The following is a 72,089-nucleotide window of genomic DNA, read 5'->3' on the forward strand; positions in this document are numbered from 1 at the left end:
ACTCATACGCTTGTTTATAAATAACATTTCTGGTGTAAAGAATATTATTCATAAAAATATAAATAATACCCAAAAAATAAGATTTGATGAAATTAAAATCTATTTAAATATTTTTTCCAAGGGTGAATTTGGGAAAATGTAATATATACTCATTGTCAAAAGTGAAGGACAGATAGGAACATACCAGAAATATTGATTTAAAAAAATGTACGCACTTGCCGACGATTCGTTTATACGACTGGATAGAAAGTTACGGAACTATAGCGCAATTTAAAATATATACATGTATACATTGAACATAAGAAAAAAACATATATTTTGAATAAATAGGGGTAAAAGTGTTGTTAATAGACTAGTCCACGTATGCCAACAGTATGTAATCATCGAATGTCGATAGACTATTGTATACCAGAAGAAGAAAAGAACCAATTTGATATAAATACAGGTTGATGTATAACTTTTGCTTTGGTTCATTGAAGTTGTGGACATAGTAAAATCACAGATTTATATTTCAATAAGATTGTTCTCGAACAAAGGAAGGAATTCGTCATCACAATTGTTATATATGCCACTGGACGAACACTAATTATCCCGAAGGGATGTGAATATTTTGCTGGGAAACTTTTGAGCATCAAAGTTTCAAATTAATTTCGGGATTTTTTTTTTCTTGGTATTCAATAACAGAAAAAAGAATAAATTACTTGTCCGCTAAATAGGGGTATTCTTGTCAGATGAAAGACTTTTAGTTATATTTAAAAAAATAGGGAAATATGACATTAAATTGGTTCTGTCTTTTTTATAATATGGTTGTATTGGAAATCTTTTCATACAGATTGACAACTCATTGTCCGATATGCATGTAATATTTGCCACATGACGCCCATAGTTCTTTCTACCATCATCATCTTATTCTTTGATATTGCTGTCAACATCGATGGTTCACACCCAAACAAAATGGGAGTAATGGACCTTCAGAGCTTCTCCGTGTATACACTTGTGAAATATATAGACGAAATTTCTGTATTGAAATGAATATACATCTCACAAACAGGATTTTCAAATAACGATTTTGAGTAATCACCTTACAAACCAATATAAACGTATGGCAAGATATAACCATGAAGGAATTTAGTTTTTGTCAGACACAAGAACTCATCACTATCATAAACGTATACGTATATATGCATACAATTTCAAATATCAAGAACAAGCGGTCGATGTCGATAGTCCGTTTTCTAACTGTTCGAGTTAGACATGTCACTTGTTCATTCTTGAAAGCCTTCATATTCCCCGTCTAACGATGGGAACTGTTTCTGATTGTGTTGACTATAAATGCTTGTTAGTAATTCTGTTGTTTATCTGTACAAGCGGTTGCATTTCCTCTCCTTTCCCAACAAACAAACGAACGAAACGCTACTAGTCTGCTTTCTCTGGAGCTCATCCTCAATGGCTCGTATACGTCAGGAAACTTACATGTATACTAATAATGATTGTTTCAAGAACAACGATGTATGGACGAACTATTCTAAATTTGTCAATATCAGTTATGCATGACTAAAATATAACTTTTATTACAACTACTGTATTACTTATTTGGATTAATGACGGCTATCATGTTCAACATTGCACAACTATTATCATAGAATTAAAAAAAAAATCCTCAAAAATCCTTAAAAAAAAATAATGCCTTAGCTTAGATAATTGGTATTTTTTCACAAAAAGTTCGTGTAAATGATTGTCAAATGAATTTAATTATGTAAGAATAAAATGTTAAAAAGAAACTAAAAAAAAATCATGTATGTTGTATTTTTTTGTCAATTAAAAACTTTAAAATTGCAATAGTTTTATTAGCATTTAAACACAGCCAGATTTGAATACAAGTTAAGAAATTCCGGTAAAGTCAATGATATCAAACAGATGTACAATGGTATATCAAATTAGGTAATATTGCATTTAGATTTTATTAAAGATTAAAACTACTATTTTTTACTTCATATTTGAATCTTTACGCCAATTGCCGCTAAGAAAGTAATCAAAAATTGTTTCCTTTTATTTTTATACATTTTCGAATTTACGAATCTGAATTTTATTTTCAATGAATTTACACAATTTAATTATTGAATCTTTATTCTCATTGTGTATTAAATCTTAGAGTATTTTAATTAAATACAGCATTATCGCATACTCTTGTGTATTAACATCGTGACATCATACTCTTTCTAATCCTTTCTGGATATCCTTTCCAAATAACAACATTTATACCTGTGTACGCTTGAACTCACACCTGCGGCTAAATAGCTACAAGGTAAACGAATTGACCTCAAGCCGAGAAATATACAGTGACCTTTACACAATAATATACACACTCTGCTCACCCATTAGTTGCATTGAAATGATTATCAAAACAATAACGGTAAATAGACAAGTAAATAGTAAAAATGTTCAATAAATATTATATGAATAAAATCTCAACAATAATTAATTAAATTTATTCAAAAACATTTACTAGAGACAGAGACATATAATTTTATAGGAGTTTAATTCAATGAATACAAAACGGTATATGCATATTCATTTTCGTTCATTATTATATTGTGGTTAATAACTACGACCATTCGTCAGCTGTGCGCTTTTAATTACGTATATTGTCGATAAGCTATAAGAGTTAAACAGATTTTATTTTTTCCCAGAATTCAATAAATCGGGCTAATACGTCACGACCCACTCGAGAATTCAACCAAAAAAGTTACAAATACTTGATTTTCTCCGTTATTAGAAGGAATATAAATTTAAAACTTTGCAAATGTGTTTTTTATGTTAAGATGAACATAATTAGATGATAAGTAAAAAATCGCGGAATTTCCCTTTAATTCTTTTTATGATTATACCAAATAAGAAGACTAAGTTAAGACACATGTATGCATTGGTTCAAGAATTAGATGAACCTTATTTTTCACAAGTCACTCGTTTCATATGACTTTATTTTCCAGAGATTGTTATCAATAAAAATAACAAAACTGTAATATTATTTAAAAGATTTATTGCATTGTATTTTGGTTGATGTCAGCAAAAGCATAAATGACTAAACTGAGTTTAACTCCTAGAATGCAACATAAATAGGTTCAAAAGTATCTACAAAACAAACACTTCATGTGGATAAATGAAATGCTAAGTACAATAAAAATCTACAATTTTGTCATAAAATCAAGGCACAATGTAAGTACTGGTGGTCAATGATTTAGGTAAAATCTTATTGGTTAACATGTTCAAACTACATTATCCAAAAAAAAAATCTTTAAAAAAAAATGGTATTTGGTATTATGGTTCAAATAAACAAAAAATTTAAACAAAACTTTTAACTTATCACTTCTTGTACCTTTATGTTTATACTACACAAGTACACACCCGTGATATCACGATTATAAGATACACAGTTTTTTTTGCTTTCAAATATTTCTGTTTGAACCCTTCGACCTGGAAGTTATCAATTATTGGTAATATTAATTATTTGGAAATTAAAAGGTCCTGGCTATCCAGGAATGGAGTATTTTTTAATCAACAGCATTGTCCTATATTAGTTATCTTAGAAAGTCTTGCTGATTGCTTAATAAAACTACAATAGGGAACAATTTGACAATGATAGAATTTAGTAGTGTCAGCCCTTTGATTATGACCCGTGTATATAGCAAAATCCTAAATACACCGTTTGGTGGTGCGCCTGTCAATTGCGGAACGTACAGATAAGGTAATAGCTAACAGGTGAATATACTATTGGTATCGGTATCGGATTCGACCCGGAACTTGTTAATTATTGGCAATATTAATTATGTGGAAAACAGAAGGGTCTGGAGTGGTGTAATTTTTAATCTACACCATTGTCCTATATTAGTTTTATATAGAGTTGAATTCTTTGATTTGTCGTTTTTACCCGATGAAGGCTGACAAATTGGACCTCGTAATTTTAGTATTATAGATAACCAATTGACTTAAATAACATAAATACAGATAAGTGATATAATGTTCTTTAAAATTCTGAATCCATCTGATGTTTTAAAATGATTGTGAAGCATTGCAACAATAGACATAAAATTTCTTGTCAAGGAAACCTAGTAACAATGTTTATAGCTTTACAATGGCGGAAAATATTTGATATTTAAATATAATATTGTATAGAATAAAGTAAAATTAAAGAAAACATTACATAGATGTAGAAACAGTCTTTTGATTAACATTTCAATAAATAATAAAAGTTAAAATTGGACATTGTAAAAATCATAAATAAATACATGTATAATGAGATCAACCACAAAACATGTAATCAATTTAAAAAAGATATGGACAAGAAACCAACTAAATTAACAGGAGGATTTCACATAATTTGAAAGGATATGCAAAAGAATAATCAATATATCTATTAAACATGTTGTGATCAATTCAGATAAAAAAAAAACCAAGAATGTGTCCATAGAACATGGATGCCCCATGCGCACTATCATTTTCTATGTTCAGTGGACCGTAAAATTGGGGTTAAAAATCTAATTTGGCATTATAATTAGAAAAATCATACTAAGTTTCAAGTTGATTGGATTTCAACTTGATCAAAAACTACCTTGACTAACAACTTTAACCTGAAGGGGGACAGACTGACGGACAAACGAATGTACAAAAGAACAGACAGACGAATGGACGCACATTCCGGAAAACATAATGCCCCTCTAGTGTTGTAGGTGGGCCATAAAAACTTACCATATTTCATAAACAATTTTTCATTACAAAATTTATTATTAACTGGGTCACTGTAGCTCAAAGATAACACCACTGATTTAATTTTACAGCAGTAGTCCAAAGAAAATGATGGATCTTACAATTGAAGCAAGTTCAGGGCTTGTGGTCATAAAACTTGACTCATTACACAGTGTCTGGTAAATTTTTATAGGCTGGGTATTGATCCTTTTTTTTATGATGTTGTTATGTATTTTAATGTAGATCAATAGGTGACACTTTAATAAACTATTATTTATCTTATCTTATCTATTACTTGGAGTGTAAAATTTGTGCTTGAAACACTTAATCTATAATCTTGTGTTTTGATAAGCTAATTTCAGAGTCTGAGTACCATAATTGTAACAAAGTTTTATGACTGGCCTTATCTTTGAGATTACATTAAACTTCAATCTGAACACTTGGTGTCTAAACTTTAATTTAAAGTTGGCATGTCACAAAACAATAATATAAGCTATTTGAGATTTTATAATCCACAAAAAAATGTGTGCATATCCCTCTCCTGTTGAACATTGAGCTAGGTTTTGATTTTTTTAAATTTTTTTCACAATATGTGTTCAAAAGTTTAATAAATTGTATTATAATTGACAGGGCTGTCAGATTTTATAAAAAACAAGAGGCTCTCAAGAGCCTGAATCGCTCACCTTAATTCTTTTGGTTAAATCTCTCATCAATGATTATTTTGGCTTTTCAATTTATTTAAATATTTTTTGGATCGTCCTATTTTCTTCAAAAGCCAAAAAAAATAATCATTTTCTCCTATGTTCTATTTTAGCCATAGGAGCTATGTTTCTTGACATACATGTTTACAGTTTATTTCTATCTATAATTATATTCAAGATAATAAACAAAAACAGCAAAATTTCCTTAAAATTATCAATTCAGGGGCAGCAACCCAACAACAGGTTGTCTGATTCATCTGAAAATTTCAGGGCAGATAGATCTTGACCTGATAAACAATATTACCCACATCAGATTTGCTCTAAATGCTTTGGTTTTTGAGTTATAAGCCAAAAACTGCATTTGACCCCTATGTTCTATTTTTAGCAATGGCGACCATGTTTGTTGATAGATCATAACTTCGGATACAATTTACAAACAAGATACCCTAAGGAACATTCAGTTAAAGTTTGGAAGTATTTGGCCCAGTAGTTTCAGAGGAGAAGATTTTTGTAAAAGATTACTAAGATGTACGAAAAATGGTTAAAAGTTGACTATAAAGGGCAATAACTCCTAAAGGGGTCAACTGACCATTTCCGTCATGTTGACTTATTTGTAAATCTTTTTTTGCTGAACATTATTGCTGTTTACAGTTTATCTCTATCTATAATAATATTCAAGATAATAACCAAAAACAGCAAAATTTCTTTAAAATTATCAATTCAGGGGCAGCAACCCAACAACAGGTTGTCTGATTCATCTGAAAATTTCAGGGCAGATAGATCTTGACCTGATAAACAATATTATCCCATGTCAGATTTGCTCTAAATGCTTTGGTTTTTGAGTTATAAGCCAAAAACTGCATTTGACCCCTATGTTCTATTTTTAGCAATGGCGACCATGTTTGTTGATAGATCATAACTTCGGATACAATTTACAAACTAGATACCCTAAGGAACATTCAATTAAAGTTTGGAAGTATTTGGCCCAGTAGTTTTAGAGAAGATTTTTGTAAAAGATTACTAAGATGTATGAAAAATGGTTAAAAATTGACTATAAAGGGCAATAACTCCTAAAGGGGTCAACTGACCATTTCCGTCATGTTGACTTATTTGTAAATCTTACTTTGCTGAACATTATTCCTGTTTACAGTTTATCTCTATCTATAATAATATTCAAGATAATAACCAAAAACAGCAAAATTTCCTTAAAATTACCAATTCAGGGGCAGCAACCCAACAACGGGTTGTCTGATTCATCTGAAAATTTCAGGGCAGATAGATCTTGACCTGATAAACAATATTACCCCATGTCAGATTTGCTCTAAATGCTTTGGTTTTTGAGTTATAAGCCAAAAACTGCATTTGACCCCTATGTTCTATTTTTAGCAATGGCGACCATGTTTGTTGATAGATCAAAACTTCGGATACAATTTATAAATTAGATACCCTAAGGAACATTCAGTTAAAGTTTGAAAGTATTTGGCCCAGTAGTTTCAGAGAAGAAGATTCTTGAAATAGTTTACGACGACGACAGACGACGACAGACGACGGACGCCAAGTGATGGCATAAGCTCACTTGTCCCTTCGGGACAGGTGAGCTAAAAACTATTTTCCTTATTAACGTAGCTAACAAAATAACTGTAATTTGAAAAAATGCCTTTTTAAACATATTTATAACATATTACATAAATTCACAAATAAACCTGGGTCATAAGCATAATCATTATATGTGTCTTTCAATTCATGCTATATTAAATATGTAAATGATCTGAAAAATACATCCAAAATACTGATATTGCAATTACCTCCCTTTTAAAAATTATGTAAACATGATCATGATGATATACAATTTAAAATCATTTACCAAACTGTAAAGCCTAGCATATTATGGTACATGCATGTCTATAAGTTGTATAAGTTATTGGAATATACACTTAAAAATAAAATTCTTGGATCTGTGAATGGAAAGTTCATATTTCACACATCTTACTGAATATAATGCAAAGTATAAAATATGTTGTAAAAATAAATTGAGATTGTGTGCATGGACACATATGATGCCCAACTTGCATATTATAGCTGTATAAAGGGACATAACTGGAGAATTTCAAAAGTGATGCTACCCAAATACTAAGTTTATCTATGTTTTGTGGTAATAAGCATTGTGTATAAGTTTCATAACATTTGGTTGAGGCAAACTGAAGTTAGAGAACAATAACTAATTTCGGCAATTTTTCCATTTAAAACGAGGTATAACAATAAAAGTGACACCACTCAAATTAGATCTAGGTCTGTGTCTTATTGTCATAAGCATTATGTATTAGTTTCATAACATTTGGTTGTGGCAAACTTAAGTTAGAGAACCAAACTTATTATGGGGCATACTTAATGCCCCCTCCACCATAGTGAGGCATATAGTACAAAAGTTTTTTTTATTTTATAACCAACAAGTCCTTGATAAAAATGAGTAATGAACAAAAAATATCACATGACTACAGAGTTTGGATTAATGTTGGTTTAATCTATGTAAGGAAACATATAACTTTTATATAAATACAAATTACCAAACTAATTGGTAAACAATTGTTTAGGTGTTTTATTGATTTCTAATTTAGTAAAAAGAATTTAGAAATGATTCATTCCATTTGAAGCTGTTTTGAATACTTTTACCTTGAATGTTAAAGCGAATGATTTCCTTTCCCTGGGATGTCTTTTTTATCTATTAACTAAGTCATCTGTTTTCACAGCCATTACAGTGGTAAATCACAAAAAAGAACAAAAGTTTCAAAAAAAATTAGAGATGATCCATTCAATACTGTAAACAAAAATTAAGCAAAATACTGGTACTTACAAACAAATTGTCAAAGACAGCAAGAAATGATATCATTACCAACCGAATGAGTTAGTATTTCCTTAAAATATATTCTTTAATAGTAACAAAATCTAACTTCAGCAATACACACGTTTCATAAATATTTACAATACAGAATAAATAACAAATCAATAAATACAAACACCATTCTTCACACATAAGGCACTTTAACTCATTTAAACAGAAAGTTGGCACTTTAAAAAATTATTTTGTTTACCCCTCTTTTTTAGGCAACACTCCTTTTGCGCCAATTACTGTTTTTCAGGGGTTTCATTTGCGCCAAATTTTGTTTTCCAAATGTATCAATTGCGCCAATATTCGGAACTCATTTGCGCCACTTTACCTGTACACATGTATATCATAAATATTAATGATTAATACTTATTCTTATGTTTGGCTTAAAAAGTATCATATGTTCGGAGATATATTTCACCATGAAGATGAGCATCTGGAGAGAAATGGCTTGAAGTGCATAAGACAGTCCATGTACAGAGAGAGAAGAAACAGTATTGCTTTGCTGAATATTTAATACAAGATATGCCAAAAAGAGAAGAAAATAGAAGCTTTTGCTGATAATTTTTTAGCCACATATGTTGATGACACAGTGCTGCAGTGTTCCCACCATCCGTTTGGGCTGAAACTATATCTATCAGTAATAGAAAAGAAGTATTCTGAACTGTTTTATGCATTTCATCTTTAAATGTTTGTCTTTTTGGACAATAAAGTGAAGTTACAAGCTACTACATACATTTAATCGGGAAGTAGTAAGGCGGTAAGAAGAAAGTATGTTTCAGAAAAGGAAATATTTGCCGTGTAAACTGCCAGTTCGATGTCCGAATAAAGGAGGAGGAAAGTGGTTTTTCTTCTAATTGGCGCAATCGTATATTTTATTTTTGGCGCAAATGATACCATGTAATTTTAAAACAGGTGGCGCAAACGTAGCATTGGACAAAAAAAGTTGTGGCGCAAAAGGACGCATTTTTGGCGCAAACGGATCTCTCCCCTTTTTTAAAGGTTGATTGTTCAATGAATATTTAACTTTCACCATTTTCTCTTAAATATATTAAAATCAGTACAGAATAATTGTTAATAACCTGTAGTTATAAACATACAGATGGAAATATGCTTTAATAATAATGTATTAAAAGGCAAAATAGAAATCATCATTTTGGCAATAGTGTACACAATGAACTACGATACTATGAATTTAAATACAAATTGGAAGACATTTTGAAAATGGCCCTTGTGTGAAAAAAATTCAGAGAATTGAGACCTACCTTTTATAAATATATATATATACATGGTATCAAATATTGTATGACAAAGTTAAGAAAAATCATTAGATCTGTTAAACAGATGGAATAGTCAGCCTCTGTGTCAGAAACAAGATAAAAATGCTTATATGAGATTCAATGTTAATAAAAATAATAAGCATATGGAAGAATACCACTATTAAAATAACTACAGGTTCCGAAAGCTCTAACTTTACTAATCTACCTCATTCATTGCTGGAGAGAGTACTAATTGGCCTTTTCAGAATCTAACAGACCATGGGTAATCTCATTTTTCGTACACCAAAATGAAAATAACATTACATCATTGGTTGAATTTCTATTGTTTGGAACATTTTTAGCCAATCACAATGTTTTGGTGTATGCTTTGAAATATTACCCAGAATGCATTAGATTCTGAAACAGTGAATAGCAGATGATAGATTAGATACTATAATAGACACCACAAATGATTCTCATTCCTAATGCTAAATTATGGCAAACACCAAATGTAGATTTGATTACTAGATGACACATAAACATGTAATATCTGAGATTGTTTAAGATATGTAAAACTTAAAGCAATGTGTACAATTACAATTAATGCATGGTTAAATTTTGCTTTTTACAATTAATACTGTAAAGTGTGGAATTTTGGCAAGTGGTTCATTTATAAAGCTAATTTCATGATTAAAATAAAATCGTGAAAATAACTACTTGCATAAATATGATCTTAAAAAAGATCAAGCCCAGGTTTGTGAGTTTTTTTAGTTTTTTTGTTGTTGTTATTCCTTAATTCTGATCTTCCTTGTAATCTGATTATGCAACCGGATATTTTCACAAAATTATCTTTAACTTTATACAAATAAATTCACCTTGCAATATTGTAAAAAAGAGATTCTCTTTGGATTTCAATAAGTGAAATGAATGCCTATATATATAATAAAGCTTGTGCTAGCTATCCAACAAAGCAACATCATCATCAGAATTTGTTTCTATTCTAAGCACCAATTTATTACTTTCTTTAATATTGTCATTAGTTTTAGAACTAAAATTATCTCCCTTGAAACACTTCTTCAAGGAGGAGGAAGACTTATTAAGGCTTGTTTCTGAGCCTGATTCTGTATCCAATAGAAGTTCAGCAGTCTCACTTTCAGGTAAACTGTCCATTCTAAGATAACCATTAGTTCGGGAGCACTCTCGACTAATAGGTGGAGGCCAATCTGGAGATGTTTTCATTTCATGTTCAATTGTACTGTATTCACTGGACCATCCAGGTAAAATCTTTTCTGCCATTTCATGTAGTTTTCGCCTGGTGTAAATATTGTCTATGAAATATGTCTGAAAAAAGCAAATACTTATTATTGTGAAAAATTCATCATATTGATATTGAAATTCATGGGTCAATCTGGATTATACTATATATAACTCCAGAAAATGATACACAAGACACAAGAATTAACAAACTCAAAATAGATTTCAACAACTCTGTCATAATGTCATAAACAATTAGTTATTTTTCAAACACCTGAACAATGTGTCTGTCTTTCAATTTATGGCTGGCCCGTGTTAGAGAGAGCCATATCTCTTGCACATTAAAGACACCCTTGTAGATTTTAAAAAAGAGTAGGCTAATGTTGCTACAAGGCAGTACTTGCACCCGCAAAGTGGAAAAGGATTAATATAAGTTGCAATAACTTGTTTCCCAATCCACTATGAATAAATATGTTTAAACTAATTCATCATAACATTTAAAGCAGAAATTCACAATACCTTTAACTACCGGAGTAAAAAAATAAATCCTCAGTAATACACATAACAGTATTTAGACTGTTGGATTAAGGAAAATTATCCCCAAGAAAAATATCAAAATTGAGCTTGACAAATGGTTACAAGTTATCATTATTTACTTACCTCTAATAAAACACAGAGTAAAAAGTTGACACCAGCGACACCTACATACAGCAATCTGTAAGTTATTACTGGTGGTGGTTTTAACTGTAAAAATAAGACAATCTTTAAAAACACGTGAATTTCAACTGTATCATTTATAGACATTTATTTTCAAAAGATGACATTACAACACTTCATAGCTTTGTCGCTGAATATTCAAAATTTGAGACTAGTAATTGTTTGATGTATGTTTGTCGATCTTTGGCCCTCTATCTGAAACACTTCAAAACTATGGCATGTTGTAACTTCTGAATTTTCTACAATAATTTTGTAGTTGATTTTATTTGAACTGAATGATTTTTTTTATGTAACCAGTAAATAAATTCTTTAGTGTAGTGGATGCATAAAAATCATACAATTATTTCGAACAGAAACATATTTATGCAAGCTGTCCAAATTAATTTTGTTAAATAAGAGGCTGCAAAATTTGTTGCTTTGAGGTATTTCAATTTGTGGATAAGTTGTCTAAACATATTTATCTCCTTTTTGGAGCAGTGTAAGTTCATTTAATAATCTTGAATAAAGTTAATATCATAATCCTGTTTGATTTAACAAAGGTTTATCAAAATACCTTCATGTAAGTACATAAACTCAACTTGAAGCAGAAAACTGCTGAACAGAAAAGACAGACTTCTGAAACCACTCAAACTCATTCTCTATTTGTCTAAAAATCAAATCTACATAGTAATTATATTATCAAACTTCTAAAAACAGTATTTTATATATGTACCTCAATAAACTCTAGAATTGCTGGCGGTGGATAAATGGTAATCCACAGTGTAACACCTAAACAGATAACCAGGTTAGCCAGGAACCAGTCTGAAAGAATTGAAGAAAATAATTTTAAAAGTTAAATTTTTCACTTTTCATTTTTATCTTTATTAACAAGAACTTATTTTCGCGAGCGATTTATTTTCGCAACATTCCTGAGTGGAAAAATAACGCGAATATAAATCGTCGCGAATATGTAAAACTTAGATCTTTCCCCAGAAATAAGAAAATCGCAAAATTTAATAGCTGCGAAATAGACCAGAAAAGGTAAAACGCAAAATAAAGTATCAGCAAAAAAATAAGTTGGGTTACAAAACCCTAATGATGATTGTGTCAAAGTTTGGTTTAATTTGGCCCAGTCGTTTCAGAGAAGAAGATTTTTGTAAAAGTAAACAGACAACCACAACTGTTGACAGACGACAAATGATGAGAAAAGCTCACTTGACGCATTGGGCCAGGTGAGCTAACACAATAACAAATATGTATCATAATAAATTCAGGCAATAGCATCAGTCACATCAGATTTTGGAAAATTCCACATTGTTGCATATTCATAGGCTTGTTTAGTACGATTACTACTTACAATTGTTAAACATAGACCTCCTGTATGGAGCACCTTTGGCAAAAGTGACAGCTAAGGTCATAAACTGATAGGTTGATACATAAAAAACTGCTGAATTCTCATAGGAAGCATATTCATCATCTTCATTTGGCACATGTGGGGTGAACCTAGAAAAAAGATACACATTTGGATAAATGAATTGATATACAGTTTTTAATCTGCATAAAACATTTGACAGAACAGTAAATCTTCTTTAATCATGTTAATCTTAAAGGGCTACTCATCATCGTATATAAATTGGGGCCTTTCCCATGAAAGGTTTTATAGGAGGATTGGAATAGGCTTCATATTAATAATACATTGTTAATCAACTATCAAATGAAATTAATATACGCTAAATTGGAAAAAGGGATACATGATGATATAAATCAAAACAAAAATTATTCAATACAAAAATATAGCCAATACATATTTCAAAGAAATGCCACTTTAATGTTGTTCTTCATCTGTATACTGTAAGATTTTAAATCATGTAAAGTTAGATCAAGATCTACTCTGGCATCAACAAAAGTGGCCACTTCAAAATTAGTAGAACTCTGTGTAATATTTACAAAAGTGCTTTGTGATTGTCACTAAAAAACATCTTAAACAATGAAAGTTCAACCAATGAAGTGATGCTATTTTCTTTTTTTGGTAATTACAATGAAACTTCCATAGATGTTCAGAATCAATAATGCCAAGTAGCAGGTAGTATTTAAAATTCAACATTGTACATACACTAAGGTCATTCAAGATTAAAAATTCATTTGTGGGAGTTGTCAATTATCTGCATATCGACATGTCAAATCTTCCTATGAACCCTTATCATTTTAAGATGAAAGAATTCCAAGAATTATTGGAAAATTTCACAAGATCAATGAATACCTACCATGGTTGTTGTCTAACATGTACAAAACTGAATATTTGTACAGTCACTTGTATAATCATGTGTAACACAATAGAGGTAATGGGGAGGAGACTGGTCAGGCTAAAAGCTGGAGGATCCTTCGCCAACTCTGGGTATGCATCTGTTCTACCAACTGTAATATAAAAAACATGAAATTTTGTTCTTCATTCAACATTTGTAAAACTGCAAAAATTTCTGAATGTACGGTATTATGTTAAGAAGATATTTAGTTACATAACTTGTATCCCCCAACATTAACCAATATAAAAATTGTCATAGCTTTACATATTCAGTTTATACAAAGGGGTGTTTTACAACCTTGACTACCAAAAAAAGTCTCTCACAGTCACATATATATATTTATATAGTCAGTTGTTTCTGATTGAGTTAATCAGAAACTTTAAATAAACCTTATTCCAATAATTTAGAAAAAGATCTTCTGTCCCTCATCTTAAAACGCTACTGGTACTCCCACCAATTTCCAGATGCTCAAATACCAAAGCTCCCTACAATTTCATATACAGGAGACATGAAATACAATTTCCTTAGGGGTTTCAAAATCAATACATAAAGTATAATTTCAGTCCTTATTGTTATTGTTTCGACAAAACAAATTTATGTGCATCAAAGACTCCATTAGATATAGATATGTAGTACATGTAGGCTAAATTTACAAACTATATCCTCAGTCAAAAATGAAGCTCCTATGTGTCCCTTTATTGGGATTTGGTTCTATAATTTATTAATAATTGTATTAGTTACACTTACATGTTATACTGAGAGAAGCCAATAAAAATAAATCCACATATAAGAACTCAAAGTCTGTCAGGTTTATTCCAATCTGAAGAAAAAATAATTGATTGATTGATTGATTAGTGATTATGTAAAGAGTTGAATAAAGTGAAGTCGTTTGCATATTTCAAATTGTGATGCAGAAGAAGCAGATGTATTACCAATGTTATTTCAACTGATCAGGCGGAGCTTACGTTTTAATTTGCATAAGGACAGTCCATTTTAAGATGTGTGTGATAAGGATGATTGCCGTTATAATTATAACTGATTTCTAATCACCTATCAGTGTCATCAAAGGAATTTACAAAAGAATAACTGGACACTTCATTGATGAGTTTATTCTAAAACACCTATCTATAGATGGACTGGTTTATTATGAGCAAACCGGCTAAACTCCGCCCAGTCAAGAGAAATAAATTGAGTAATACATGTCAGAAAACGAACTATATGTGTTGGCAAAGCTGGATGTTCAGAGGACTAAAATATTAAATCAGTTTGTGTTTAATTAGATTCTTATTAACATGTTTTCCTTCATTGATTCTTATTGTATCTTCTTTAATGTCTCTTTTGTTAGTGCATTGATGAAGATTAAAATGGAGAAGGTCAGGATCTCATAGAACTTATTGTTAAATATGTTTTGGCAGTGTATCATTTGAACTAGGCAAAACAGTTTTTTACAGTCAATGAACCCTGACATAGGGGGGAGGGGCAAATAATTTTCATGGAAATGAGATGTGTCAGTGCATGCATGGCAATACATTTGTAAAATAACACTTTTTTTATAACTTACAATATTTAAAATAAATGTGAAACAAATGCTTTTCAATGTTTATTTGAAGTATAATACCTACCCAATATAAGATACAGACAGATGTAAACTGTGTCAAACTGTAACAGGCCATATATTTGAATATTCCAAAGGATGTAACTAAGGCAGCTCTTCCTTGTCTAAAAATACATAAAATTGAGAATGGAAATGGGGAATGTGCCAAAGAGACAACAACCCGACCATAGAAAAAAACAACAGCAGATGGTCACCAACAGGTCTTCAATGTAGATAGGACATAACAAAATCATATCTTGGTGTGTTGTTTATAATGGTGAACAGAAAAAAATATAATGTCAAGACTTGTTTTTAACTTTTCTTCAGAGAATTTATTCTCAAATTTCTTTTTGCTACAAAAGGATCATTTTGGTTGTGATTGACAAATAAATATCTTCTTGCAAGTTATAATTTCCAATCATAAAATAGGAGACTACAATTTGTATTCTTTTGAAGCAAACACTGATCGGAACAAGGATCTTATGCAAATTTTGTAAATGTGAAAGGGATGAATTGTTCATTATACTATATGGCTTGAAAATAACAAACATGGCAATTTGAAAAATATTCTGCTTAAATCTGTTGATATAAAAGATATAAAGTTAAATGCCTTATTAATTTGGAAGATCACTTGGATTCTAACATAAATTAGTTAGGAACAACTGTTATGTTTGATACTTACTTGATTAAGTTAGGAACACATGTGATATTTGGTGTCTTTGAGGTGAATGGTGAAGCAACAGATGCCTCAGCTTCTGACAATGATATTCCAGAATGTGCCATCTTCAAAGCTCCACAATCATTGGCACCATCTCCACACATAGCAACGTAATATCTGTTAATAATATTATAACAATTTAATGGCATGATTTAATACCAATTCATACATATCGGTGTAGCATACATTCATAATAGAAATTAGAATACCAATTTTCAAGAATTTTGTGGGTTTAGGGTGAACCGTGAATTTGAATGATTAATGCAGTATAAATGTTATGGGTTTACCTTCATCAGGATTGCTTTGAATAACAAAATTTCTTTGAAGGTCAACTTGGCTGAAAGAGTTGGAACCTGAGGTTATCAAAGGAAAATTTATATAAATAATGTCATTATCTGAGTTTCTTTTCAAAAGAAAACAACTGATTTCATTTATTTTATCATATGCTTTAAGGATGACAATAAACTTACCCTATTTGCTGAAGGATCTCAACAAGCTGAGCTTTCTGGTCTGGTGACATTCTTGCAAAGACAGTACCTCTCACAACAATCTGTTAAAATGTGTATATAATACTATTAAGAATATTTGAGGAAATAATATATGAGATGGTTTGACGCCACAAAATATTTTTTTCTTTGGATAACAGGATTAGAAGCAAATATAACACTGTAATGATCGAAAATATTAACTATTGGAAGTGGCGTAAAAATAGTGTTGTCAACCCCTTCATTTTTTTCTTCTTCTGGAATAGCCATCATGCTGTAAAATGTGATCAAAATAGAAGTAATCCTTTCATTTCTTTTAATCTTTCTACATTTGTTTGTCTGATTGAGTTTTACAAGAGGTTTGTAGAATCATTGATCACCTATAAGTTTTGACACTTTGTTGAATTATAATTTAATGTAAGTTGTGGTATCAGGCATAAATTATACATTTTAATGGATTATTTAATATTTTCTGCAATCATTTTTTATAATTGATATAAGTGCCTAAGAACAAACCTTGGACAAAGTATCTGGGAAATGTTGTCTGAGAATTGAAAATGATTTTCCTGTGACAGCAAAATGGAACATTTCTCCTCCAACTTCCTCTATCTGGATCTTCATGTCCTGGAAAATATACAAATGTGTATCATTCACTTCTGTGGTAAGAAAATTATTTCTGAAACAGGTTTTTTTTAAAATTCAAAAAAATTGATCTAATGTTGATATATGTTCTGTATTATGTATCAACTGTGGTTTTTAAAACCAAACAGACCTCATCTTCATGTATCCCATTTAAGCTAAATATTTCATTAAACTTTCTAAATTCAGCGTTTTTTGTATTTCATGGATAATATGCATATCATGATGAGATGAGAAGATCAAAACATCACTTGTCTTGTTTGAGTTTTATGATTGTATGCATTTTCAAACATGTTCAAATTTGAAATTGGACTCAAAAACTCTGTTTTCATTAGGCAAAAACGAGCTTCAAATCACAGATCAAATCTATTATTTCATTGTGTGTTAATTTGCGTTTTTTGATTGAGTCAAGCCTTTCTATTGATATTTTATAGTGTCTACTATGTTGTGATGTTATACTATTGTATCAGAAAAAGAGAAGGTTTGGTACCATTAAAACATCCTGCTGTAAATGTTTGCACCTGTCCTAAGTCAGAAATCTGATGTACAGTTGTCTGTTTATGTAGTTCATACAGGTTTCTTGTTTCTCGTTTTGATATAGATTAGACCGTTGGTTTCCCGTTTGAATGGTTTTACACTATTTATTTTTGGGGCCCTTTATAGCGTGCTGTTCAGTGTGAGCCAAAGCTCTGTGTTGAAGGCCGTACCTTGATCTATCATGGTTTACTTTTAAAATTGTTACATGGATGGAGAGTTGTCTCATTGGAACTTATAACACATCTTCCTTTATCTACTTAACTACTTTTCTATAGCTTGGTTTATTCAAGCCAAAGTATGCTTACTAAATCAGTTGATATTTCCTCAACAGGTTTATTCCTATCTTCAGCATAAACAAATTCCATTGCAGGCTGACTTTCTTCAGCCAGACCCGAGTTCATGAAACATTCAACCATAATAATATGATCTGGTTTATTGACCATTCCACACTCCCTAGCTACACTCAGAGCAGTTAACATATTGTCACCTGTGAAAGAAGATTAGTTCTGTAAGACATTTTTGCACACTTTGATATAAAATAAATTGGACTGCAACCATAAACAAATCAAAATGAAAATTACTTAACTATTGTGTTTTGCTGAATATCCAATTGCACAGAATAGAAGTCAACACATGATTTTAAACAACAGATTAAAATCAATAAACTATTTTTGCTTGTGAGAGAGCTGTCTTCATATTCCATTATATTAATGTTTTATTTCTCTTTTCTGTGTCATTAAGTCTCTTGTGGAGAGTTGTCTCATTGGCAATCATACCACATCTTCTTTTTTATATATACATTGTTTGTTGTTTTTTTTTTTGTCTGAATGGTCATTTATGAAAACAAATCCAACTAAATTCTTATTACATCCTTTTTTAGAAATGGTAGGTTAAGGTAGATTCAAAAGAAGAGAAATTAACAGATTGTTTCAAGTAAAAAAAATATTTTGTAAAATGTATATTTTGCTCAACCAATACAGTGAAACATGTCTAAAAGGAACCCTGACTGAATTGGAAATTGTGTCTTAACCAAACAGTTTCTTGTTGTAAAGAGTTTTAATGAAGACTAGTATTATTGTGCCAATTATTTAATCAAGAGAGTTAACCAGTCTGGTTTGTCCTCTTTTGACATTACCTGTTACCATTATAGTCCTAATGTCTGCCTCTTTAAGTTCCTGAATGACAGCTGTTGTCTCTGGTTTAAGTTTATTTTCCATCACCAGAAATCCCAGGAATGTTAGGTCTCTTTCTACTTGTTCCCTAAAAACAAATTTGTGAGAAATTTGATTTAAAGGCTTGAAATAAAATGGACTTAGTAAGTAGAAAATAGAGAAGGAAGACATTATTCAAAGCCAAAGATTGAAAAGAAGATTCTCATTAAATAAGATACAAATCTGTAGATAGAAGGAATGCAAAGGAAAACAAAAATGTGTCCCCATTTTCTATGTTCAGTGGACTGTGAAAATCTCTAATTTGGCATTAAAATTAGAAAGATCATATCATAGGGAACATGTATACTAAGTTTCAAGTTGATTGGACTTCAATTTCCTCGACCTCGAATGGATGGACAAACAGACAGACGAACGGTACAACAGACGAACAAACAGACGGACAGACGAACAGACCAGAAAACATAATTCCCATAAATAGGGCATAAAAATCAGCATTTTATCCGGCTGAATTTTTTTAAAAATTATTTACAAATGTTTATGCATCAAATGATACAAAGGAAAAATGTTTCTGTATTCATTTGAAAACTACAAATGTTGGTGATTTATTTACCTCTGTACTCGTTGAACCTTGACAAAGTTCATTTTACTAGATAATGGTTTCCATCCCATAGCTATGACTCTATAACCATGCTGGGTGTAGGATGATAGCTTAGACTGAAAGTCTTCTGGAACTGAAAGTTAATGGTAGAATAGTTTATATATATTTTAACTGTTTTTGTCGTTTCTGTATATATTTTCTTTAGATTACTTTCATTCTGTTTTACATATATAAGGAAGATAACTCTATTAATCTGTAAAATGTTTGTATATTATTTTGTATTTTTAAGCTAGCTTATGATGCAGAAATCAAATATTTATTTTACGAGGATGGTTGACACAAATGTATAGATTTCTACAAGTCAGTATTTGTTTACTGTGGTCCTTAGATCAATAACCAGAACAATCCTTTTCAGACCAAAAAATTAAGAAGGAACTGATTTTTGTTTTATAGTCAATAACCTCAAATGTGTATTTCAATTCTCAAGAAGGAAACATAATTCTATAAAACAATCTTTTTTCATTATAAAACTTAAATTCAAATTTCCAGATAAGTTGATTACAATAAATTGGTTTTAATTCAATATTCCAAAATTGTTCAATATTTACCTGATTTTGGATTACATAAAGATGCAATCATTTCAGGAGCACCTTTACAATACAATTCAAAATGGTCGTCTATAAGATTTCTGACAATAACAGACATTCTCTGTAGGGAAGACGTAAAGGTGAATTGTCTAACTACACCTATCTGTACATTATTACTACCCTGTAAAAGTATACATTATGTTTAAAACAGACTATTTCTGTAGAGAAGACTTAAATTGTAGCACATCTCTTATTATTATTTTGGTTTTGTTTTTTCGTGGGTACCAATTTTCATGGATTGAGGTATACTCACATTTTCATGGATATTAGCTTTTGTGGTTTTGCTAAAGTCTGCATTCAAGCCTATAGAAAATTCATAGATAGTTGAACATTTGAATATGAGGTTCATCTGAAACCTAAAAATCCACAAAAATTGGTATTTCACAAATAATAATGATTCCACAGTACCTTGGAAAATAATAGACAAAGTTAAAAGCATTACATAGTTTCTTACAAAAAGACTTTATTTTTCACTATTCCACAATCTTAGAGTGGGGTGCGCATCTTCGCCGGGGACACAATTTTGCCGTTTTACCATTTTGAGGTGTAAATACTTCAAAAGATGGCTGAAATGGAAGAAATATGCCAGTGACTTAGATTTTTATAACAAATATGGTTATTTTTTTAAACTAGGACAAAATTGCGGCACTTACCGCAGAGGCACGAAAAACGGACATTGATTTTTGGCCAATTTCCTGAATGAAAAACATGATTTCAAAGAAGTATTTCTTAGTAAATTTTTTATTGATTGTCCTAAATTTCAGTTCTGTACACCTTTAAAATATCTGCTATTGCCATCTATATTGAAGTTGATTTGAAAAATATTGTTTAAAGCTGCAGTTATTTGGGTTTAAATAAATATATAAAGACGGCGAATATGTGTCCCCCATTGACAAAACATCAGGCAATTGCAAACACCCTTAAATCTAACTTTTCAGATGATTATTTTCAAACAAACACGTTTTCAAGCTTAAGAATATTTTGCATTTGAAGTTATCTTCATATAGAAATATGAGTATACTTCAAAAACATATAGACCTGAACATAAACTGTAGAAAACATGGAAAGATATGACGAAAATGAGCACCCCACTCTACAAGATTTAAATCACTCAAAAGCTTAACAACCGCATTGTTTTTGTTTGTTTACTTGGGTTCATTAATACTTTGCAAAACTTAAATTTTATGATTTCTTGTTATTTAACCCAGCAACTTCATTAGTATGATTAATAGACCAATCCTAAGTTTACTATAAAATTGAAAATGAAAATGGGGAATGTGTCAAAGAGACAACAACCCGACCATAGAGCAGACAGCATATGAATGAGTTATACCTAATGATTGAGAACTATCAGCGAAAACAATGTCAAAGAACAATCTGTTCTTACTTTGACATAGCAGGAAAATGGAAGATTTACTTACAGGATGGTATTTAGGTGATGGGAAAACTACAGTAGGAACCATCATGTCAAATCTACACTCTTCTTGTCCTGGTTCTTCTAAATCCTATAAATCATAAAACATAGAAATTTTATTTACAGACGATTTCATTGAGTGTGTAGTCAAAGGTAATATCATTGGTTAGCCTTCTTGTTAGCTGAACCATGAAGTCATTATTAGGTCAGGTAAACAACCCTCCTTTCCAAGTAGCCTAGTCCAATAGATTGGTTATCTGCCGGACTAGTCTACTCTTAAAGGAGGGTAGTTTACCAGTTTAAATGTACATGGAAGCTGCAAAAATTGAATTCTGAGGAAGACCCAAAGTGAAGGGAGAGGTTGTACAGATATATAGTATTAGTTTAAAACTCTAAAGAATTCATATCTAATAAATGTTGAATTTATGCGCACAACCTTATGTTTTGACCTTTGAATAAAATAGTTATGCACATTAACATTCCATTTTGAGATATATTTTTTCAAAACCTTTATAGTAAAAGTGGTACAGATTTAACTGTAAAATGCATTCTTATGAGAAATCACATTTACTATATTCAAATAAGATTTAGTGGACAAATATGCAGTTTCTTCACTGAAAAATTTGGTATAAAAAGTGAAATGAACAAAAAATAACCTACCCATCCAATGGCCTCAAACATGATAAGATCCAAAGGATCACCACTGAGGTTCTTATCAATTATGGTCAGAGAATGACAAGTGGCCATATTATATACTAATGGTCCATTTCTCAATAACATAGCATCTTCGTCTTCCTGAAATCTACAATAGTTATATAACATAATTAATAAAACAAAGCATTTAGTTCAAGAGATGAAAAGTTATTTCTATAAATAACTAAAACCCCTGGATCTTCAGTTTTTGGTGGAAGAAGACGTCAAGTCTTCTGAAGACCTATGGGACCGACTTTAAACTCATTGAGCCTCCGTATGCCGCATTCGTTTCTGTGTATTACAATTTCATAACAACTTAAGATTCCTGACACCGATTTTTACACATGATTAAGCATCTGAATCATTTAATTTGTAAATTAGGATTGAAAAACAATCACTATCGTAAATATGACCTTTTTATTTATGTAAATTAATAGATTTCATCTCATCCACATGAAATCCATGAACGGTATTTGTTTACTTGTAACCGGATGTTTTTACTGTAGATATTTGTAGTACGCATGCGTGAATTTGGTATCGGGACAACTCGCCCTGTTTACAAGTTCGCCCTTGAAGTTACGAATTTGCAATCTTGCAGACAAGAAGATTTTGCTTTTAATAAATAAAAAGGATCTATTTCTTATTAAATTGGTGTCTTTATTCATTGTTTTCCTTGTCATGTGAATTAGACGCCTTTCTACTTCAAATGGTTTGAATCTATTTATAAAATTATTCAAGACTCAGTTGACAAGAGCAGTACGTTACTGTTGGGAGAATTTAATTAAACTCTAAATGCTCATAGAATAAGAAATATAATTGAAACTGAATGTACCTCCCTTCTGAATAATTTATTGCAAAATAAATATAAATCCCTTTTGACAAGAGAAATCTGACTTTTGTCAGAAATATTTTTTTCACATGTGCAAAGGTAATCACGTGTGGCGGCCATATTGGCTGGTTTACAAATATGTGCAGAAGCCTGTAGAACCATGACCTAAACATAAATAGTCTCTGAAAGTGTAAACTTTAAGCAATACTATTTATCAATCATGATTATTTTCATAAATTTAAATTTGATTATTTAAAGAAATAAAATTATAACAATTACGATTTTAGATAAGAGATTCTACTCAGACATGCTGTGATCTATTATAGCCAAATTAGTTTACCTGTGTGAAAATGTAAATAATTTGTTTACTAAACAAGTATTAAAGACAAACTATGGATGGAAGATAATAATTTGCATAAATATTTCAGGACATTTGATTGATTTTAATAAATATAGGATTTAAAAACTGCAAGTGGAAACAAATTTAATCATTATAGCTACATAATCAGCTGATAATTTTTCTCTCAAACATCGTGGTGATGTAACTGATAAAAATCACTCCATCAATCCTCCAGCCCTTTCACATATTAAGCAATAGATCTACTTATTATTGTAGAATATTCATTGAATATACATTCATCGTCTAATTTAATATATCGGGTAATCGGATATTTTTAGCTGAAATTTTGGGTATCCGATTGTCCGGAGTCTACTGTACTACCATAAACATGATAAAGATAGTAAATAGTATTTTTTTTCACTAATTTATTGACATAATACTGGTTGTAACATATTTTATTTTTGTATTCAGGTTGGGACCCCCCCCCCCCCCCCCCACCCAATTATGAGTGGTGTCCCTTAAATGAGGGACTGTTCCTAAAACAAGGGGTCATTTTACTGTTGAAAAAAAAGAAAGAACATTTTTAAGATTTTTATTAAACTCAAAAGTGGGAAAGTTCTTATATTTGGAACAACTTTTCTAAATGAGGGGTCAAGTTATTAAAGAAGATATAAGTTAAGAAACAACAGAAAATTCTTTTGACATATTTGACCATTTAGTACTTAATAGATACATAGTTCTTGGGGGAAAGTTTCATCAAATAATATGAATAAAAATGTGCTCATTTTTTTACAGTGGATTGTAATGTTCTTCCAATAAGGTTACCGCTCATTTGGAGTGTTGTTCCCAACCTGTTAAAGGTCCATCTTTGTGTGCATAATTCAAAATTGGAAATTTCAACAAGCATCTAATATTCTTGCGCAAGAAAATAAACACTGATCTGCTAGCTTCATCTCTTCTACCGATTTAATAACTAGAATCATGCAAACAGACTTAAGAAAAAGGCATGTAAGCTCATCATACAAATATGACACTTTTTCTAGACAATCCAGATCGTGCAAAATACTTCGCTTAAAATTGTAACCTTAAAATTGTTGTTGTGCACTAAAACCCCTATGGGAACTTTCAAAAGTTGGCGGGTATGTAACAAGCCTTACTATTTTTATGATCCATTTATGGGCATTATGTTTTCTGGTCTGTCCGTTCGTCCTACTTCTGGTTATAAAGTTTATGGTCGAAGTAGTTTTTGATGAAGTTGAAATCCAATCAACTTGAAACTTAGTGCACATGTGTTCCTTATGATATGATCTTCTTAATTTTACTGCAAATTTAAAGATTTTACCTAATTTTCACAGTCCACTGAACATAGAAAATGATTGTACGGATGGGAAATCCATGTACTTATGACCTTTTCTTGTTTGAAGAAAAAAAAATACATCATAACGATAATGGATCAAAGCAGCCTTGGTAAGTGGGGCTGCTTTTGTGGTAATTCAGGTTACCTTTTATTCACCTTCTTCCACCTCAGAGCTATCAGCTCTTTGATTAAAAAAAAGTTGGTATAACATAGAAGAAAATTGATTGGAGTTAAACCTGCCTAACCTTGTGTATCATTCCTTACACATGATCATATGTCAATGCTTATTCAACTGCAAACCAAATACCATTGAGTTGCTTGCCCCTGTTGGAAACAGCATGTTTGAGTCTTTCTTTTATTTTCATCATCAAGGCGTGACAATACTGAATTTCGTGGATTAAACATGAAATCTTTAATGTTTTGTATCAGAGTAATTAAGACTAAAATGGGGCATTCTTTGAAATAAAAATTATTTTATATTATTTTGGTCTAAAGATTAAAATCTGGTAATGATTATTTAAAACTCTAACTTACTGATTGTTGTCTACTTGAACAACACATTTCATCATTAATCCATCTTCTGTTAATGTTCCTGTCTGGAAAGAAACAGCATATAAAATTTCAACATGGCAAAATAAAAGTTATGATAACCTTTAAAACATGTCTTACTAGTTGAGTTTTCACAATTTTTTGTTCATGTTTCCTTATTACATTTATTCTATTTTGTTTCAAAAATTTTCTTATGAAATTCCAAACATCTTAATACAAAATGTTTTTTAAAACCCTTTTATTATTGAATGGTATGTTATCTCCTTTATACCAATTAGGATTCATCTCTATTCTCATTCATATATTAAAAAAAAATCCATAATTTATCATGTTTGGTTCCTATAATGTCTGTTGACTTTTTTGATGCATTTTTGGCAATCAGTTGAACATAATTTAAATTAATTTAAGTTTCTTTATACCTAACTTAATTCATAGCGATTATCACGAATGTCACTTTTTTTTCTGTCTGAAAGGTTAAAGTTCCTATATATAACGAGACACCTTTGTATCATTTCCTGTTTGAGAATCATACCTTGTCAAAACAAACAGCATTAATACTGCCGCACACATTTATAGCCTTGGGACTGATACAGTATATTTTTAACTGTTTCAATCTGTGTTGGGCAAAAACAATGCCCACAGCCAAGGCAGCTGGTAAGGCAGGTGGCACTGTTATAGTAATTAAATCTAGGCAACGTAATATCATCTGGCCTGCCGTCTTCCCATTCCTGATCTGAAGAGAATTATAAAATCATCAGTTAAATGAAACGTTTAAAAATTTATCAGGGTAAACATGAATTATGGACTAAAACAATTTCTAAAAGTTTCTGCCTGTTACTCCAGTACAACATTTTTTATTCCTTTTTCATTTTTGCAATATTTATAAACAAGTTGTGTACAATGTTTTTGTGTGTTTCTGGTAAAGTCATTTTACAAATGGATAGATTTCAAATAATATGTAAATTCACATCTCCTCTGAAACCAATACAAAGTCAAAATATTTGTTATATGACTTTTATAGTGTTTTGTACTTCCTAAATTTATCTTTGAAATAATCTTATTTCCATAGATATAGATATATGATTTTTTTTTTATAAAATACCCAATTTGGAAATCGTTATTGATCCGTGTCTTATTCTCTTTCATGCATGCAGAGTCGATGTACTGCACCCAAAATTAAACAAACTCTTTGTTTCAACATCTGTCCAAATGTACTGTGATTTAGCTGGCATCTTCTAGTGATTATAGTATTTATAGAATAACTAATCGAAGAATTCAAATAGAGAAAAATATTCAACGAGTGACCGAACAACACATTAATTCACGAATGCGCATAGCGCATGAGTTAATTATCAGTGTTGTTCGGTCCTGAGTTGAATATTTTTCGATATTTGAATTCTTTGATTAGTTATTCTTTTTATTACATTGGCAAATGGCTCTTTTTTTATGAAATTAATGTAGAAAATGTAAGGAACTATGTTTTTCCTACGCATGTTTTGATCCAACGTTATCGACATCTAGACAACGCCTATTGTTGTATGACGTCAGAGAGTGAAATAACCACGTTTATTTCACATGTGAAATTATCGGTTTTTATTTGACTGGGAAATCAATGTAATTCATTGCAACCAATATAATATAAATAGATAAAGCTACATTAAATAGATCTCATTATTTTCTATCAATATTTGTTTCAGCACTTACCTCCATTATAACTGTATATATAAATCCTAAGCATGCTATCATTGCAAGTACACCCACAAATTTATATGTATCTCTCTCAAACTTAAAGTCCACTGGTTTTGGGAATAGTATTGATTTGACTAATTCTCCTTTAGCTGTGTAAAATCCTGTTAAAAAAGAAATAGTAAGTGTTAGGTATTATATTGATTTCTAACATATTAAAAAAAATTGAAAAATTATGAGGAAACTAAAATTTCATATCCCTAAGGCAACATTGAACTTTGATAAATTTTGCTATTCTTTTTAATAGGAAATGATATAGCCTCAAAGACTTTGTGCATCTAAACTTGGTCTTTTGTGGATCATAATATGTTTTGTTATAAATTAAGCCATTAGTTTTTTTATTTGAATTGTTTCATATTTTTTATGTCGGAGTTTTTAATAGCTGACCACACAGAATGGGTTTTTCTCATCATTTTAGGCCATGCGTTTGTCTATAATTGCATACATTCACTTCATTAGAACTTTGATGGATAGTTGTAACATTGGCAATCATACCACATCTCTTTATTTTTATACAAGGGCTGTATTGATACTCTTCTCTGATATCAATAGAACAAACCTGTTCTTACAACGACTGCTTTCACTTTCTGTGTTCCATAGTATCGTGTCTGTATAACATGTGTACCACAGAACAAGGTGTGTCTGGCATGCTCTTTAATATCAAACTTAATATCTTTACTGCCATCATTGGTTTGAAGTTTAGGATTAGGTAATGGAGTCTTTGTTACCGGAACACTTTCACCTACAAATCAATAATTAGAATAATTATATTTATAGGCAAAGATGTAAGTTAAAATATAACTGACCATTAGGTTTTTAAACCAACAGTATGAAGTTCACAATATTTTTTTAAATATCTGAACAAGGAGTCTGTTGTTCAGTAGTTGTCGTTTGTTGGTCTAGTTTATAAGTGTTTCTCTTCTTTTATTTAGATAAGACAGTTGGTTTCCCTGTTTGAATTGTTTTAAACTAATCTTTTCGGGGGCCTTTATGGCAAGTTGTTTAATGTGAGCCAAGGCTCTGTGATAAAGGCAGTACTTTGACCTATAATTGTTAACTGTTTATACATTGTGACTTGGATAGATAGTTGTCTCATTGGCTCTCAAAACTCATCTTCAAATCTGAATTCTATAACATCTATAATATACAAGCATACAAAATAAACAGATATGTATCATATTTTTGACCAAAATAAATAAATAGACTGTTAGTAAACGTAAATTACCAGTAAGCATGCTTTCATTAACAATACAATTTCCAGTAACAAGCACAGCATCACACTGCATAAAACATCCACGTCTTGGTATTTCTATAACATCACCTGGGACTAAATCTTCTGATGGAATGTCTTCATATTCTACAAACATAATTAATGTATGCTTTAAATTGATGAATTTATAATCTGTTATGATATTAAAGAATTAAAGGTATTATCAAATTTGGCTAAATGTTTCATCTACTGTGCTTCCCAAGATCCCTGGAAACTTGTTTATCATTGTAATGTACCTTTAAATTTTTCCAATTCTTAAAAGTTATCTGCTAAGTATTTCATCACGGTTTCCAGTAATTTTAAACAGAATGTGAATTTAGTAATTTCCATGGAAACAATTGACATCTAATAGCCAAAATCATGAGCATTCAATTCATAAATTTCCATTACTACTGTTCAAACAATACCTACTTTCTTCCCCTTTACATACAGTAACTATTGTAGACGACTGAATTGTATTCCTTAAAGCCCTTTGTGCCTGAAAATGTAAAGAGAAACTCCAAATCTTCAATCCTTTAACAATTCTAAATGTTATGATGAAAAAAGGTTTTAAGCTTTATTTGAATGACAACAGAAATTTGCAGTTGTATTTTATAACGACAGCTGCTCATTGACATTGTGAAAATAAAATTTTGCTTGGAGTAAGATTTTTTTTATTAAATTTGAAATATTTTTGTACAGGGATGGATTGTAGTATCTCACATTTGATTTGTTAAAGTCGATTTTGGTCAAATAAAACGACAGATAACTAACTCATGGCACCAAATGTTCTCAATTCCATAAGTCTGAAAATTCTAACTTTTAGTCGGAATGTACTTTTTATCTTTTTATACATGCAAAGTATGCACTACACTAATAATTAGCTTGATCTTATAATTGGTTTACAAAAAAGATAGTACTTTGTACATAATGTCCTAAGTATTTATTCATTGTATTCCATTTAAAAATCCTCTCTGGAGTTATAACTCATATTAACATTCTTGACAAAGTTTATCATACATACCTTTCTAATTTGATATATTGTCATGGCAAGGGAGCCTACTGAGATTACAATGATACAAGCAGCATATATCTCATACTCATCAGAGAACCAGACAGATACACTGAAGGCTTGGAACACATAGAAGGGAGATAATGCCTGAAATTATACAAACAGTTCATAAACTTGTTCCTTGGGGTTGAAATCATAAAACTTTGCTTAGTGCTTGGAACACATAAAATTAAGACTTACATCATATATCTTATTTCATAGAGCATTTAGAACACAAAAATGGAAACAATGACTGAATTTTCTCATTACATTTGAAAACTTAAACACTTTAAAAATGGTGGCAAAGCTTGAAATGATACAACCAGCACATAGCTCAAATTCATAAGGGACCTATATACTTAACGCTGGAAGGTTTAAAGGAATGAAAATTAAGATTAAAATTTATATCAATTTTTTACTCCATATCTGAAAGTAAAGTTTTCTGTTTGTCTTCTTTTTTTTTTTATTTTGTCATTTTTTTTATATTATTTTTGTTACCCTGATTTTTGACTGATTAAAGCATAGCTGTGTTCATAGCATTACTTCCCATAAATGTAAAGAAATCATTTAGATGGAATGTCTCCAACATGTACTAAGGTTCTTTTCAGGGTATATTTTAGAAGCTGGAAGTTGTCAATCAATAACTAAATAGTCTGCTTTCTTCAAACATTTGTTTTTCTTTCTGGTACAAATAGTTTCAATTATTACATCATACAATATATAACTACTGTTTGCTTACCTAGTTATGGCACTCACCTCTTTAAATAGTAAAACCATAATTGGAGTAACATGTATAGCAATGGAATTTGTTCCATAAACTACCCTCCTGAAAATATACATTTTTGTATGAAGTTAAAATCTAATATCCCTCAGTAGTCTTCAAATACAAAATCTGTTGCTCTCACTTCAGTCCTTTTGTTTTTTTGTTTTTTTTGGGGGGGGGGGGGGGGTTTGGAGGGGGGTCGTTGATAATTTTGTTGGGTTTGAGTTTTTTTCTTTTACTATGGTAAAATTACCATTTGCTCTCTGCTGGATAGTTATCTCTTTGGCAGTCATACCACATCTTCCTATTCAATATATAACAATTTTTTATATTATTTTTGTTACCCTGATTTTTGACTGATTTAAGCATAGCTGTGTTCATAGCATTACTTCCCATAAATGTAAAGAAATCCTAATCCTTTTCCTTTAGTCTCTTGAGGTTAGTTGTTTATGTAGAAAATCATACCAAATCAGTATTTTAAAGTACATAATGAATTTATCAGAACTGACAATAGCAGTAAGCAGAATATTAATACATGTATAATCATTCAATTTAATATTTTACGTACCACAATTACACCTACTTCAATTGAACTTAGGTGGATAGTTGTCTCATTGGCAATCATACCACATCTCCTTATTTGTATACAGAAATAAAAGAAAATCATGTTATACTCAGACCTGCAGGTTTTTGTAACTCGACCTGTGAACAGACTTCAGTTAGCACTTAAAACTTACCTTTTGATTTGGTCAGTATAACTAAGTCCCTGAGATTCATGGAAGAATGAACACATATTTTCATCTAGTCCTCTACAATTAATATAAAATATCTTAAATAAATATGAAAATAATCTTTCAACTTTTTCTTCTATCAAATTTTCAAAACAGATATTAGTACAGCAACTGTTCTATTTGTGCTGGCCAAATGCATTGACTTTATAAACTGTATCTTTATACTTTCACTATCAGATTATAGCCTTGTTCATTTTGTTTATATAATGTGTTGCTGTACAGTTTTATCTATGACCTCATTAAAAAATGCATGCATCATGATTTTAATTCAAATCTATTAATTTCCATCGAAGATATATCATTTGAAACAATTTAAAAGTTAGTTTAAAGATCATTCAAACATGGTCTCAGAACATAAATTTTATTTGTACTCAACTGGAAACATTTCTATAATTTGATTTGAAACAATGTAGTTATACTATGCATAAAAGTTATCAAGGAATGCAATTTGACATATGTGTTTAAGGTGTCTATTTTTTTTTCATTGAGAATTTTATTTATTACACTATTAGTTGTTATTTTATGAAATGGTACAAAAATCAACCGAAAACAGCATTTTGTTTTGGCCCCAGATGACTTTTAAAATGTTTATATCATTGAAAAAACTCCAAATTATCTCCCTTTAGAGCAAAAATGTCATTTTTGGCATTAAAATTGAAATATCTTTTTTTCTCATCGGTGACATATATTTTTATCATTTTTTTTTCAAATAAGCTGTACTTAAACAAAACTGTTGTAAAATTTAAGCGATTTCTGTAATTTAGTTCTTTTCTTATTTCGATATTATCTCTATTTCTCCTATTAGTTCAACAGAAAATAAGTACCTTTAAAAAAAAAATGCATTTTTTGAAGCAAGATTGTAAGCTTAAATGCACGCTCACCCATTTTTTTATTTCATTTTTCTAATAAGTATATGATAAAGTTCATTTATAGAAAAATATAGCGAAATTCTATATTAAAAAAAAAATATTTATGTCCGCAAGCCCCCTTAAGACAGATGTTTTGATATCATTGAACCATATTGTCTAAAATCTGACAGAAAAAAAATATTTACCTCCCTTCATTAGGAAACCTTGAAAATTTGTTAATCCAAGGAATACCAAAGGAAATAAAAGCTTTTGAACGACCTTTATATCTCCTTTATCAATGTAAATAAATATTTTTCCACAATTATTTACATCAATTTTTCTGAAATACCAATAGTATTTTTTCTAAGATCCAGGTCTGGTTCAATTATTACAAAATAGCTCAGAAATTTAAGATAAACTTTATACCAAGTAGAATCTATTATTGATTATTTGAACTTTATACAAATTTAGTTTTAAATCTCCAGCCGGAAAATGATGTAATTTAGCAGCCACATTGCAATGTGGTCTCTACACGCCACATGAAGAGTATAAAATGGGTATAAAAACTATACCAGTGCATATAAGAATATACTTACTTTAGCTTTAAGAAATCTGATTTCTCAGTATTCCAGACATATTTGACTTTCTTAACCATAAAATATTTCACTAAACTATCATCATTCTGAAATTATAAAATGACAGAACTTCAATCTCAATACACTTACAACTAGAATATCATTATCCAAACACATAGTTTAAGCTATCAAAACTGTAAAATGAAAACATATCCTAATTTTTACATTTTATGTAGATTTGCTAAAACAATAATGTGTAGATATCCTCAAAACAGTTCATTTGATTTCCAGAAACTCAGTGTCTAATGTGACTTAAAAATGTGAGTCCTCCAGGGAAAACACATATGTTTTAAAATATATAATAAAACAGGGAATTCATGTTTTTGAATGTTTAACCCTAAAAACCACAAAAATCAAAACTTAATTGGCAAGTGCACAACTTCATGTGATGTCGAAGAATATTTTCAAGTTTGATTGAGTTCTGTTTCAATGAATTGTGGATTGTCAATAAAGTGACAACAAATGTTTAATTTTTATTGTTTTTGTTAGTGACACCAATAAATGTTGACTGTCTATCTATACTCACAGAGCTGTAATTACACGAGTTCTCATAAGTTTCTGTTGTTTCCTGTTAATGAAAAAACACATAAATATGTCATAACCATTTTTTTGAAATAAACGAAAACTTGACGTGAATAAATTCAGTGCTAGTAGACAAACATGTCAATGAAACAGAAACTTCACAACATGAATAATCAAACACTATTTACAAAGAGATTATAACATGGCCTCAAACAATACATTAGCACCCCAAGTACATTGCATGCTCTAACTGTTGAAATACATAGGAAGTTTTTCACAATTTTGTTTGACCCTAGGCTTAATAGCACTATGGTACCATGATGCTATATGTTTTACCCTGGTACTACATGTACCATCTGAAGAGATTCCATAAATATTGTGATATGATCTTAGTAAAACAGTGCTTTTCCTACTTTCATTTTGCTATTTGAAATACATGTACTTGGGAGAACACTGCACATTCAATATATTTTCTGTACCTAGGTGCTACCATGAGATAATATGTAAATATTTGTTTAATGGTGTGCCTTTTAGTATGTTATTTCCGATAAACACCAGAAAGATGAAGATTATCTATAAGAACAGCTACCTTGTATCTCGACATGTTTTCCAATTCTCTGTCTCTTTGTTTAGGTCTAAAGATAAGGGATGCCGATGTCTTGACGATCTTAACACGGGTGCCATCTTTTGTTGTGATGACAACTCTAGAAACAAACCACTGTAAATATTGATCCTACAAAAAATAAAACATTGTTGTCACAAAATCATAACATATGTTTCAGTAACAAGTCTGATGCAACAGATTTTGTTTTAAACTAATAAATGCAACTTAATTCTCAACGAGCATTTAGTGAGATATACTATTGATAGCTAAAGCACATACAACATACAATGTTATAATGTTTTATCCATCCTTTCATGATTTTATGATAGGTAATTACATATACTGCTACATTTAATAATGACAACAAGCTAGGCTATGATATTCTGTCAACGGCAATCTGTTTTCAAGCATTTGATAAGGGCTATTCCAGAAAAAAATGTATGGGGGGGGGGGGGGAGAGGGGTGGAAGGCAGTTTTTGTCAGCACCCACCACCCAGACAATTGTAATTGAGAATTATAGTGCATTATAGTGCGAAAAGTTGCTCTGATACCCATCACCTATGTATTATTAATACAATGTGCCTTCCAACCCCCCATACATTTTTTTCTGGAATAGCCCTAAGAAAAATTTAGTTAAATGATGTTATAAAAAAATATAGCAATTTGTTTAATAGGTTGTAAATGTAGGTGTAAATCCTTTGTTTAAACTTTTTTTGTTCACTCTAAATAATTGAAATTTGGCATCTAGAAGGTAAATCAAGTCAAACACGAAATTTAGAAAAAAAACAATCTCTGACTCTGGGCTAATTTCTATAGTGCATAAATTTTGTTCATTTTGTACAGTTTTATATTTTTTATAAGTTTCAACTTTCAACAAAAAATGTGGAATATGCAAATCAATTTTTTTTTTCAATCTGATCTATAAATAAATGTTTCTGCTCTTAATTAGGTTTACCAGAAAGCAATTCTTCTTTACATTTTCCAACATACCTACATATAAATGTTATATCTACCTGTAATAATACAGAGTCTGCCTGGTGTAGGAAGCACTTGTCATGGGTAAATTTCAGTAACCAATGCGGTAACCAGTAGAAAACCAATCGTAGTAATCCACCAGTCAATATGTATAATAAGTATGCAATAGCTAGTTTCCATCTATTCTTTTTGTACCCCTCTATTGACTGTAAATATATTCAAAAACAAAAATGCTGTAAATAATTTGTATATTGCATCTGATAATATAACTTTCATTTTGTTAAATGTGTTATGGTAAGGGAGATAATTCAATTTTAAAGGATGACCAAAATCAATTAAGTCATGGTTATCCACACTTTACTATTTAACAGAAACAGCACCGTCAGTCTATTTGTTTTACTATGTTAAGGTGAGACCATAAGGTGGATTTTTTTTTATCATAGAAACATTTATTCCTTTCATATACAGTAATGACAATACAGGTAGCAATAGTAACCATGGAAATGACAAACAAATTTATGTTCATTAAGTACAATAGGAAACAAGTCATATTCTTTTTTTGCAAGACCAGTGATAAACTGACAGAAGGTCCGAGACCACAATTGGCGTCCCTTGATTTTCTTTGTTCACAAATATAGTCCCTAGTGTTGACAGTGGGTTACTTGCCATTAATTTTTATACCCCTTCCAAATTTATTTCTCCATGTTTAATGCCTCATATTGCAAGTAGGGGGGTGATATTACACTGTAAAAAAATTTGGGTCCAGAATTTTAAAGGAAAGTAGTGATTTGGTCCAGGTGAAAAAGGTTGAAAAATAGCACTTCGGAAGCTGTCAAAAGATTTCAAGACACCCTAAAGATAAAATTGTCCATATTTTGAGTTAGAGGCGATGAAGTTTTCTATAATTTTGATATAATTTGTCCCAAAAGTAGTACAACACACTGTAAAAGTTTCTTTGAGAAAACGCAGGTGGGATTTTTTTTATTTTCATTTGTGTTCTAATAGAAATGCACTACGAAATAATTGTGGTCATGGACCAGAATGTGAAAATCAACATAGTAGATGTAAAGTGCATTTTTCTAATTGTTTACCCATCATCAAAATACACTGTATTCTTAATACAGGTTCTACTTATTTTTCAGAGAAAGTATAAATATAGCAGTAATTCAGTCAGTCAAAGTATTACAAAAGTTCTAAAAACAAAAACAATAACATTTAATTTTTAAAAAATCCATGCAATATACAATATCAATACAAACATGATTAACATTAACATGATGAATGATCCAAATTTTCTGTGACAGATGCACATAACAGAAATTATTATCAGTCATTCTCAAGGTCAAAGTGATTGTACCTATTTCGTACAACTGCTCTATTTTTGTTTGTAATATAAGGGTATAGCATATACATGTATTGTCATTTCGGAAACTATGCAAACAACTATAGATAGTAAACAGGAAGAGCTCAAACCACAGGAATGTAACTAGTAAAAGTGTGTTTATCTCATTACGATCATAATATCATGTAAATACATTTTTTTGTACAACCATTTTATTCATATTACAAATTTTATAAAGACTTATTCTTATTTGACACATAACTACTTTTTTGGAACAAAACGTTATTGCACAAATGCTGTTTTACATTTACCTCTGTCATTCTGTGATGAACTTCCACAAAATAATATTTCAGGAAAAAAATACCAAATGTTAACTTTACACTGTTTTACATTATTTCACTTATAAATACATTTTTGTATTGTCAATATTCATGTCACATGCTCATGGTGATCAGGGGTCACCACACTTCAAAATTATATGGAGAAGTGGACGCAACAGGGAGACTTCTGGGAGAAGTCAAGTCCCAAAAGGGAGACTTCAGGAAAATTGAAGGATTGTCTTAATACATTTTAAGAATAAAATTATCCAAGCATCTTTACCTCTTTTGTTATTTTTGTATTTTGCATGACAACTGCAAAGGTGGTATCTCCCTACTTTGCCATGATTGTGGTCTGAATTACATTTGTACCCATGTATGCAAATTATTGATGCTAATGGATGAAAATTGTTTCTATTGACCAGGTATTTATTCTTTATTGTCCTATTTAAATTTTTAATCATTGACTTCTTATATTAACAACAACAAAAAATGTTGACCATGAGGAAAACACCAGCTACATCACTTACCATCTGTTCTTCTGTTCCAGGGTTGACATATCTCTTTGAAGGATTCATAGGAGGGGGACCAGTCACCCATGCTGATCTCTTAACCATTGCTGAAAACACAGAAAATTCATATATAAAATAATTTTATAAGAAGACAAATATGGAAGTACAATGAAGCATGCCAATCTGCTTGGATAATTTCTTCTGGAAAACACAAAATATGTAACAGATGTATACAGAAACAAGAAGGGAATATGTCTGTCTTTACACATCCGCAAGTGTCAGTATCTTTGCATGTTCAATATAAAGGGGGGACACAAGTCAAACTTTCTGCTAACCAAGAAAAAGATGGCAAACATGTTTATAAATTCAACAGCTTTAATCAAACTAACTTAAAAAATTCCAATAAAAGGGAAATATAATTTGTAATGTACAAAATGTAAGTAGAAGTTACATTATAAAAAGTGCCTTATTAGTTATTTTACACCCTATCATTGACTCTTCCTCTAGAAAAATTGACCATGATATAACCATAAGTGTTTCAAAAAAATCCAATTGATGAAGTTCAAGGACATCTTATGACAGAACAACAAATTGTTATCTCAGTAGGTCTTTAATCAACATGATCAATATGTCCAATTTACAACATCTGGCATGATTTGGTATTATCAAGAATCAATTTAGACTGACAAAAGTTCTTAAAGAAATATTGGGGGGAAAACATGGAATTCAACTCTTTGCTAATTACTTTAGCAGGACTGATGTCTGTCTACAGACTTGAAACAAAATTGACACATTTTACAGATGGTCCTGCAAATAATAGGCCACACATACATGTTTATCTAAAGATGGCTCAGAAATAGTGTTGATACAAAAACTCCTTAAGGGGTCATCCATAATTGTCAACCATTTTCCAAAGTGTACAAAACGTACACTTTTTCAGACCCCCCACCCTCCCTCAAAAAGTGTACATCAACCATTTTCAGATTTCAAGAGAGGAATCAATCATTCTTAATAAAAAGAAGATCCTGTTTATTATATTTTAGTTTAATATAGAAATTTGCATTGAAAACAAACTAAAACATATCTGACTGTTTTATTTGATGACATCTATCTGTGATGCTTGTGTTTTGTTAGAATAAAGAGTTCAAAGATTAGTGTTTCCCCTATCACACAGTTGGAACTCCAATGAAAAAGAGCACTTAGAGCATGCAAAAGATTAACAAAAGGGCACATAAACTATGCTAAGAATCAAAGAAAGGGAAATGCATGGTTATATTGCATTGGTAAAGTATGGATTGACAGTTGTTGATGGAATCAGAGCTTAAGACAGCAATCAATAAAAGTGTAATGTTTTAAAACATTTTAAGTTTTTAAATTTCCCACCTGTATTTCTATTCAAAAGGTCCCTGTTAATATGCCATTCATGCACTATTATCGTTTATGTATATATACTGTAACGTGTACATATATTGGATAATTTTTAAGGTTGAGGTTAAACTTCATATGGAGGTGCTCCAAATTAAAGGAGGCTTATACTAAGAAAAATAAGTTTACTTCTGGTTTACTGGTTTACTGTTTTGGAATACATTACAAGGATATTAATCGAAGGACCAGTTTAAAATCTTTTCACAAAATGGCGTCTTGTCAATATAAACATTCAAAGAATTTAGTGTTTCCATCAGTTTTGTTTATTAAACAGAGTGAAACGATAACGATCTATAATAAAGCAGGTGAAATTGACAATAGGGGGTACTGAGAAATGCTTGAAAACTTTTTGTTTAAAATATTTTACAAGTTTACATTTTTGAAAGATTTAGTTTTCATATGATTTGATCTTTTAATCGTTCAATCCGGATTGAGGAGAATTATGATATCGAAATAAATATTATCATGGGAAAATAATGAAGAAGAAATAAGAAGAGAAACACACCCAAGCCAATTCTCGATTTTATACATCGACCTTCCCTACGGAAACGAAATAAATTCTGGAAATAAAAAAAAAAGCGTACGGTAAAAATGTTGATTTTTTAACCCCCTCCCCCCAAGTGTACGTTTTGTACACTTTGGAAAATGGTTGACAATTATGGATGACCCCTAATTAAAAAAAAAAACAGGTTCAATATTTTTGGCTGCTACAAAATTGTAATTTTGCCTTATATAAATATGTTTATTTCGAGTCTTATCTAAGGGATGACATCAAAAGTTCAATGAAGGATAAAAAACTTAATTCACATAGTTTTTTCACTGACCCCCACACCCCCCTTTTAACTTAATTTGGGAAAAATTGATTGACCAATAGGGATATATGTAAAATCGATTTTAGATTAACAAAACTTGCAGCAATGTTGATATATATAGGTTATATCATATTTTTCATCAAACAAAATTATAAGTTTACAAACCTGGTGAATAAAACAAAGATGTCTACATGTATATGTTTATTTCGAATCCAACCATAAGAGTAATGGTTAGTTCCCTAGGGTTTCATATTTTAAACCTGTGCTGGTTGGACTTGTTTTATTCACCAATTAAAATGCTTTTTAGAAAAAATAATTTATGAGAACAGTTTCTATCGCTTATATATATCTCTTTTTTCTAAATCAAATTTTACATTATTTGGTATTAATTTTTTTATGATCCTTAATTACACATGTACTTACCAAATTGTTAAATAATCTTAAAAAGTGAGAAATCCAATTTGTATATAACACTTCTCTAATCTTTGCTTTATGGCCAATTAACCCTCAGAGGATTACATAATAATTTGCTTTACACTTATCTATGATTTATACAGTCAAACCTGATTAAACCGGACCCTGAATAAACCGGTTTCCTGTCCATTCCGGCCGAAAATGAAAGTCCCAATTTTCCCCTTCAAAGACTTTGTTAATATACCCGTTGTAAACTGGACCCTGTGTATTCCGAATTCCGTTCTAATTATGAAGTTCCAATACTCTTAATTACATTAATTATTACCTGTCAAAACCTTGTCCAATTAATTTCAATGATCGATATGCAATCAAAACATATTTGTTATACAATATGGCTTTTTAGGTAATCAATTAGTCAAGTGTTAAACTGTGAACTTACAATCGTACAGTAGTGATCTGTATTATTTATTAAAACATTATAAACGCGTCAATTAAACGAAAAGACACAACAAATATATCTCGGAGTGAAATTACATTGTATCTTGGATAAACAAATTTAAATCGCGGAGTAAGAAATTAACATCATGATTTGGAAGTCCCGGATTCCCTGTTGTGAACCCCTAAACAAATGACCTTGATAATGAAAACACCCGGATGACAACAATCAATGGGTACTGTACGCTGTACGACAACATTTCCATAGTGATGAAATTACGTTTGATAATATTCTGGCTTTTGAATCGGCCATTCCATTTCAAATTAATGATTAGAAAGTAAATCGAGCTCTCGTTTGACAATCCAAAAAACGCGAGCATTAAGATGTAAATGCAAACAATGAATCAAAGCGCGAAAGCGCTGTAAAGGCAGTTAATTACAGGTTGTGTGTATTTCTAGTCCAGTTATATCATTATCTTCCATAGAACAGAGGTGGTTTGTAGTATTTAAGATTTAGAGTTCTCTTGTACCTAGTTCACCTATATCTATAGTCTACTGTTTACAGTATATTTTCTGTACCTTGCCATGAAATGCATTTTTAAGACATAAGAACTTTTCCTTTTTAATGTAATTAAAACTATTTTTAATTATTGATTATATACACATATTCAATTACTCCTATCCTATGAAAAATAATTCACAAAGATTGACTAGTCTCCGTTCTGTGTGTATTGCTAGAACATCAAGTAACATAATGGTTAATGTACATAGTAACATGTCAACTCTTTTGAAGACAGAACTTTTTTTAAATTCTCCCTCCAAGCAAAATTATTTTTCAGTATAAACATGATAAAGTTATCTACCTGTATTAATGACCTAGAGACTTTCAAGAGCCTGTGTCGCTCACCTTGGACGGTCTATATGCATATTAAACAACGGACACATATAAAATGACAAAATTGTGTTTTTGATGATGGGGATGTGTTTGTAGATCTTTCTTTACTGAACATTCTTGGTGCTACTATTATCTCTATCTATAATAAACATGGCCCAGTATTTACAGTTGAAAATATTTTTTAAAAATTAACAAAAAATACAAAAATTTATGAAAATTGTTAAAAATTGACTATAAAGGGCAATAACTCTTTAAGGGGTCAACTTAAAATTTTGGTCATATTGACTTATTTGTAGATCTTACTTTGCAGAACATTATTGCTGTTTTCAGTTTATCTCTATCTATAATAATATTTAAGATAATAACCAAACTCTGCAAAATTTCCTTCAAATTACTAATTTGGGGGCAGCAATCCATGAACGGGTTGTCAGATTTGTCTGAAAATTCCTGGGCAGATAGATCTTCACTGAAGAGACAATTTCAACCTATGTCAGATTTGCTCTAAATGCTTTGGTTTCAGAGTTATAAGCCAAAATCTACATTTTACCTGTATGTTCTATTTTTGGCCATAGTGGTCATCTCGGTTGGTTGACCAGGTCTAACCACACATTTTTTAAATCAGATACCGCAATGATGATTTTGGCTAAGTTTGGTTAAATTTGGCACAGTAGTTTCAGAGAAGATTTTTTGTAAAAGTTTATGGACGACGAAACCAAGTGATGAGTCAGGTCAGGTGAGCTAAAAAGGAGTTTTTAATCAAGGTAACAATGACATCTGGTGGCCATAAAAGCTGTCTCATTAGCATTTTAACCACTTCCCATATTTGCTTTTAAGACAATAGAAGAAAATTATTCAATGCAAAAACAAAACTTACTTGTAAATATGAAATTCTCTTTACAGTATAAGTTTTTCTCATTGTTGGAGATTGTACAGTAGTACAGTCCTGTAACTGCTTATACCCATTTCTTATCCCCTTTAGTTTGATAAACTCACAGAATATCATATATTTACATTGTGCCACATCTCCTTATTTTTATATGCATTACAATAACATGAACAATTGTAATTCAAATCTATATATCAAAGCAAAATGAATTTCACTACTTTCATTCATGCATCCTTTGGAAAAATATAAGTTCTAAAATGACACAATATACCGGTATGTTTATTTATATAAAAATAATATTTAGTTTTCAACTCTTAACAGGTATAAACAAGAATGTGTCCCCAGTACACGAATGCCACACTCGCACTATCATTTTCCATGTTCAGTGGACCGTGACATTGGGGTAAAAACTCTAATTTGGCATTAAAATTAAAACGATCATATCATAGGGAACATGTGTACCAAGTTTGAAGCTTGACCAAAAACTTTAACCTGAAGAGGGACAGACGGATGGACGAACGGACGAACGGACGCACAGACCAGAAAACATAATGCCCCCCTAATATCGTAGGTGGGGCATAAAAATGCACAGCTGTGTCATGATTTGTGAAATCTGTGCTGAAAACATAGGCATTTATGGTGTTTGAGTAATTCCATCTGTGAAGCTCAACATTAGCTCGTCAGTTGGTGGTGGACAGTTATAAATCTTTCCTGCAGGATGAATGTACATCTGTTCAGGAAAACCAATTTCACAAATCAAAACTTTCCTCTAGATTTCTCCTACAATATTCATCCAGTTTAGTTCTTTTGGTTTAACGGGACACCGTCCTGATTTTTAATTTTGTAAACCATTCAGTCTCTTGCTTACAAATGGTGCATGAAAATAGGATGGGAATGCATGGCAGTAGACAAGTCTCTATAAAGTGGGTATGTGCCCTGAAAAAAGTTTTATAATATTAGCTTTTTTGAAACTTGTGAAAGACTTGTGCAACACACATACCTAAATAACTATAACATAGGTGGAGAGCATCATTCATGTCAATGTTTTGTTCCTGTTTACATTGTCATTGATATTTTTCAAGAAAGCCCGAGGCATAGCTCATGAATTCTTGTCATTAGACATTACAACCGAAATTTACATAATTACTGCTAAAATAGTATAATATATCTCTTGTAGAAAAACCATACAATTGTAGTATTAACCAAAAAATGTCAAACAGATGATATTGAATCGTAATCCTAAAAGTTATGACGTCTTGAATTCACCCCCCCTTTTTATTCTAAAACGATAATTGCGGTTGCAAACAGACTTTGGTTTACTTGCATGGCGATTATATAAATAACAGTATATATTTCTTAAAGAAAATAAAGTTTTACCATGAATAGTTTCCTGAACGTAGTCGTTTTCAGTAAAATGTGCCTTGCAAACAACAGCTGATTGATATGGGTTCTACGATTGCATCGCACATGACAATCTACGTTTTCCTTCTTATTAAGTCATTTAGAAATGCAAGTCCTCCTCTTAAATGACACTCAGGTACACACCAACAAGGACTAGGCATCGTTAATTGTGTGATTGTTTTGCAGTGCAAAAACGGAAGTTAAGGACGGAACTGACTGGTCTCATTAATAAGAGACAAGAAGAATTTTAGAGACAAACAGCGACAAGAAGTTTAATTTAGTGACGAAGCGACAATAACTAACAAGGGACAAGCGAATCGTAATTCTCTCACGAGGCTATTCTCATTTGATGTGATAGGGTGAAGCTACACCTATCAAATATGTCCCTATGAAAAAGAAGAATTTCACTGTTAGAAAGGAAATGATATTGCATGGTTTTGATTCAATAAATTCTTTAAAAGGAAATTGATTTTTTTTTGTTTTGATGGCCATTTTTTAGCGTGTGCATAAAATATATTTTTTTTTATATCTAATAAAAACTTATCCCTTTCTTCTTAATAAAAACATATTTTTATCTATCAATGTACAGTAATATAAAAAATGTTTTATAACCGCCCCTATAATAAAAAATAATGCATGTTTTTTTTAATATCTATGGGGAATAAGTTGTTGCAATGACATTTTTTTTTATTAATGTATAGTCGCTATATAGTCTTCTTGACGCTTCTTCTCGCTAAATTAATTATATTGTCGCTTCTTATCGCTATTTTAATTTTATTGTCGCTTCTTATCACTTTTTGACGGTTCTTGTCTTTAATTAGTGGAACCCTTATCAGGAACGATAATTTCATATTTTACATAACTGAGACCGAAATAACTATAACGTCATACGGCTTCACGTACAGAAATACTTTAAATTGTATATTATGCAATATAATTCACGGTCAGTCGACTTTTAATTATAATATCATGTTATATCAACGAGTGAAATGATTTTAAAATATCTTTAGATCGCAAATAGTACTCGAAATTGAACGGACCTCTTTCCACACGGAATTTGAATAATGATAGTTTGTAATCAGATTGACTGCTTATAATGCAAAAGACACATTAATAAACAGATTTTTAAAACGAACAATACACACTGATCGTTTCTTTATTTCCCAATGTAAATGAAAGGAACAAAAACCAATACATACCACAAAAAGTAGAGGAGAAATTTAAACATTTCCTGATCTATTTCTTGCAAAATGACCCCCAGCAAAGATCTGCGTAAGGAAAGATGAACCTCATGACTTGAAAGTCAGGCCTTAAAGCACTGCCTTTAAAAACAAAGTGAAGTATTTTAATTTATCAGATATAATTTACAATCAGAGAGAACTTTTACATGCAAAATATCGGACGTCACAAGTCATTAACTTCTGGTCAAAACGGAAACCTGAATAAACCGGCTCACCGTCCGAACCGGCCCTTTTTCTTAGTCCCGTAGCCGGCTGGTTTATACAGATTTTACTGTATTAATTATTTATCAAGTAAATTATTTCTTGAGCTAGTGTTAAATATCTTTAATAAATGCTGAAATATAAGAATTATTAGAATTTCACATTTTAATGTCATGAATGTTCTTTCTTCTAAAATAAACTGGTTATAAATTCATGTATAATTCTAATAACTAACTTTGTGGTACCACTTTGAGATTAGATACAGATATTATTAGAACAATATTTTCTTTTAATAATGGAGCTGGGATAAACAAATCCATTTTTACAATGTTTATAAATGTTGACAGATATATGTTTGGATGATTATGTATATTATAACCAATGTTTATCTTTTTTGTCTTTGGTAATAATCCTGTAAATTGGATTTTAAACCAGTAAAATATCTCATCTTATTTGAATTTTTTCTGAGTTTCAGTATTTTTGTGATTTAACTTTTTGATGCTTGACTCACAATAAAACAATTCCTTTGATCACCATTTCATACCTTGATCATCAATAATGAGATGATATGTTAATGACTTCAATGAAAAGAAATTTTCAATAGAAGTGACATTTAAAATTCAATTATCATCAGTTATTCTTGGAGCATGGTTAATTGATTCCTAAACAGAAGATTTGTACGTTTTTGAATTCTCGGGGGGAAAAAAGGCTTCACTTATTCATATGTTGTTGTTCATGCAATACTTTTCAGTATTTACAAATACAACTGATGCATTTAAAACGTCAGCTTTTCAGCTTTTGTAAATTTCTTGTCATAAATTGAAATAGAAAAAAGGATGTCCTTCACTCTGTATACGTTTTTTTTTAACATCAGAAAACTGGAGTGTACCCTGAAAACAGAGAATACCCCACTTTACCTGACTTGTGCCTAACCAATAACTGTATAAAGCAAATATTTCTGTCAGTGCCACAGCATAGGTTAATAAGAGGCAGATATTACCTGTGAATGGGGACGAAGTCTGTATGAATTATTTTTTTTAATTCAAACAGAGACATATATACAATCAGTTTCTCACGATACAAAGTTCTACTGGCTACATATTTTTTATATATGAAAAAGTTGCTTCATTTCTTTTTTTGACATGTTAAAAGACTTTTTGTTTTCCTGATTGAATACTATAGTATTGGCCAGTGCTTCTGTTAAAATAAAGTTCTGGTCATGGTTAAAATAATATGTCAGAATTTGTTTAGTTTTAAAAACAATTACCAAGTTATAATCCATATAGAACTTCACCTCCGGCAAAATTCAGGTGATCGGAGGGCAATAAATTGCGTAATCGCACACCTGTGAATCAACAGTCACAACTCTAAGGGACTAATTACCGGAAAATCAGACACACATAATTTCACTGTGTAATTAAGGAGCAAACTATTGCAAAGATATGCGGTAAAGAAAAGTTTCTTGTAATAACAATTGATCATTACCAGATTTGAATTTTTAAATTATATGAAATGCAGAAAAAATATTTTTCTCAATAAATACATAAAAATGAATATAACGATTTCAAGTAGTTTTTTTAATAGAAAAGAAATTATAATATGATCTGAAATAATTTTCCCATTGCTTTTCTTGATTATCTATCGAGGTTATTCATCCCTGACTTGATTACATGTTCTAATATTTATCGACGAGAATCTCATCCCGGGCCGCGATCTTTTACGGGATTTCACGGAGTTGCCAATCTCTGTGTATATACATGTATGTCTCTGATTCAAACATGTTAATAAAAGAAACGGAAATACTGTAAATTTCCAATTTTGGTTCTGTTGTTAGGGATTTACTAGTTGTGACGTTATTTAAGATATGACGTCATATTCAATGTAAACAAAGAAATGCTTTCATCAGGTAATTAATGTTTTTTTCATATATCAAACAATTATTGAAAATGAATTGGTATTGAGAGCCAATCCTATATTTTACTAAACTGATAAATATATATTTTATTCAAACTCTCATCCAAACAAGACCGTAAAAGGAAGTAAATTTCTGCGCAAATGCAGTGATTTAAAAAAGTCTAAAAAAAAATTAACAATTATGAGTTTATTTTATTTTTTTTAAATTCAGGAAATTTTCCTATTTTTTTTTTATTTTTTATTTTTCTACCGTTAAAGACTCCAACATCTGTTATGTCGAGTGTTCGATGTTACAACTTTGATTACATCATACATGACCGAAACGATCAAGGCCGAACCCACACACGGCCGAAACGTCTTAATTGTTACCGTTACGTAGCCCTGTAGAGCTTTGGATCTTCGCTCACAAATCATCAATTATCGACAGCGTCTTCACTCATAGTAATTCACCTAGTATTGGATACTACGACTTATTCATACCGATACATACAGCTGTATACACAATACTACATTGTACCATGATACAGCCATATAACTTTGTCAAATACAATTTCTTAATTTCCGCGCCTATGGAGTTTAGATAGGTTAATATGAAAATTAATTTCTATAATTGATTTCGAGGGACCATAACTAATTCTTACTTATTTTTTTTCGATAACCTTACATTCCATATATTTGTAAGCACCTTGAATTTGACCAAATACGACGTTTCTTCACATGTTTATGATCAAGTTACGCATGTTATTGTATTTCCGGAAGTTGTCAATGTGCAGAAAAGAGCAAAACCCAAATATGTTGCAAAGCACAACGACGTACTCTTCCAAACTTTTCATCCATGTTGAAACATAAAGTAAACATGATTTATAAAAGCATCATAAATAACTCTTACCTTTTTAAAGGAAAATCTTCGTGGGAAAACTTTACTGAGAAACTGAATTGTCATTAATTTAAAATGATATCTATGCAAAATATTATAATATTTTTAGAAAGATGCTTTGCACGTTGTGTAAACTGATCAAGACTTAGTATATTAATGCGGATTGTTTTTTTATTAAGAACATCTGTATAATTTATTTTTCTTTTAATATGTATCCTATATTTTGGTATTTTGTTCACGGACATGACTTTGTGTTCACTGTCGATACAAACATATTTATAGTTTTCCCCCTGTTAATACCACTATCACTCGGTTTCTATCACTCATATAATTATAACTTCAATGTAACTATTGTCAGTTTACTGTCCCGATACTGTATGTCATAACCATTTAATATAAATGTGTTTGTGCTAATAAGTTTTTTCTTTTGTCTATTGAAATTTTGGCAAACTATTAAACTGTTTTTTCTCGAAAAAATGTATCTCGAACGCAACAATTAAGAAATAGTCTTTCAGGGGTAAACAACAAGCAGTAAAATTGTGACTCATACAAAACAATTTACAGACTGACAATTTTAGCTGATAACATTGGAAATGAGTTTATAGTCAATAATTGGGGCGGAGGGGGATCGATGCTACGTCAATACTTATCAGTTGATAGGGGTGTCGCTGGGGTTCTGTTATCCCGCCCGGCGCTTCTCATATAATTTAGATTTTAAAAATGTATACCTTTTCATATATTGCGTAGGTAAAATGTTACCTTTTCATATATTGCGTAGGTAAAATGTTACCTTTTCATATATTGCGTAGGTAAAATGTTACCTTTTCCGACATTGTTTTGGTTTCATGTGATGTGTAATGGTCTGTAAAGCGGTATAAGAGTGGGATACTAAAGTGTCAATTGAGAAAAACATATATTTCTGATTATTTCACACATTTTCAAGCTTGAAAAGGTGACCTATTTCAGCGGCACGTTCTATTTCCTTGTATCCCCCCGGGGGATCAATATTCTCATCCCTGCATCTTAAATTTTGTTTCATAATTACCCTTAATATAGATGTCGAATTTCAAAATGCTACCACCGAGGGCTAGTGATCAAAAACAGTATTATAAAAATCCAATAACCGTCTAGATCAAAATTCCTGTCAGTCAAATTGTGAAAAATAGTAGTTTTTGCACCACTCAGGCGTATTTCCAGATTGATTAAAGTATAGGTGAAATTAAGTCTCAAGAATACTGACGATCAATTCCTTAAACTTATTATAGACTAGTTAAGTGTTCTACCAACATTTTCTAAGTTATATATATATATATATATATATAAAGGCACCAGAAACTCACTGCTGTTCAATTTTCTACCATGAATGTTGAATTTAGATGTGTGTGCATGAAGACAAGATCATGCCGGATGCCAGATCACTTACTAGCGTTATAGACCGGGATTGGAATTTTAGTGGACATATCCCTACCTCGTGTAATTTACTACAATTATTACTTTTATAGTGATTCATTTCATTGTCTCTTTTAAATTCATATTAATCATTTAGAAAACAGAACTTTCAAAACTTTTTTTTTCTTCTAATTTTTGTTTTAGCAGACTGACATGTAATATAATCATGATAATATGCATTATATGTCTCTGGTATCACTATACAGAAGACAACACTTATCATTCTGTTTTCCTTATTTTGACAAGCTAAGATCTATACTTGAAGATGATTCCAAGCTGAATGTTTTCCGCAATTAAAGTTTGAATTTAATAAGTTGAAAGCTATAATTCTGAAAAATTCCGTGTTCATGGGTTCACGGTTTATTTCAGGCTACTTTTCCCTTGAACTGATTCACGCAAAAAGTCTAGCTTGAAGTATTCTATTCTTTTTTTGTAAGAGACTGTATATCATAAATGTATTTTGTATTTTGAAATTGGTTGGTCGGATGTTGGTATGTAACGCCACTTACAGCACACTTGGTTATATTATAAGGACCAGTTTTAATTGACAGATGAAGATACAGTATACTGAGTAAACATCTGAACCTCGATCGGAACGCTGGCAATCCTATAGTCGATGAAAATTTATAGCAAACGCTCATTGCCAGGAGCAGGATGTATAATCACAACCTCAGTGTTGACAGGGCTGGTGTATATGAACTACCTAGACCACTCGGTCACCAATTGCGGATTTATGGGGGCAGGTTTATTACCCGAACCCACTTTTGTGGGGAAAATTTGGTTTTATATATAGGCTGGTATCACTGCAGCATGTTTGGAGTGGTCCCCCATCTTAAGCTGCCCCCTCCCTCCCCCCCCCCCCCCCGAAAAATTGTGTCACCGTTTATTTTGAAGGTTATAGTATTGAACGTTTTCATTATCAGTAGCAATATAAAGTGAACATCTTTTATATTTTACATGTATATCTTACCTTTTAGAACAGATTCCATCTTCAACTTTATATCTTAATCAACAATATGTAGATTATAAATCCTATGTTTTTCAAAATATTTTTTTTATTCCATTCTCACTATTTCTTCATAAACATTCAACACAATGTCAAAATATAAAAGATATTCAGTCTATCATACGAACATTTTATTGCATTTATTGCAGCGACAGTAACACTTTTACAAATACATTTGACATGTATGATTTTTTTAATCGTCAACAAGACACATATATTATAACTTTTTTTTCCATTTGTGATGCTTTAAACATCCCATATACACAGGGGATATCCCATCTTTCAAATACAACGTTTTAACATGCATGTATTTGTGAGATAAAACCTTCCCGGAAAGGAAATCTTACTTTCACTTTAATCCATTTATTTCTGTATAGCTTATTTATTGTAATAAGGTTAAGTGATCTTTTGTGATCTTCTTTTGTGTAAACAGATTTGGAACAGTAGATCTTTTCACACAAAATAATCTGTCTAATATTTTTAAAAACGTCATTTATACTGAAATGTTTTAAAATAACTAACTTTTCTTTGATTTTCTCGAAATATTGTCGTCCCTTGATTTTGATATATAGTCCCTAGTGTTGACAATGGGTTACTTGCCATTAATTTTTATACCCCTTCCAAATTTATTTCTCCATGTTTAATGCCTCAAATTGCAAGTAGGGGGTTGAAATTACACTGTAAAAAAATTTGGGTCCAGAATTTTAAAGGAAAGTAGTGATTTGGTCCAGCTGAAAAAGGTTTAAAATTAGCACTTCGGAAGCTGTCAAAAGATTTCAAGACGCCCTAAACATAAAATTGTCCATATTTTATAGTTGGAGCCGATGAAGTTTTCTATAATTTTGATATAATTTGTCCCAAAAGTAGTACAACACACTGTAAAAGTTTCTTTGAGAAAGCGCAGGTGGGATTTTTTTTTCATTTATGTTCTAAAAGAAATGCACTACGAAATAATTGTGGTCTCGGACCATCTCTTCACCTGAGACTAAGGCCAAATAAATTAATATGTGTGTTTCCTATTACATCTTTAAAAAAAAAGGCACGGTAAGTATAGGTAGAGATTTTTTTTATTTTACATTTTTTTTACATTGAGTCTATGACAGAGACTGATGAGTCTTATATGTTTATTTTAAATCTGGTATTTTGGTTATTTTTTGTTTGTATACGTTTTTGATAATCTTTTAACATTGATACATATATAGCAGTTGCAGGGGATATGGGGTGGATACCTATCTTTCAAAAACAATGGCAATGCTTAATTCGACTATGGTGCCGTTTGAACAATATGAGTTCTGATCGTTTAAACAGAAAAATTGTCATGTGGGCAGACATTATGAGTAAAAAACATAAGTGTATAAAAAATTGGAATTTTTCTGACGTTTTCTGAGTATAATGCAGAACATTTGTGTATCATTACAGATTATGTTGATAGTACCTCAGTTGTCAATACTGTTATGTCTAAAATGTTTAGTAAATATGTCGAACAGTGGCAAGGCAATTTACAATCAGAGAAAGCTTTATCTGGTAAAGGTGGTAACAAACTTCGTACATATAATTTATTTAAGAACAGTTTTTAAACGGAAACTTATTGTAAAATTCCAATGCCATTTTCGCAAAGGAGTTCTTTTGCCAAATTTCGATGTGGTGTAGCACCACTAAGAATAGAAACGGGGAGAGTTGAAAAATTAATTTTAAAAGATCGAGTCTGTGATAATTGTATGAATATTTTAGAAGATGAAGCCCATGTTATTTTATCGTGTCCTTTGTATGATGATTTTAGAAAAATATTATTTGATGAAGCAACACATTTTAATAGTGATTTTATGTCTTATGATGATAAACAGAAATTAGTGTTTTTATTTACAGATAATAATATGATTCGTAGCTGTGCCAAAGCCTGTAATCTTATTTTAAATAGACGTAGAAATGTTTTATACTGTAAATAATGTTAATGTCAATATGTTTTATAATAGATGCATTCTTTATATAATTTTTAATGTTATAGTCTCTTGTAATTCTGTACAGAATGGCTCTCCTTTTATATTTATATATTTTTACATTTAATGTAATGTTGTATTATATATTATTGAGAGATGAGACTTAAATAAAATATTGAAATTGAATTATATAAATTGGTCAAGGTTATTACAGCATTTCACACCTTTCAGAATGTATTGTGAAAGTAATTCCTTTGAATAGCCGGTATTTCATACTTAGCTTTTCATGATGATGTTATCTGTAAAGCAAACAAGTTTAGGAATTGTCGGCAAATTATATCTTTTTTTAAAGGTTATAATTAATACAACTGTTGTCAACACCCTATAAATTAACCTACATACAATCAATATACTTCATATACGAGGGACATTTTTATGCCCCACCTACGATAGTAGAGGGGCATTATGTTTTCTGGTCTGTGGCTCCGTTCGTTCGTCTGTGGTTCCGTTCGTCCGTCTGTGCGTCCGTTCGTTCGGGTTAAAGTTTTTGGTCAAGGTAGTTTTTGATGAAGCTGAAGTCCAATCAACTTGAAACTTAGTACACTTGTTGCTTATGGTATGATCTTTCTAATTTTAAAGCCAAATTAGACTTTTGACTTCAATTTCAGGGGGAAATTGAAGTCCATTCAACTTGAAACTTAGTACATATGTTCCCTATAATAGTATAATCTTTCTAATTTTAATGCCAAATTAGATTATTACCCAATTTCACGGTCCATGGAACTTGCAAAGAATCTCTTATGTATTCTCTATGATTTTGCTCTATTTTTCTATAATTTTATTTGTTTTGTTCGTTACGCTATATTTATTGCCCATTATTCTCTATTCTCTAAACCCCATCCACACCCTCAGATACACCTGGAGCAATTTTATGAGATTTCATCTCATTTCGCTTTACAAGTGTTCGTGAAAATCGTCGCCCTTCTCATGTCAAAAGTAACTATATGTTCCATCACCACAAGACGTATGGCACTGATCAGATATGTACGATCGACAACACCAGTAAAAAGTAACCCATGAAACCGATGGCTCGCCTCGGTCTTACTGTGGATTCATTATTATTGGCTGGATACAAATTTTCGTGGGTACAGGAAAAACACGAACTGAAATATTCAATGAATTGCAAATGTTCTGCATAATTAAATGCAGACTTTTGGAATACCACGAAATCAAATATCCACGAAATTGCAAGTTACGAAAATTGGTTCCCACGAAAATAAATGAATCCACATTTCTCTTCGTTTACATGACAACAATATCTAGATGTTTGGCAAATCAATCGAAAGTTCACTTACCTTTCAGAAAATGGCGAATGATGCATGTTAAAGAACTTTGGTAAATACTGAATTTTCCTTTTATAGAGTCAACTGAATGAAGTTCTTCCATTGTAGAGTGGCTTGAATGATTCTATTACATTCCAATAAATAAAATTCTAGTCACTACACTAAATACAATGTAATGTATCTATCTATATGATCAGCTTGCTACTTCTCTAAGATAAACGGTCGTGTTGGTTGTACGACGTAAGATAACATTAAGGTCAACAAGCCATATCTGACCAGATGTTTGTCAACTTTATTTGGGGAGACTATTTCGGTAACCATTATCATTCACTGTCATCCAAATATAAAGCCACGACTGTTCTTCATTAAAAGGCTAATGTATTGTGACTGGTGTCAGAGGTGGATTAGGGAGAGAGGCAGGGTGACTGGCCCATCCTTTTGTGGGGGGAAATGGTTGATTATTAAGGAATCACTGAAGCATGACTGGAGTGGGCCCCATTATAGAAATTCAGTGCCCCCTCCTTATGGAAAGCATAGTTCTGGATCCGCCACTGGATGTCGAGTGAACGGTGTTGATCAATTTGCTTGTATTTAGAAACAGTAGTCGTAAGGACATACATCAGTGAAGGGAAATTAAACGCGCACTCTAGACTATTATTGTGTATACCTTATGTATACACAGACGTAATATGAAACAATAGTCGCTGAATCTCCAACAAAAAATATTTAAACGAAAATTCGGAAAATTATGTAAACAGTGCCTTTATTCTATACTTTATACGTTATTGTTTACCACATTTTCGTTGTACCATTGATAGATGTTCAAGTGACAGATCGAACTAGAGATAATGGATACAACAGATACAGTTAAGACTGCCTCATATCTTGACATACATCTAGACACTGACAATGAGGGTCGGTTGAAAACAAAACTTTACCAACTTCCCAATTGTAAACCTTCCATTTCTGTATAGCAACATTCCAGCAGGGCCTGCATACTAATATATCTCCCATATCCCCGGGCTTGTATTACCTATCATGAATTCAATGATAGAGGGTTGCTGCTCACATGGAAGCTATTAAACTAGTCTATGGAAGAAGCGACTCGATAAAAACGTTTCTTATATCAAATAGCGATATTGTCTCATATCAACGAGTTGCATTGTGGGAAATTTCAGACGAATATTAACATTTGTATGAAGAAAGGAATATTTCACGGTATAAAGTAATGACTCTTTTCTTAAAACAGGGTGACATTTAACACGACATACGCCTGCTGTTTAATTTCCATGAATTGTGTAATACAATAACAAGCAAGGTGTATTAATACGAGAAAATTGAATCGTTGATTAAATGATACATAAATGCACGATTTATCATTTGTAGATGTACACATCCAATAAATATTATGTAGCAAATCCAATGGAAAGCAAATGAGATGCATTTAATTGTTTGATAAGCCAAAATCACCTATAAGTCAAAGATACTGCTATATTTTATTATATCAACGCGATATTTGTCTTATATCATAGCAATTTGTTTTTATCAAACATTTATGAATGCGATATTTTTCTAATATAACTGCGATAGTTATCTCACATAAAATGAATACGATAACACGTCATAATGCAATGTCAAGAAAACCGCAAACATAATTCACAAACACAGTTCATGACCGGTTGAATGTTAGAGGCCCAATATCACTTAAATTTAGTACCTGTAACAAAATTAACGCTTACTTGAACTAATCATTTTGAAAATGTTGCTTGACCCTATTGACAGGCAGTGACAGTGTTAACAACCTGCTTAGTCCATTGTTTTCGATCATATGGGTTTTCCGACTAATTTTATTTGAAGTGATGATGCAATAGCGGAATTTAAATACGGCTACTATAAATAGTATACCGACCTATTCGATTTTTAATATAGATCACACTGCTATAGCATGTATTCACATGGGTAATATTGAAATAGACAAAAAATATCATTACTTATAAGGGGGAAAACATTCATTCAAAGTGAACAATCCAATACGGTTCCCAATTACACTTGACAATGAATATTCAAATGGTAAAATGAATATTCCAAACAAATAAAAATGTAAAAATGCTGATGTCCCGAGCTTTGTAGATACCAATTAAGTAGCCTTCTTTAGACCCCGTTTACACTGGCAACGAAATTGAATCGATCTTTATTTGAATCAATCTTAAAAAGACCAGTTGCACAAGCAAGATCGATCGACCTCGATCGAATTAAATACAGTGCGTTTACACTACAACATAAAAAGAACCGGCCTGACATTTATTCTCCTATCTAAATATAACAAACACCTGAAAAAGATCGATCGCGATCGATGTAAGCGTTTACACCAAACAAAAGATCGATTCAAATAAGATCGATCTTTTTTAAACCACCTCTAGAGGTAGACTTTTTAAGTCCGATTGAAGATCGATCTTACCCGTTTACACTGGACCAAAGATCTTAGTAAAGATCGATCTTTTTTGTCAGTGTAAACGGGGTCTTAGACTATAAATTGAACAACTTCAGATGCCAAGAATGAAAACTCTTGTCAAACAGAAGATGTATTTATTATCAGTATAGAAAAAAATATTGAGAAGGAAACAGTTCTTGTTGGACATCAAAGATTTCCCCGTTGGTAAGTCGATTTATTTGTGAACATAATCAGCTCGCCGCTTCGACGCTCTTTTACATCGCGATGACCGTGAGGGCATTCCGATGTATTGTTGCCAGAGATTTGACTTTCGTTGTTGACTGGTAAACGATCGTATGAATACGCCGCAGACATTTTTGAGTGCAAAATAGCAATGATCTTTATCGCTTGTTATAAATTCATTCTTCAATGAATACTCATGAAATATTTTTTTTTGGAACACAAATAAATAATATGTAAATATAAATGTATACGGGTATAATCAAAAAGACCTTAATATCTATGCACACGTATAGAAGAAAAGTATGTTAACACAAAAAGAAGAACGTTTTGTGGGAAAATATGAATGCCTACTAAAATCCAATCGATTAGATAAATCGAATTATTACAGAAAAGTGTCAATCATGCACTTACTTTGTTCTATTACTAAAATAGTAGAAAAGAATGATATACAAATGGATGAAAAATATATATGCATGTAAGTGATATTAATATAAATTAATGTACAACAACAAACCAGAGTATACTGATTTGTATCATTAAAATAAAATAGTAATTACGTTGAGGTTGAATTACTTGTCATGTATGCACTATTTAAGCTCGAACTTGTCTCAGAAAAAAAAATATATCTCGGTACATTAACCCAACTTTCAGGTATGGAGATATGATTTTTTTTCTGAGGTAAGTGCTTTTGACCATCTACAAAACTTGCGGTCATCCAGTATTACCTGGTTCACTACTGAAATGGATGTTCAATGCAAAACAATAAAGTAGTCAGACTGGTTTGGAGGATAGGAGTTATTTATAAAGAGGAAATTTTAAAGATTTATAGATATAAGAAGATGGTGTATTAGTTCGAATGAGATAACTTTCCATCAACGTAATAATTTGTTAAAAGTAGACCATTAATATAGATCAAAAAAGGCCTTAAACACGAAGCATTGTCTCACACCGAACACCACGCTATATAGGATCCGAAAAATTACTAGTGTTAAACCATTCAAACAGTAAAATCAACGGTCTAATTTGTATAAAAAACGAGATTCAAAAGTACTGGTAAGATTTTGTCGAATCAATCTGAACGAGGACAGTATGGTTCATTTTTGGCTCAAGTTGCCAATAAAGAAAGTCTGACATGCGTGTGTTTAGTAAATATCGGATGTATATTGTTTCGATGCGTTCATTAAGAAATTAAATAGATGTTATACTAGTATATGTTAACAATAATGTTGATACTTAGGCACCTGAGATCATCCCCATGCATTTTTTGGTGGTGTTCGTGTTGATTAGTGTTTAGTTTTCTATGTTGTATATACAAATAAAATAAAAACATTATTAAAAGACAAATATAGAAAAAAGTTTGAAAATATGAAGAAAAAAATATCTTAAACATATTCAGAAGAAAGAAAATGTTTTGCAAAGTTTGTAAATGTAGATGACGCATAAACATTGAATTTGTTTCTCTCTCCCAAAGTCTATTAGTCCGAATTCTGTTTCGCATGACAGTCACAGATAGCAGAAATCTTCATCAGTTAAGGAACCATGAAATGAGCACTTAAAGTGATCGGTTTCATACACAGAAAATCGTATTAGAATTCGTCGAGAATGGCAGATAAAAATTCACACGAAGAGATTGCATGAAAACATGATATACATAGGTGGAACATTTACCACATTTTATGACCACATAGATCAAGGATTTGTAAAGTAGTACTATACAAAATTCCTTGCATAGATTAAGATCTGTGTCCGTATTTTGAACTATCTTACGACAACATGATCATGAAGGGATACTCAGTATGCAATTTGCATGTTTATGCAATACAGAAAATCTAATGATAGTCCCGACAGTCCATGAGGCTGGAATATTTTGCTGCCATTCACTTAATTAGTTTATAACCAAACATAGAGCTACATGTAAACCATATTACATGATATACACTGCGACGGAAATTTTTCGCTAGACAGTATTTAATGAGTTAATCAACACAGTAATTTGTAAAATTTGATGCACAATAGTTGTTTCGATGATTCAAATACTTTAGTTATATATATACTTCTTCGGTACGTACAAGAATACGAAATGAAATGGCTATTTGCGGTAATTAAATTACTAATTCATTTGAAGAACAGTAACTCGCGTTCATTAGTAAATAATTCTTATGCAAAACAAGGTTTAAAATTCAATTCAATTATTTACACTCAGACACAAAATATGTGTTACATGAGGACAAATTACAAATCAAATACAATAAATGACAGAAAGACTGGAAACCAATAACAACATCAAAACAGTTGCCTTTGGTAGGACTTTGAAATGAAATGCAATGCAACTTGAACAAATTAAACATGATGATATAGTTACTTATAATTTCCTTGACTGTCGTTAAATACTTTTAAGATTCATATATATGTTATAATTTCTGCAATGATTTTTGTAGGAAACGCTAAAAAGTGGGGAAAAGAAGCTTATACTTAAAATCACATATTGATAAAGATTTTGAGGAACTTTTAAACATCAATTTCAGTTTGCAAAACACGTGTTTGCTCGCCAGAAACAGAATTTAAACACATAACATGTCTGTGATCATCAAACCCGAATTCATATAAAATAAAAAGCTTAAATTGTTTGAATCCACCATTGCATGAGTGAGTTACACCTCAGCAACTCGTCTATAGCTATCAATGCCTGTGTAGCTAAACCCGTACATTGTACGCATTGACTGAGTTACAGATGAGACGGTGCAGAGTATTCAGTGCCTGAGTGATTAACAGAATAACCCATCTATAGTCAGCATTGTTGAAGTGAGTGACATCTTAACTCGTCTATAGTCATCATTATCTAAGAGAGTAACAGTTAAACCCGTCTATTGTCCTCATTGTCGGATTGAGCAACAACTAAACCCGTATATTATCATCAAAGTGTGAGTAAGCAACCTCTTTTTAACATGCCGTAACTCATTATTGTCTGATTGAGCAACAACTAAACCCATCAATAGTCATCATTGCTTGAGTGAGCAACATCTAAATCCTGAGCTTATTATTGGCTAAATGAGCAGCAGCTAAATCCATCTATAGTCACCAATGTAGGAGTTAGCAATATCTTAACATATTTTATCGTGTGTTTTTCTACATTGTGATGTTTTATTACTGTTTCAGAAAAAGGGAGAAGGTTTGGTACCATTAAAACGTTTAATCCCGCTACAAATGTTTGCACCTGTCCTAAGTCAGGAATCTGATGTACAGTAGTTGTCGTTTGTATATGTAATTTATACGTGTTTCTCGTTTTTAATATAGATTAGACCTTTGGTTTTCCCGTTTGAATGGTTTTACACTCGTTTTTTGGGGCCCTTTATAGCTTGCTGTTCGGTGTGAGCCAAGGCTCCGTGTTGAAGGCCGTACATCGACCTATAATGGTGTACTTTAATTTATTGTTATTTGGATGGAGAGTTGTCTCATTTGGCACTCACACCACATCTTCCTTTATCTACTAAAGTCATCATTGCCTGATTTAGCAACAGCTACACCCCTCTATAGTCATCATTGCCTGATTGATCAACAGCTACACCCCTCTATAGTCATCATTGCCTGATTGAGCAACAGCTACACCCCTCTTTTATTCATCATTGCCTGATTGAGCAACAGCTACATCCTTCTTTAGTCATAATTGCCTGATTGAGCAACAGCTACACCCTCTATAGTCATCATTGGCTGATTAAGCAACAGCTACACCCCTATTTAGTCATCATTGCCTGATTGAGCAACAGCTACACCCCTCTTTTAGTCATCATTGCCTGATTGAGCAACAGCTACATCCCTCTTTAGTTATAATTGCCTGATTGATCAACAGCTACATCCCTCTTTAGTCATCATTGCCTGATTAAGCAACAGCTAACCCCGTCTATAGTCATTGCCTGATTGAGCAACAGCTACACCCCTATTTAGTCATCATTGTCTGGATGAGCAACAGCTACACCCCTCTTTTATTCATCATTGCCTGATTGAGCAACAGCTACACCCCTCTTTTAGTCATCATTGCCTGATTAAGCAACAGCTAACCCCGTATGTAATCTTCATTGCCTGATTGAGCAACAGCTACAACCCTATTTAGTCATCATTGTCTGGTTGAGCAACATCTACACCTCTCTATAGTCATCATTGTCTGGTTGAGCAACAGCTACACCCCTCTATAGTCATCATTGTCTGGTTGAGCAACAGCTACACCCCTCTTTTAGTCTTCAATGCCTGATTTAGCAACAGCCACACCCCTCTTTTAGTCATCATTGCCTGATTGAGCAACAGCTACACCCCTCAATAGTCATCATTGCTGAATTGAGCAACAGCTACACCTCTCTATAGTCATCATTGTCTGGTTGAGCAACAGCTACACCCCTCTTTTAGTCATCAATGCCTGATTTAGCAACAGCCACACCCCTCTTTTAGTCATCATTGCCTGATTGAGCAACAGCTACACCCCTCTATAGTCATCATTGCTGAATTGAGCAACAGCTACACCCCTCTATAGTCATCATTGCCTGATTGATCAACAGCTACACCCCTCTTTAGTCATCATTGCCTTATTGAGCAACAGCTACACCCTCTATAGTCATCATTGTCTTATTGAGCAACAGCTTCACCCCTCTTTAGTCATCACTGCCTGATTGATCAACAGCTACACCCCTCTTTAGTCATCATTGCCTTATTGAGCAACAGCTACACCCCTCTATAGTCATCATTGCTCTATTGAGCAACAGCTACACCCTCTATAGTCATCATTGTCTTATTGAGCAACAGCTACACCTCTCTATAGTCATCATTGCCTGATTGAGCAACAGCTACACCCCTCTATAGTCATCATTGCTCTATTGAGCAACATCTACACCCCTCTATAGTCATCATTGCTAAATTGAGCAACAGCTACACCCCTCTATAGTCATCATTGCCTGATTGATCAACATCTACACCCTTTTATAGTCATCATTGCTAAATTGATCAACATCTACACCCCTCTATAGTCATCATTGCCTTATTGAGCAACAGCTACACCCCTCTATAGTCATCATTGCCTTATTGAGCAACAACTACACCCCTCTATAGTCATCATTGCTGGATTGAGCAACAGCTACACCTCTCTATAGTCATCATTGCCTGATTAATCAACAGCTACACCTCTCTTTAGTCATCATTGCCTTATTGAGCAACAGCTACACCCCTCTATAGTCATCACTGGATTGAGCAACAGCTACACCTCTCTATAGTCATCATTGCCTGATTAATCAACAGCTACACCCCTATTTGTCATCATTGCTTGATTGAGTAACAGCTAACCCCTCTTTTAGTCATTATTCAACTATTCTAATAAAACAAGGGATGTACATTAAAATTAAAATTGCAATGTCAGCTGTGTTTTAAACAACAGTGGGTATCAAAATAGACATTTGTTGGGGTTGCTAACTATGAAATTAAATAAAATCATTCTAAAAGTTCTGTTGATTCATTCATTTTCTTGGGTGCAAATTTTAGTGGAAGGAGGAAAACTTGCATTTTCTAAGGATATTTGATTTTGTAGTTTTACAAAATTCTGCATTAAATCATACAGCAAATTTGTTATTTCTGGGCCTTTAAAGCTCCTGTGCATTATGGGATTGTTCATTGTTGAAGACTGCACTGTGACCTATACTTGCTAACTTCCACGCCAGTTGGTTTGAGGGGCAATCATACCACATCTGCTTCTTTCTATATAGTTAAAAAAAACTTTTATTGCATAAGATCTCTGATAGCAAGAAAAAATGCCTTTCTGACCTGCTCCTAAAATTACTCAGTGCTTTTCCAAATCAAAATTCAGGGTGTCCCAAGGAACTGTTATTAAAATTTGATGGGTGGTGGCTATTTAAGAAAGCTTGTTTGAACATTTAAATGAAATATCCAATTAAAAATTTATGCATTTTGGGATCAAATAAAAAGTACCTTCCGACCTCCACTCACCCCCCTACATTTATTTTTGAAACAGCCCTCTATTATATCACTATTTAATAAGGCAAATTGATTTTGATATTTTATTTTTTCTTGTCTCCATCATGTCCATGTGTCAATATTCCTGTAAATGTTGGTTTTAATGCATCTGATAATCCACTTTGTTCATTTCTCTGTTTGGCAAATGTGGCTAAGCTCTGAAAATATAAATGGAAATTTGTTCCATTGTTAGGGTGTATACAAATATAATTACTATAAAATAAATTGAGAAGGGAAATGTGTTAATTCATGTTTGATAGTCTTCTATTTGCACCAATTCCAAAGCCATTCCATCAGTGCCTTTGTATATTCAACATGCATTCAACTCTAGAATATAGTTTCATTTATATACCCAAAAATAAGATTTCAGAGTGCATTCTAGAGTGGAGAGCATCTGCATTTTTAAAGGATTTCTCTTGTCAAGCAAAAGAGTGTGTGTGATAAGGGTCATTATTGGTCGTCCCACTCTCTATATTACTCTGTTCAGCCCTTAATAACATTGCATATCACAGCTTTGTGACGTCAAATACGTTTATTACTTTGATTTTTTGGCTACCAATTTTTGTAGGTGCAGTAGAACAATGAGTTTAAATGTTCTTGAGGAAATTTGACAAAAACTGTCCACGAAAAAGTTTTCAGCAAAGCAAGAACAGAAGATATTTAGATTTTTGTGTCATTGGGTTGCTGTTTGATTGATGTATATCCAACATATCTTTTTCAGAGGTTGATTTAGACAAGGTGTCAACTTATATTTTTTTTTTCATCTAGAAGTTCCAGAAAAAGTTGTCTGGGGACAATTTTATACTGGCAATGTTTCAAAATTCTAATAGCATAAATAGATGAAGACATGAATTCAAACTTGATATATATTGAATCAATGGATAGAGAGGACAGCCTCTTGGATAACAATTTAAAAACTCACCTGAAATGATCTTGGTTCATATATACTTAAATCTGTCAATACTTTTCTGTTTAATGGAATATTTGCCTGAAAAGAAAATTTAAAAAAATTGAAATACATTTTAGGTTATATGTATATACAGTCAATGCAAGTTAAATTTGTATTAGTATTGGATCATAGATCAAATTTATTCGTTCAGTGTATGTCCATTTGTGTTACTACATGTTTTTATTGAGTTAGGGTAAGCCATTCCAATTGATATTTTTAACTGTGTCTTTCTATGTTATGATGTTACACTATTGTTTCAGATAAGGGAGAAGGTTTGGTACCATTTTATCCCGCTGGAATTGTTAGTAACTGTCATAAGTCAGGAATCTAATGTTCAGTAGTTGTCGTTGGTTGATGTGGTTCATTAGTGTTTCTGTAACATAGAACAGAATATTGGTTTTCGATTCTATTGCATCCAAAGTTTCTCACTCCTTAATTCAAACCTCTTGCAATGATAGGTAAACATCTACGTCAAGATTTATATACTATATTTCATTGATAATGTCTTGTATTTAAATGAAACAGATTACATAGTTAAATCACTGGTACGAAGGCTCATGTTATATTAACATTGTGTACCTTTCCAATCAAGAATTATATAAGTATTTAATTCATATTGTAACAAGTGGTGTATATCTTTCAATCTTAGTGCAGCTAGGTTAGAATGCTAATATATTACGATGAGAACTGTCATGCAGATATATTGACTTATAATGTGTCTTTCTATGTTGTGATGTTACACTATCATTGACTATTGTTACAGATAAGGATGAAGAGTTTGGTACCATTAAAATGTTTAAACCCGCTGCAAATATTTGCACCTGTCTTAAGTCAGGAATCTGATATTTAAAAGTTGTTGTTTGTTGTCAGATGTGGTTCATAAGTGTTTCTCATTTTTTTTTTATATAGATTAGACTGTTGGTTTTCCTGTTTGAATGGTTTTACAGTAGTAATTCTTTGGGACCCTTTATACATGTTATAGCTTGCTGTTAGGTATGAGCCAAGGCTCCGTGTTGAATGCTGAAACCTTGACCTATAATGGTTTACTTTTATAAATTGTGACTTGGATGGAGAGTTTTCTAATTGGCACTAATACCACATCTTCCTATCTATATACATGAAAAGGATGTCACAGTCAGATGAAACCTGTTAGTCAAACATGTAGACCTTACAATCATGACAATCATTCCATTAATATTTGAATTAAAACACACAGGGTGCTATTGTTGTACGCCTTTTTCATCAACTGTTGCATTTCATAAATTTTTTTTTAACTGAATTTAGACAATTTATAAATACAGTACCTAAAATCATAAGATTTTTTTCTGAAAACTTTATTTCTGGTCTCAGATTGATAAGCAATAAAAATGAAGTGTCTTGGGTAAAAAGTTTAGTATTCTCAGGTGGTAGAAGTATATGTAGCAGGGATCAGCTGGAAAAATATTTCTTGAAGAGGTGATTTCTAAGCAGAAAGTTATCATCTTCTACTAAAACAAATGTGATTTTTACATAAAGTGACACTAATGATAGATGATTTTACTTGCTAAGTTTAGACATATTATATGTTAATCTCTGTTATATTCTGTAACAGCACTAATATACTATGAATCTTTGAGATAAGGTAACAAAATTCTAAATCGCTTATGTTAGTACAATAAATGTACTACCGTACAACTTTTAGTGATTTCTAACTTAAAATTAATGTAGATTGCTCTTATTTGTATTAGTTTTGGACATAATTTACTTAATCCAAGTGATTTCAAAATCACTAGTTCCATTGACTGAAAACACTACACATATGAAAGAAAGACAAAAAGGCTTTACAATAACTTTATGCTGTAGCCACTATTGCTAATGGCTAAATACTACCTATGTTTCAGAAAGGTAACTTTTCATGCTTTTATTTCAGAAAGATGTATTTGAAAATTGTGAAAAAAGAGTACACTGTAGTTTACCAGAAAGTTTACTTTTTTTCAGGTAGATTGTCCAAGAAAGTTTATCATATACATACCTCTGTAAGTGATGATAGAAATTCATCCTCTTCTATTCCATGCTGGTTACATGCTGCACCTAACCTCATAGTCCACATCTAAAAAAAATACTATATCAATAGGACAATAATAAAAGTCATTATTTACATAGAATGATAGAAATGATCAATGTTTTTCATAATAATGATATAGTCTTAAGTTAAAAGGACAACAATACATGAAAAGCTTTTAAATGACACTCACTGCCAGTGTTCTCCCCAGGGCCTTTTAGCATCATGGTAATGTGATGCTATAATCTTAAATGTGATACTAGTTATCTGATGTGGGTTTCTTATAGATTATGTTATGGATGCTCTTAAAAATGTAACGGTTACCAGCTGGCATTTCAAAATTTGTAAATTATAGGAGTGGATTTTTATATTGTAGTTAAGAGGAAAAAGGGGAAAATTTGCTTCTCATATCATTAACTGGTTGATGTTCCTAGTGAATATTGTGGGAAATGACACTGTAAGACAACTTAAGTCAACATGCGGTTTACCAAACTGGTTAGAATCACAAAAATCTAAAGAGAAAAAGTACTTGTATGTCATGCAAGTATACAGTATCACTCACAAAGAATTTTTTTTGTAAATTTAATTATTTGGTGAAAAGTGCACCAGAAATTTCTAAATGCCTACAATTATAGAGAAAATATACATGCTATTCATTGCGAGCCATGGCTCCCTGTTGGATGCCATATTTTGAATTATAATAGTTTACTTTAACAAATTGTGACTTGGGATGATGATGGAAGTTTTTAACGATGGATATCTTGATTGAGGGTTGTCTTATTGGCACTCATACCACATCGTTTGTATCTATATATACATTGTTTATATGAAAATAAGAAGATTTGGTTTGATTGCCAATGTGAAACTTTCCACCTGAGACCAAATGACGTAAACGTTTAGGTCACATACAGTCTTTGCAAATGAACAAAACTCATTCAGCACTTATTTATATGTGTTTACATCAATTACCTCTCGCATATATTTTTTCTTTAATTGTGTACTCTTTGTGGAATAACGAAGTGCTCTGTGTACCATAGGAGCACCAATTGAATATATGTGCTGTCTTCTACCATAATATTTCTGAAAATAGAAAATAGAATCATAGAAGTGCACATGACAAAACTGTTTTCATCTGTAATAATTGCTGAAACTAAGATCAGTTAGTCATATTCATGATATTGATGACATGTATCTTTGAGAAGAAAAAAGAATATTATTCATGTTATTGTCATTAATAAAATTGAACATATTTACATTTGTAATGATAAGAATTAAATTCAGATATGTAGTGACTGAACCTAATACATTGTAATAAGGATCTTATAATCAAGGATGGTTGCAATCCCTAATTGCTAATGTAGTATTTTATTTAGCATACAGAACCCATGTTTCTGTTTATTTTTTGGAACTTTGACAATGACCTTCCTCAAATTTATATATATATAAATAAGTACACTAGAGTATGGTTGCAATGTTTTTATTATTGTGAAAAATGCGACAGGGTTATGGTTATAATCGCAATAATTCAAACTTGCATTTTGAAATTTTATACATGAATTAAACATGATTTTTCTTAATATCGCAAAGTTAAAATCACAATAATATATATACGCAATACATGCAATTAATTCTGAATTTACAGTACCACTTTCCTGTACAAATTCCAAACCATTTTGAAAACCTACATGACCTATGACCTTGACCATAAACAGTATTTAAACCACAAAATCAATATTAATAGAGATCTTCCTCTTATATAACATAAAATGTATATATCTATGACCATATAACCAAATATAACTCATGACCAAACAACATTAATAATTAACTCATGCGCTACGGACAATCCTCAATTAAATGTGTTGTTTGGTTACTCGTTGAATATTTTTCTCAAGTTTGAATGCTTCGATTAATTCTTCTATAATTATTGAGGTCTTGCATACACAAAATGACTGACAGACTGACTAAAAAAACAGGTAAAAAATGTATATACATAAACCCTTTGATACTTCATAGTGTGGGATATAATGCTTTTCCTTTAGGTACAGAAAACAAACAGCAATTTGAAGATTACTTTCCAGTGCCTGAGTGAGTTTGCTTCAAAGTTAATTACAATTTTTATGTAACTTTTGATCTTTACATTGTTTAAATTTTATTCATATTAAAATAAAAAACAGTAGGCACATTTATATAGTTTAGGGGAGAAGATGTTTTAGGGAGGACTTCATGAGTAAGTGCATCCTTAAACATGTCTGTAGAGGTTTGATTTGAAATCACAGTTGGAAATTTATTTCTACATTGATTGTTTATTTGAAGAATGAAAATCTAAATTAAAACTGTCAATATTTTATACATTGGAGTTGTCTGTATGTTTGTTGATGTGAAAATCTTGTTTAATGGACTGACTTTTGCCACCGCCAGAGTAGAGTTTTACCCTTGTCCGCCTGTACATGCTCAATTTAGTTTCTGTTCCCAAACTTTCTCTAAAAAACGTTGTCAAAATCTCAATTAACATTGAAACAATGAAAAAAAAAATGTATAGCGAATACTTAAAAACCACTAAATCATTTTAAATACATGAAATAGGGTGTGAACTAACTTCATGAACTCAGGGTGCAAATGTGAAAGATGCGAACATTACTGGGCTCATAGATGAATTGGTGCATACATATTTTGGGGCAATAGGACCCTGATTCATATTCTTGGACTTGTACAAAATGTATCTCATCTCAATTAATAAAAATAAGAGGACCCATCTTTTTATAATAGTTGTTCTAAACTATATTATTAATAAATGTTCCCCCTTTTCAGTAAAAAAAAAGCTAAGTTTTTCTGCATTCCTTTCTGAAACAGCAACTGACCCATTGTTTGAATAACAGTCCCTCATTTGGGGGGGGGGGGGGGGGGCTTGGTAAACACTAAAGTATAGCACCCCTTTTTTCAACAACTCTTGAAAAATAACTTACCCACATCATTCTGAAATACATGCTTCTCTTCCAGTATTTGTCTGGCTTTGGGCATCGCCCAACTGTTTTTCGTGTGTACATAGTGCTTGCATTTCTGAATATTGATAGAAAAACCATTTTGTCCTTGCAGGTTTATTTATGTTCTGGATCTTTCAAATAAAAATTATTTCGTAACCAGTCGCTTACACTGGTTCCATCCTGCAATCTATATTTCGTGTACTCATATAAACTTCTCACCGGCTCATGGGACCAGTTAAAAGGGGAGCTAAATCCACAAATATTGCAGGAAAAGTCCTAAATATTGACAAGAGAGCAATCATTCCTCATCCGGCTTGTAGATTGTCCGTTATTGCAAGTCATTTTTGTGGAAATAAGAAGACTTTAAACCAAAAGATGTCTGAAAAGTAAGTATTTTTCTATAATAAAGTTAGTATTTCTATTAAAAAGATAAACATAAGAACTTGATATTTGTTTATTCATCCTATTTTTTTTCATAATTTTCATCTTTTTTTAAATTTTACTTCCATGTTGAATTTGAAATCAAATATTGCTTAATTTGACAAATAAGACTATGTTAATGGTATTAATGAATTTTATAGCTTATTAGAAAATTGGGAACAAAATAACATCACCCAAAAGAAATCAAGAAATGTCGTTTTCATTTTGAAGTAAAAATTTTAAAATATTTTTGTCATGTTTGCATGGGGGCCTTGGTGGCAGAGTGGTCCAAGTAGTTACTACTGTAATCACTAGCCAGTCAACACTGACATTGTGAATTCGAACCCTGCTTGTGCAGGTGCACTCGACTCTAATCTCAATTGACTTGGATTGTCAGTTTTCCTAATGAAGGTTGGTGGTTTTCTCCTTGTACTCTGGCTTCCTCCATCAATAAAAACTGGCAGCCAAGAAATAGCCTAAATGCAGTGCTTAAAAGTGGCATAAACACCAAAAATCAAAATCAAATCATGTTTGTATACACTTTAATAGAAGATAACTTATTGATGATATCCTACCAAAAGTTGAATGCTAAAACATTCTTAGTTTACAGCAATACAGCGGTCTATTGTTATTCATTGTTGAAGGCTGAACATTGATGATGCCTTTTTCATTTGAACTCTGGTGGATGGTTGTCTTACATTTGTCTTATTAGCAGTCATATTATCAAACTTTAAATTACGATCATGACAATAGTGAATTTTTAATTTTGAGTATCAGGATTTTCCTGTAACAGGTAGTGATCCACCCCTGTCACATGTCTACCACTTATGATGGTAATGGAGGCAGTAGGCATGGTAGGAGGGTTTTAAAAATCTAGTAGGTGAATAAGTAATTTCTAACATTTTTATTCTTACTTAAGAATTCCTTACCAATGTTAACGTTGCTAAAAAGTAAATTTAATATTTTCAGACAAAGGTCTCTTAACATGCTTAAAAGGGACAGTTAGATCATAACAAAGAATATGATTGTTTGTCTTAATTCTACCTACCCAGATAATAGCTGCCTCCTCAAACATGTCAAAATATTTTATTGTCCTGATGTGGAAAGTTTTTTTTTTAATCAGATAAGCATGAAGACTTAAAAACATCTGACACTTCAATTTCTTTTTGTCGAAAAAAAAGAAGAAAACCTAGCTACCTACCCACTGTCTCCACCTCTGGGAAGGGTAGGGCAAACGAAAATATTTTGAAGTTTGGCCTTACATTTACATGTGTTCCTGATCATGCTGATATTCAATCTTTTTCAGTACATTGTCATGATTGTATTATTCAAGGTTCTCACTATGGCAGGTCCTTGTCTCCATGAGTCTTCAGGTTTCATGAAATTTTGTCTGTACAATGTACTTATCATTTTAAAAACTATCAAATATCAAGATTTCTAAAAATTTTGTACCAACTCAGCCATTTGTCAGCAAAATAACAATCAATTTATGACAAAAGTTTTAAAATAGTAAAAACTTTGTCATTTCTATATTCTGTTTTGTTTTGGGGGAATGAAAAAAAAGATTAAACCAATAAAACTTCCATCTTCTCATAGTTTGACTTGCCATGGACCAAATGATGAGTCCTGGACTAAATTTTAAAAATCCTTGGTGAAAACCCTGTTATTGATTTAAAAACTGTACAATTTAGGTTTTATATACATGTACATGTATTAACACATCAATATCGCACTTGTTTTTTTTTAAATGATTTATTGTTTTAAACAGGAAGTAAAAAATGTATAAAAAAGTAATTCACTAAATGACATTTGAGAGAGGGTTATCATTGATATTTACTCAGAAAAGAATGCATTGGTCTTTAATTTGCATTCAATGGAAATTAACACATGTATTCTCATGATTTTAAACACAGTTGTTGGCATGAAAAGGGTTGTGATCTTCTTGAATGAATAATGATGGCATGAAACTGAACCCTTACAAGAGGGATTGTCATGTGTTTTCTTATGAATGGAGACTATCTTTTGATGGAGACATTATCAGTTTGATTTACAAAATGTAGGTCTGGAAGTGGCATGTTGGTATCCATGGTAACTGCTAGTAGTGCTTTGTTGATTTATGTTAATCATTGTTATTTTGCTTAGTTTCTCAGATCTGTTACCATGGTTACTTATTCTTATATCAGACTTAGGCTTCTTTTTACTTATTCTAACATCAGACTTAGGCTTCTTTTTACTTATTCTAACATCAGACTTAGGCTTCTTTCACTTATTCTAACATCAGACTTAGGCTTCTTTTTACTTATTCTTATATCAGACTTAGGCTTCTTTTTACTTATTCTTATATCAGACTCAGGCTTCTTTTTACTGTGCGATTGTTTATCAGTTTTTTCCCCATTGTCTAGAGGTATAGGGGAATGGTTTACATGTAGATCTCACAAAACATGTTTAATATATATATGCTGTCTGTTTTCATTCTCTTTTTTATATCTATAAGAATTTAGATTGGTGTGATAATATTAGGAATGACAAGAGTTAAAAAAATGGCACATCCTTAAAGTATTGAAGAGAGAATTATACCCCCCCCCCCTTTTTAACATGAGGAAAAAAGTACATGTACAAAAAAATTATATGATCCAAAAAGTTTTTAGAAATGGTGAAAATTTTAGTTGACCTCAAAATGATTATAATGTACAGATTAATGGACCAATTTCATTGAATACATTTTGAAGATATTTGATCTGTCATCAAAACCCTCATAGGTGGAACCTGGTTTACCTGCTTTTGGTACTTTTGCTCAGATACAGAAATATTTTAAAAGAATATAATATAAAAGCTTATGTTTGTAAATGTCTGTATTTTGTCCTGAAGAAAAACTTTGATCATGTGAAACATTTTATTAACTAATTCAAATTAGGAACTTTATTTTTGATAAATCAATGAAATTGATATGAATTTAGTTGTATTTTAGTTGTATTTGATTATTAATTAGTCATTTTACAATACCTTATTGACATAAAAATTGATGTATTTTTGACAGTAGTTTTATTTATGGATTTAACAATTTTTTGGTGAGTCACATACACTCCAAAATCTCCTTGTTACTTAAAATTTTACATGTAGCTTGATAAAACTGTTATATAATATGACATACTGATTTTTTTTAACCTTTTCGCATCCATCAAAAGTTTTGAACATAAAAACTTCTCTGAAATCAATAGTAAAATATGGAATCAACTTTCAAGACTGCTCAAACTATTTTCAATTGAAATATTCTGATAAAATGAAGAAGGAAAAACCCCATGATATTTTATTTTTAATTTGAATCAAATTAGTTTTTATTCATACCTCAATACACATGTACTACTTACATTGACAGTTCAATTTTGGAGACTTAAAAATTTGTACAAGACAGATGTTATTGTGTCACTGATAATGTAGCCATAAAAATTAATGAACCCTCATGTACATCTTATCTCAACCTTTTAAAAAAATATTGAATTCGTGTTAAACATATGAATATGATATTAAGACATGAATATTTAAACTTTTAATCATGCAATGTTTATGAAAAAGTCCATGGGTTAAACTTCAAGCTAAAATAATGTTTTCAAAATTATCACGTTTTCTTTAAATTAGTATTGTAATCTGATAAACATTTAGGAATATTAAACTTTCCATTTTTTCATGTTTCTTTACAATTAAGTAAAAAATGCCTTGTGTAAATATGTCACCTGAGTAGTGTGAGACTTTTAAAGTGAAAATCTAGAATTGTTTCTCATTTTAAAGGATTTTTCTCAGGAACAATTAACACTTATTATTATTAATAATGACTTGTCATGCAAAATGAAAAGATATTTTTAAACCATTAAAAATGAATTTGACATACTTTTTAGCTCACCTGGCCCGAAGGGCCAAGTGAGCTTTTCCCATCACTTGGCGTCCGGCGTCCGGCGTCGTCCGTCGTCGTCCGTCGTCGTTAACTTTTACAAAAATCTTCTCCTCTGAAACT

General features: G+C 31.4%; 3 protein-coding genes across 6 annotated transcripts in view; 1 reads left to right on the forward strand and 2 right to left on the reverse strand.

Annotated features, from left to right (window-relative positions):
* Positions 1–10,443: 10,443 nt before the first annotated feature.
* On the reverse strand, positions 10,444–50,043 carry LOC139501199 (polyamine-transporting ATPase 13A3-like). Of its 4 annotated transcripts, none has more exons than XM_071290189.1 (31): positions 49,688–50,043; positions 36,786–36,874; positions 34,635–34,802; positions 33,607–33,750; positions 33,022–33,063; positions 32,457–32,542; positions 30,959–31,030; positions 30,215–30,284; positions 29,432–29,566; positions 28,840–28,906; positions 28,384–28,515; positions 27,718–27,900; positions 27,117–27,262; positions 25,945–26,145; positions 25,398–25,459; positions 22,305–22,446; positions 21,652–21,735; positions 20,192–20,351; positions 19,596–19,716; positions 18,949–19,073; positions 18,119–18,300; positions 17,154–17,261; positions 16,623–16,702; positions 16,117–16,269; positions 15,463–15,559; positions 14,588–14,660; positions 13,802–13,952; positions 12,895–13,040; positions 12,271–12,359; positions 11,502–11,585; positions 10,444–10,928 (listed from the first exon to the last, which is right to left on the reverse strand). In XM_071290189.1, exons 1-31 carry the CDS (start codon positions 49,704–49,706, stop codon positions 10,542–10,544), a joined length of 3,798 nt encoding a protein of 1,265 aa, XP_071146290.1. In that variant the 5' UTR covers positions 49,707–50,043; the 3' UTR covers positions 10,444–10,541. The 4 variants fall into 4 exon arrangements, with proteins under 4 accessions (XP_071146290.1, XP_071146293.1, XP_071146292.1 ...); XM_071290192.1 differs by lacking the exon at positions 49,688–50,043 and adding an exon at positions 47,077–47,160; XM_071290191.1 differs by lacking the exon at positions 49,688–50,043 and adding an exon at positions 47,033–47,160.
* Positions 50,044–61,716: 11,673 nt separating this feature from the next.
* Positions 61,717–67,826, reverse strand: LOC139499959 (large ribosomal subunit protein bL20m-like). Its single transcript, XM_071288623.1, has 5 exons — positions 67,643–67,826; positions 65,646–65,756; positions 64,647–64,724; positions 62,609–62,674; positions 61,717–61,844 (listed from the first exon to the last, which is right to left on the reverse strand). Exons 1-5 carry the CDS (start codon positions 67,757–67,759, stop codon positions 61,731–61,733), a joined length of 486 nt encoding a protein of 161 aa, XP_071144724.1. The 5' UTR covers positions 67,760–67,826; the 3' UTR covers positions 61,717–61,730.
* Positions 67,827–67,870: 44 nt separating this feature from the next.
* LOC139500343 (6-phosphogluconate dehydrogenase, decarboxylating-like) overlaps positions 67,871–72,089 on the forward strand; it is a 20,772-nt gene continuing 16,553 nt past the window's right edge. The window contains 1 exon segment of the mRNA XM_071289086.1: positions 67,871–68,046. Within this exon segment, the coding sequence (XP_071145187.1) occupies positions 67,886–68,046 (161 nt within the window). The 5' untranslated portion in view covers positions 67,871–67,885.

The sequence above is a fragment of the Mytilus edulis genome, chromosome 13 (assembly GCF_963676685.1).
Source record: "Mytilus edulis chromosome 13, xbMytEdul2.2, whole genome shotgun sequence".
Taxonomy (NCBI): Eukaryota; Metazoa; Mollusca; class Bivalvia; order Mytilida; family Mytilidae; genus Mytilus; species Mytilus edulis.

Bases quoted from the DNA above. Each gene is read 5' to 3' on its own strand.
- LOC139499959 (XM_071288623.1), bottom strand. From the start codon at position 67,759: ATGGTTTTTCTATCAATATTCAGAAATGCAAGCACTATGTACACACGA. The intron at 64,725-65,645 runs GTAATTGATGTA...TATTTTTTTTAG, and splicing joins AGAAAAAATATATGCGAGAG to ATGTGGACTATGAGGTTAGG. The intron at 62,675-64,646 runs GTATGTATATGA...TTTTCTTTTCAG, and splicing joins TTCTATCATCACTTACAGAG to GCAAATATTCCATTAAACAG.
- LOC139501199 (XM_071290189.1), bottom strand. The intron at 28,516-28,839 runs GTAGGTATTGTT...TTATGTTTGTAG, and splicing joins TGTATGTAAAGGGGAAGAAA to AATATGAAGACATTCCATCA. The intron at 19,074-19,595 runs GTAAATAAATCA...ATTTGTTTTTAG, and splicing joins AAGGTTCAACGAGTACAGAG to GGAACAAGTAGAAAGAGACC.